This window comes from Balaenoptera borealis (assembly GCF_965194805.1).
Source record: "Balaenoptera borealis genome assembly, contig: HAP1_SCAFFOLD_550, whole genome shotgun sequence".
NCBI classification, from domain to species: domain Eukaryota; kingdom Metazoa; phylum Chordata; class Mammalia; order Artiodactyla; family Balaenopteridae; genus Balaenoptera; species Balaenoptera borealis.
The window spans coordinates 268,298-340,386 of NW_028123647.1; the positions used below are offsets into that span (position 1 = coordinate 268,298).

The 72,089-nt window shown below is 42.4% G+C and overlaps 1 protein-coding gene across 1 annotated transcript; it reads left to right on the forward strand.

Annotated features, from left to right (window-relative positions):
- Positions 1 to 16,059: 16,059 nt before the first annotated feature.
- LOC309621505 (nuclear RNA export factor 2-like) lies at positions 16,060 to 50,733 on the forward strand (the record flags this gene model as incomplete). The annotated part of the gene is made up of 20 exons (XM_082408942.1): positions 16,060 to 16,254; positions 17,912 to 18,080; positions 18,513 to 18,688; positions 19,895 to 19,999; positions 20,116 to 20,196; positions 20,335 to 20,404; positions 20,551 to 20,639; positions 20,759 to 20,866; positions 21,051 to 21,155; positions 22,960 to 22,996; positions 23,693 to 23,837; positions 23,944 to 24,002; positions 24,111 to 24,364; positions 24,935 to 25,212; positions 25,519 to 25,705; positions 42,698 to 42,755; positions 42,840 to 42,955; positions 43,051 to 43,093; positions 43,742 to 43,814; positions 44,307 to 50,733. 20 exons carry the CDS (start codon positions 16,060 to 16,062, stop codon positions 44,518 to 44,520), a joined length of 2,562 nt encoding a protein of 853 aa, XP_082265068.1. The 3' UTR covers positions 44,521 to 50,733.
- Between the last annotated feature and the right edge of the window lie 21,356 nt (positions 50,734 to 72,089).

Below are 72,089 nucleotides of genomic sequence, written 5' to 3' on the forward strand. Positions count from 1 at the left end.
TATAGATCTCATTTGTTTTCTTCATTTTTAAAAATTTGTCTTTCTGTCTGCTGTTCTGATTTGGTGATTTCCATTATTCTGTCTTCCAGATCACTTATTTATTCTTCTGCTTTGTTTAGTCTGCTATTTATTGCTTTTAGTTTGTTTTTCACCTGGGCAATTGAGTTGTCTAGTTTTGATTGATTTCTCTTTATAGTTTCTAGTTCCTTGTTGCAGTGATCTGCATTTCTATCAATAATCTTTCTTAATTTCTTTAGCCTTTTTCTTACCTCCTTTCTGAATCTGGGGTCTAGTAGACTGGTGAGGTCTCTTTCATTATTTGTTCCTTCAGGGGATTTCTCTTGTTCTTTCCATTGGGGATAGTTCCTCTGTTTTCCATTCTACTTAACTTTCTTTGTCTCTGAATTTAGGAGAAGCATGAATCTACTGTGTTCTTGAAGAGGATCCCTGTGTAGACGGTATGAGTCCAATATCTTTGGTGCAAGGGCTGGTTTTGGTGTGGGTGCTTGCCACGTATTTCCTTAAAGTGTGCTGGCCCTTGTTCCCTTGATAGGGGGTGTGTTTGAAGTTGTGTTGACCAGAGCCTGCACTGGTTGTTGGCTGGGGCCTCCTCTTTGCTCTATGGCTGTCACAGCCCTGTTGGGGCTGGGGTCTGCTTCCCAGCTGTTGGAGTAGAAGCCCTGAGGGTCAGGTTCAGTCAGGTTCCACTGCCCCTGAGCACATGCCCTGATGCAAAGGAGGTGACCACTGAAGCAAATGAGGTCCGTGTGGTCACCGCAAACCTATGTGCCTCCCGTGCAGGCATCCATGGTTGTGCTCAGAAGCAGCCCAAGGTTGCATCCCTTTCTCTGTTGTGTTCATTCCAGACTTAGTGCTGGGCTGTGGTGTGGAGTAGGCTGGTGCTGGGGGCCGGGGCCCTGTGGCTGCAGGAATTGAGGTGGTTGTGCTGCTGCCTGCAACCTGGGCTGCCTCTGTGGCAGACCTCTCCCAGGACCCGTCAGCTCCAGATCTGGCTCCAAGCTATGGTGTAGAGTGAGCGGGGCCAGTGTGCTCCCACCGTGAAATGAACGGCTGCATACTCCTGCCCAGAGCCCGTCCAACCGAGATGCAGTGCCCAGCTGCTGTGCCTTTCCGTGGCGCCATCTGGTGCACGTGCTGGCAAAGTCCACCATGGCCAGACCTGCCCCCACTGTGTGCACACTGACAATGGGCACTGTGGCAGGACCTGCCCCCACTATGTGCGGGCTGACAATGGGCTCCTTGGTTTGGCCCAGGCCATACCCCAGGCCCTCTGGGCTGTCTCCACACATCTAGATCGAGTCCTCTCCCTGGACCTGCCTACCTAAGATTCAATGCTCAGCTGCTGTGTGCATCTGTGGCCCCACCACCTTGTGTGTGCTTTGGATTGGGAAGTGCAGCAAGGCAGCAGCCGCCAGTGCCAGTCTCTCTCTGCCCTGATTGTTCGCAAGCCAGCATGCATGCACTCCTTGTGGGTAGAATTTAGGCTTTTCCAGCCCCTCCATCTATCCCGGCGGCTTTTCCAGCAGGCACGGGGGCTCCCTGGGGTAAGGGTCTGCCTATGTGTACCTTTCCTCCTTTACAGATCTCTCCCAGGGGTGCCAGGACCGTCCTCATGCCTTTGAAAATTTTTTCTGTCCTTCCTGGATATGTAGAGATATTCCTTGCAGCTTTGGTTGTGTAGGAGATCTTCTGCCAGTTTCCAGTTGGTTGTCTGCGAGAATTGCCTCACATGTAGGGGTATTTTTAATGTGTTTGTGGGGAGAGGTGAGCTCCACATACTCCTCCTCCACCATCTTGATCCCCCTCCCTATTTGAGAGACTTTGAATTGCATCAAAGTGTCCCATATAAAAACAGATACACTAGACTAAATTAGAATTTCAGAATCCAGTGATAGTCAACTATTGCAAGTGCCTGTCAGTTTTTAGAGAGCACAGGATATGCCGTGTTTGTCCAGATTTCGTGGGGAAAAAAAAGGTAGAGCATCATGTACATTTTAGATTATCATTGGACCCAAACAGGCTACATGAAGTAGATAATTCAAAAATCATCTGGTGATGTTACGGAAATGTAAAGTTCATTGATAGAACTTAGTCCTCAAAGCCTGCTTTTATTCTAAAGAAAACTGGCAAAGGTCACTCATTTACATCATATGGGAACATATCCACCAGCAGTAGATGGCAGTGTGATATCGTAACAAGAAAACAATGTGGCTGTTTATGTAAAAACCCGTCTCACACTACTCTCAAAGACTATATTTAGAATTATTTGGGGGGTGTGGCAAAAAAATAGTTACAATGAGTGGATAACAAGAGCCAAGCTAGGACCACTTCAATTCTCCCTGTCTAATAATTTTTAAAGCCTTGAACCACACTTATGTAATTTGTAAATGGTCTTCACGCGGATGGGACTTTCAAACTGTACCAGAGAATCATACCATCACAAATGACACAGTTTATGAGCAAAATCCCTGTAAGGAATCCCTGCCTTCTCGCCCCTTTCCATCCTTTGGCCTCAAAAGAAGTTTTCACTGTGGATGTAGTTTTCTGTTTCCGGGCTGTGGTAGTCCCCAAGAATGAGCTCAACCCCTAGAGCTGTTAAAATTTACACTGTGCTGGGGGAAGGGAGCACACTGAGTACTCTGACAGGGAGCACCATCTACAATTGTTTCTCTTCTTTCCCACTGCTTGACACTGACAGTAAAGTCACTTCTAGTTAATTAACGAGTTTCTTAAAGAACAAAGAAAAACATGTTTCGATTACCATTTCTATAAAGGTACAGCAATATCTGGTAAGTTCTCTTGGATAACGTTACCAGATTAAGTCAATTTTACTTTCTGAAAGTAAATTCACATAGGATCTCTACTTGAGTTGTACATATCTGTGTTTGAACCAAAAGCATTTGAGTATTTGTGTTTAATTTAGCAGCATCACAAATGTCTGTTATTCTCCTTTCCCACTTCTCTGTGTTAAACAATGCCTCTAGCACTGACCTCCAAAACAGTAATATAAAAGAAGTAAAAGTTGTTCCCAGTAAACCTTGCCAAACAACATTCAAGAAGAATAGCTTATCAGCCTGCCTCACCTAAATAGACACAGCACCTGACACATGCAGTGCCTAAACTGCCTAGCTCATATAAGCTGTGTTCATACAGGTGTTTATCCATAGCCTTAGCGTCCCTTCCCCAATGTATGTTAGAAGGAGCTGACGGGCACCCACTGGTGTAACTAAGTATATTTTTTTAATCCTAAAATAACTCCTGGAAATCATCGCAGGGAAAGAACAAATGATACGACCATTAGTTCTGACAGGAGAATATCTGACCCTTCCAAAGAAAGGTTATAATTAGAACTCCAGGGTTTGTCTTTTGGTGAAAGAAGGTGAACTCACAATCACCGTTAGTGGATTTGTCCATTACAGAAACTACAGTTGGGACAGACATCAGGTCTTGATGTCAGAGTCCATCCAGTGATTGTACACAGATGCTTCCTCAATCCATCTTGAGGTTTCATAATAGGCTCTATTGTAAACATGTGGCTCCATTTTCATACCCTGCATTTACATGTGTCCCATAAATAATTTTCCAAAATTATCTAAGTAACACCAATGTACCCAAAGAGAGTCACTCCAAAAAATCACTACTTCCTTCAGTAGGCTTAGAACTACAAACACAGTCTGTTATCCTTACCAGTATATTCAAATTTAACCATGGTGCAAAATTTGGTCTGTTGTATTTTCTTCAGGTCATTTATGTAGCCATGCCACGTTGCAGGGTGCCAGCAAAATAATCCCACTGCTTGTAGAGCATTAAGTTTGCCTAAGCCAGCAAACGAGCAAGATCACATCAGATCTATGTTGGATATACAGACAGATCTTCAGTTTTCCACACAAATCAGCAAAAGAGGCGTTTGTAAAACTGCAATTAAAAAAAACACAAACCAAAACTATATTGTATATTCTCCTTTCCCTTTCTCTGTCCTTTCTGGAAAGATGCAAACAAAATATAAGTGCAGTAATACCTAATTCCGATTCTGCTCATTTTTAACTTCTGGAATTCCGTTAAGAGCCATAAAGTCTGCAATATTTCTCTTTAGAGAAAAAGAGCCATAAAGTCTGCAACATTTCTCTTTAGAGAAAAAGAGCCATAAAGTCTGCAATATTTCTCTTTAGAGTGTTTAAAAATAAAACAAGGAAACGTTTTCAACTAACGTCTAGCATTTTATACCACCTTTTATATACACAAATACTTCACTTATTAAGGATAAGTTTATATTTATACCTTAAAATGAATCCGAGGGCCTTAACTGGCTTCAGCTTGGATTAGTTCTAATTACTGGTAGTACTGGAAATTATTTAAATGGCACTTTAAAGAGGTCCTCTATGATCTCCACTTTTCAGTAACTGCAGATGGCTTTCCAGTTAGTCTGAATAAGGAAGACTGAATTATTCTTAATTTTCTTTGGAGAATCCTGTGGGTGATCAAAACACAAAGTCTGGAGCCAGGGTGCCTGGGAGTAAACCCTGGTTTGGCACCTACAGGTTCAGTTACCTCTTAGGCAAGTGACTTAACACATCTGTGCCTCCACTTTCTCATCTGTGAAAACTGGAATAATAATCATAGTACCTAGTTTATAGAATTGCCACTATTAAAGGAGTTGACGTTTTAAAGTGCCTGACACATAGTAATCATTATATACATTTTTTTTCCAAATTAAGAGCTAAAATTCACTTATTGAGTTTGCTTTCATTTCTCTTAGACTTGCATGGAATTACGGCAACAAAGCTTACCTGTACCCACTGCTTAGGTTTTTGAAGTGGTCCTTAAAATATGGCAATGCTTATGGATTTAGGGAGGACCTAGTCCATTGCTATGTGTTAATTTATGTGTTAAATTTCACGTGTTACTAGGGAACAAATCAGCACATGAAAGAAGCACATTAGCACATTAAAAAGAGGTTGGGGCAGGTGAAGCCAGCTTGTGTTCTGCGGAAGATCATCCGGAGGCACCACCATCAACGGGAAGCCCAGGAATGTGGGCAATCTCAGCTCTCCAGGTCTCGTGAAGAGAACGGCCTCCTGAAACAGGCAGCCGGGAGAACCCTACTGTCACTATCCTACACTCAGGAGGCTGACCCAGCTTTTGAGCACCGTGGGCTCCTAAGGCTATGGTCACGTGGATGTGGCCATCAAGTGGCAGGCCCAGACGGTTATGTGGCAGGCCCAGACCGACTGGTCATGCCAGCACCATGAGCCCTTAAACCCTGAGCTCATGTAGTCTCTCTGGACCTATTGCCACTATGATCATGTGGTAGATCCAGCTTTTCAAGTCGCTAGAGCATGGCAGACTCCTAAACCCTGCCCATCATGTGGATTCATCCTGTCATGTGGCCCTCACTAGCTAGTGGCATGTGGAAGCCTCAGCCCTCCAAGTCACAAAGGTGACCCGCTTCTGAGAGTCGTCTGGATGCTATGGTCGGTCACATATCCCCCTTGGTCACATATCAGGCTCAGCCATCTCTATCTCGTGAAGATTGCTGGCTACCAGAATCTTCAGATGCCTGAGTCAACAGGGATGTGGCCGCTTCCATCACATGGCAGGCAAAGCGCCTGCAGTCATGTGAACACCGCACCGCACCTAGCTTTCGGCTGTTGGTCGTGTATATTCTACGGTCACGGGACATGCTGTGGTGTCTTGAGGCTCAGTTCTCTCGGTCACAGTTCAGGATTGAGGGCTCCTGAACCCCGAGGTCACCTGCATCCTTCTACTCTGTGGCCTCCCCCAGCCAAGCCCCTGCAAGTCAGGTGGGGCCCCACGGCGGCGCGCGTTACGTTACGTTACGTACGTCCCGCAGTCATGTGACGCCATAAGGTCGCGACCGAGGGGGGCGCCCTTTCCGCGTGTGGAGAGCCTGCCCAACGGTGGGCAGCTCGGCTTGGCCTTCTGAGGAGTCAGACCGAGAGGTGAAGACCTTTAGAATTAAGGTACTTGTCCTGGCTGAGGGGGAGCTTTGATGAGGCTCTGGCTCCGATCCCAACCTTTCCCCCGACTTTCATAATCTGCCACGGTAGGCGGTAGGCGGTAGGCGGTAGTCGGGTAGGAGGGGCGCCCGCCTGTCCTGGAGGTTTACTCAGAATTGGCGGGACAGCGGGCGGCAGGCGGTCATGGGCTGCTCTCGGCAGCTAGGCTCGGGAAACTGGGTGGACCCCTCCCTTCCCCCTTCCTTCCCAACCCCCACATTAGAGCCCTACTCTTGCTAATCTCTCCTCCGTATTCCTATTCACTGCCTGCCATGTGATGGCATCCTCTGCCCTCCTCTGACCACGTTTGTTATTAAGAACACCAGAGAACTCCTAGATGCCAGTTCGTATCGATGATTTCAAATCTGATCGGAATTTCTGTCTCTTAATTTGTTCTGTGGAGAGAGGCAAGGAGAGAGACTTTTTTTAATTTGATATTTTTTCAGTAAAAGTGTGAAAGCAGCCAGCACGTTAAGGTTCAGAATTTGTTTTGTGTATTTGCTTTGCTGATCAGTAGTTTTTCAAAGTGTGTGTGGGGTGGGATGCCATAATCTTTTTCTCCTTGGACTCTCTAAACGGCTTAAATTAGTCCAGCCAGACACCACTGGCTTCTGACTTTCCTCCTGATTTTCTAACCATTCCTTGTTACATTCCTTGAAAGCTCTCCCCTTTCCTTCATGTGGGAAAAAACCAGTGAATTTATTTAAGAAAACCATGTTAAGTAAAATTATAGATGATACATTTCATAAAAATCACGTAGATGGTACTTAATGAGTAAAATGCAGCAAGAAAAAGATGGTGTTTACATTTGTGAGGGATTTAAATATTGTTTGAGAGATGGTTAAAGGGGTGGTATATATATTTTTTATTATATAATAGCCATTTCTTTCCTCTCATTTCAGCACTTTCAGGTTTGTTCTACAGGACACTATGTCTGAGAGACAGCAACAACAAAAATGGTTTTATCCATTGAAGAAATACGGGACATACAAAAATGAAGGTAAAAAGGATTTCTATATTGTCATATTTTTAAGACAATATGCCACTTGAATCTCAAAGAGAAGGGTAGTGTCTTAGCTTGTTCAGGCTGCTGTAGTAGAGCACCATGGACCGGGTGGCTTATAAATTACAAAAATTTATTTTTCACGGTTCTGGAGTCTGTGAAGTCCAAAATCAAGGCACCAGCAGGTTCAGTGTCTGGTGAGAGCCTGCCTCCTGGTTCATAAAGGGCTGTCTTCACGCTGTGTCCTCACATGGCAGAAAGGGCAAGGGAGCTCTCTAGGTGCTCTTTTATAAAGGCACTAATCCCATTCATGACGGCACCTCCCTCATGACCTAATCACCTACCAAAGACTCTACCTGCAAATACTGTCACCTTGGAGACTAGGTTGGTACATAAACATTCAGTCTGTAGTAGGTAGTTTCGTCAAGCTATATGGGAATGGAACATTTTTCCACAGACCACTGGAAGTACTAGTGTTCCTCAGAAAACATTTTGGGAAAGCCTGTTCAAACTAAATCTCTTCTACCGCATTAATACCTTGTACCTTTGTTTACTAAGAACAATGTATGCTTACTAATAATTATAATCTGTTCTTCTCATTAAGAAACTACTTATTGCTAACTCATTTTATCTTATGTCATTAGTCATTCTCTCTTTTGCTTAATCTTTCCACTTTTTCATTCTTTACATATAACCTCAATTTATGTTTCTGATATCATGATGGCAAGAAATAAATGCATAAGTGCTAGTCATTAGGAAGCCTTCAAAATAAAATAAAATGCCCCACTCTTGAAAAGACGATACAACTTACCCGTAAGGATGAGTGGATGAAATAGCTCTCATTTTATACCAATTTTCCACACTTTTTCAAAACTAGTTTGTTATTATTATTTAATAATTATAGCTGCCATTTTTTGAGTTCCTGTTATATGTCAAGCACTGTGGCAACCTTGTCATACCAGCTTTGTCATTTAATCCGCAGACAAATCCTGAGAGGATGTTATTTTAATTTACAGATAAGATACAAGAATCAAGATAGGCTAGATTATGCTGTGGTAATAGACAGTCCCCGTATCTCAGGGGCTTGTTCCTCACTTCGACTACATGTCCATGGCAGGTGCATGCCCCTCACGGGATGGTGGACTATGGGGGTCTGAGCCATTCTTGCTGGAATGACTTGGAGACCCAAACTGACAGAGCAGCCATCATCTAGAGAGTTGTCAGTCCCTGTGCCTGAGGAGAAGAGGACCCTGCAAGGTCTCAAACCAACAACCATATGTTCTGGCCCAGAAATAGCACATGTCGCTCACAACCCATTAGCCAGAACCAGTCACATACACAGCCCTGCCCAAACAAAGGAGGTCAAGAAGTACAGCTCTTCCAGGTCCCGGGAACAGGGACAAATGGAAACCCATGGCAAACAGCACTACCGCATGATGAAATTGAGGCTCAGAGAGGTAAAATACTCGCCTAAAATCACATACGCAGTAAGTGACAGAGCACATTCTGGATATATGATTTCAAAGTCCGTGCTCTTTCTGTTCCTACTCCTTTCTATATTGTATGCTGTCCTCTTCAATGAAGTTCATATGTACTTATCATAGCAGTTCCTTTGCTTCAATGCTGCAGTTCCATCTCCCTTAATCATCTGATATTCCAACAATGGATTTAATTAAACCCCCCACATTGGTAAGCCACAGGTCTTTTCCAAGTAATTAAATGTACTGGATATTTGGATATCCGTGCTATTCGAGGATAGCAATTATAAAAGAAAACATGACGGTAGATGAAAAGACTGTGGATTTGTCACATACTTGATACAAATCATCTCATGCATTTCCATATTGGCAAGAAAAAAATAATAAAAGTAAGAGCCAAAGTTAATGAAATCGATAACAGATATGGAAGAGTTGAGTAAAAATGCTAGATGTTAGTGCTTTCAAAATATAAAAAAATAAGGAAAGCTTTGGCAGTATGGGTCAAGAAAATTAGAAGGCACAGATAAGCCGCTTTCGAAGAAGGTGTCTTGCTTGTACTGACAGTAAAGATTTAAAAGATAATATTATGAAAAAGATATGCTGATAATTTGAAAATTAATACTAAATGGGTAAATTCTAGAAAAAAGAAATTTATATTGGGGAAACAGAAAATATTAATATTAAGCTTATTCTTGACAAAGCATGCATGAGAAGGCAAAATTACTGGTGAATCTTAATTAGTTATAAAAATGCCAAAAATAGAAATAAGATAATGGCAAACTTAATCCAGCAATGGCTAAAACAGATAATACAGCAGGGCAAAGTTGTGCTTATACCAAACTTGCAATGTTGGTTTAACATTAGGAGATTCATAATGTAGTTCAACACATTAATAGGTAAAGGAGCAAGAAAAGGATGATTATCACAAAGATTCCAGAAAAAAAATGCATGCAATAAAATTCAACAACCAATCAAGATTAAACAACCACAAAAGTAACTCTTAGCTAACTGGGAATAGAAAGATATTTCTTTAAAATGATAATGTGTACTTTACAAAAACTACAACAAACACCGTACGTAATAGTGAGACATTAAAAGCATTCCATTCAAACTCAGAAGAGGCAAAGATGATTCATATAATCACTTCTGTTCAACATCTTACTGAGTCTCCTAGGCATTGCAGTAAGCCAAAATACATACATACATTAATTAATACATGTGTAAAAGTGAAAGGGAACAAAACTGTGAGTATAATTGTCTTCATATAAAACTCAAGAGGATCTATGGAAAATTATAATAATAGTGATTAACCAGTTTATTGGATGCAAGACTAATATACACAAGATAATTGCACGAAATAGAAAATAATATTTTCATTGTGAGTATACCATTTACGAGAGCAAACAAATTGGTCCTGTGGAATATACCTCAAGTTGGCTCAGCTGGCAACTATTCCAACACTCATAAACACTCTTACATGTTTTCCTGTACTGTAGAGACCTGGAAAGCTAAAAACAAGAATGGAGACCTACGTTCGTATCTGTGTGTGTGTGTGTGTGTGTGTGTGTGTGTGTCTGTGTGTGTGTGTGTGTGTGTGTGTGTATGTTTCCTAGACCCCCTTTTGTCTAGGGTCCCAAAGAAGATCTCTATGTATCAAGCCTATGCACCACAGTGAAACTTGGAGGTGGAACTGAGTAATGTGGGAGCCACAGGCAGGATCAGCTTTGTATGATGGGAGAGGTCTCTGGCTTTTACGGGCAGCCACAGCAGAGTGCCTAGAATTCAGTCTCTGTCATACATGTTGGTTAGCTCATAGGCAGCAGGGGTGTTTCAGCTATACCAGTCCCATGGTGTGAGGGGGCTTCCCCTGGCTGTGCGGCATCCAAGCCCACTTTTCTGGCCCTCACAGAATTTTTGTAAGCTGTGTGATGTGTTTTATTAAAGATGTCTTATTTTTATAAAATAGCTAGAATGAATATCTGGCATAAGGAAGTGGGAACTTTGATTAATAGAGTACTTGACACCAAAATTGGTTGCAAGCAAAGGGCCCTGAAGGAAGTGGGGGTCGGGGATAGGTCATCCAGTCTAGGTGGATCTGAAGATAGTAAGGACCCAGTTGGTAATAGAGGATGAATCATTAGTGTTCCATGGCGAACAATGGAGAAAGAGTTGCAGTTGCGTTACCGGACAGAACTTGGGTCCAGTCACCTGCTGCACAGCAAAACCAATCTACTGACACTGGGTTGTTGGTGAAGGAAAGTACAGTGTTTATTTTCTGGGTGCCAAGCAAGGAGAACTGGCTGCTTGTGTTCAGAAGACTCTAACTCCCTGCTGACTTTCAGGGAAGGGTTTTAAAGGCAACATCTGGGGTGAGGGCTGCAGGGTGCATGACTTTCCTCTGATTGGTTGGTGGTGAAGAAACAGGGTGCTGTTTCAGGGATCTTAATCATCAGCATTCTGGTTCTAACCAGTCTGGGGTCTGTGTGCTTGTGGTCAGCATGGAGTCACCGTCCTCCACCTGGGCAGGGGATCTTAGTTTCTGCATAGCAGCTCAAAGATATGTATCAAGTTGTTATCTCTTGCAGAGAAACTAGGACTCTGCTTTATCACTGCACTATTGTTTCTTGACTGCCTTTCTTTCTTTTTTTTTTTTTTAACATCTTTATTGGAGTATAATTGCTTTACAATGGTGTGTTAGTTTCTGCTTTCTAACAAAGTGAATCTGTTATACATATACATATGTCCCCATATCTCTTCCCTCTTGCGTCTCCCTCCCTCCCACCCTCCCTATCCCACCCCTTCCCTCCCTCCCACCCTCCCTATCCCACCTCTCTCGGTGGTCACCAGGCACCGAGCTGATCTCCCTGTGCTATTCAGCTGCTTCCCACTAGCTCTCTGTTTTATGTTTGGTAGTGTATATATGTCCGTGCCACTCTCTCACTTCGTCCCAGCTTACCCTTCCCCCTCCCCGTATCCTCAAGTCCATTCTCTAGTAGGTCTGTGTCTTTATTCCCGTCTTGTCCCTAGGTTCTTCATGACCATATCTTTTTAGATTCCCTATATATGTGTTAGCATACGGTATTTGTTTTTCTCTTTCTGACTTAACTTCACTCTGTATGACAGACTCTATGTCCATCCACCTGTCTACAAATAACTCAATTTCGTTTCTTTGACTGCTTTTCCTTTGTTTCTGCATTTCCTCACTTCCCTAATTACTAACTGCTTGAGTCTGTTCTTTGGAACTGAGGGAAGGCCTAGGAGGCCAAAGCCTTTTCCTACAGACAAGAAACAGGGAACACAGCGGGGCTTTTGTACCCAGGAGGGCCCTGAAGGGTTCTGTTCAGTGTCAGTCCCCCCTTTTCTTTGATACTCCTCAATCCTGAGGGGATCATGAGTGGGACAAGAGAGGGAATAAAGTTTTGGACAGAGAAGTTAATCATCAACCTGGCAAGGGAACTCGGTTTTAGGGGGACTCGGTTTCAAGAGTTACCACCTGTGGTCACTTGAATTGAAATGCCTTTGAAGTCAATGTGTTGGTGGACCAGGCAGCTGCTGTTTGGGACCCAGAGGACACTCCTTTCCCCCACAGCATTGAGAAACACATTAGTGTGGAGGGCATCTTCATCTGTGAAGTGTTCTGAAGTGGCTGACTTGTGTAGGCCACAGATGAGATGGGAGATTCTGCCATTGACATGGTCACCCTCATTTGAGTGGAGATGTTGGGGTTCTGGTGTTGCAGGCCCAGTAGGAGCACTTAATCTCCTGCCTCAAGGTGAGTGCTGTTTACCTAATAAACAGCAAGGATGGAAGGGTAGTCACATTGGTTTGACCTGTAGCAACCTCTGAAGGTGGCTAATTGATCAACAGATCCCTTGGATCTTGAAATATCTGACATACTCCAAAGTTGCATTTGATCAGTGTAAAAATAAATAAAATATAAATAAATATTTGTAATAACATATAAGAACATAAAAATAAAGAAATCAAGCTCTAGGTCTGGTGACTTGACCTATCTTGATGGCAAATGGTAGTCCCTTACTCAATTCCCACACTTGAGCCAGAACACCATGAATGAGTGGACTACTGAGGAAGGACCCTATGGTGAAGTCGCAAGTTACTGCAGTAAATCTTCTTCCCAGGCTTAGCCAAAGGGACCGTCAGCCATTTACCACAGTTACTGTGCATTTGCTTTAAGGACACTTGCTCTAAGCCAGAGCTCAGCAAACTCCCTGGAAAGGGCCAGGTGACAAATATTTGAGGCTTTGTGGGCCAGTTTGTCTCTTTCGTAACTACTCAGCTCTGCTGTTGTAGAGCGGAAGGCTCCAGAGACAAGTATGGCTGTGTTCCAATAAAACTTTGCATGTGGACATTGGCGTGTGGATTTCAAATAATTTTCACGTGTCAAGAAATATTATTTTTGTAACCATTTAAATATGTAACAACCATTCTTAGCTTGCAGGCCCTAGAAAAACAGGCCACAGGCCAGGTTTGGCCCATGGGCTGTAGTCTGCCAATCTCTAATTTAAGCTAATGGAATCACTAGGTCCCTAAAACAACAGAGTGGAAAGCCAGCAAAATGAGGTGGCATCCATTCCTAGGGTCTCTGGCAAGCGTAAACCAAAAGCTGATACTTTAATACAGTAGCTTTCAACTGTGGTAGCACACTGCAGTCACGTGGAGAATTTAGAAAATGTGGGTGCCTGGGTCTCAACCCAATTCTGCTTTAATTATTGTGGATATAGCTTGGAGCTGGTGGCATTCTCAAACTCCCCAAGGGGCTCTACTGTGTAAACGAGGTGGAGAACTACAACCCATGCTGTGGGATATTGCTCAGCAATAAAAATGGCAGGAACATAAACGGATTTCAAAAACATGATGCTGACTTTAAAAAGCCAGACACAAAGGTGTGCAGTATGTATGATTCCGTTTACAAGAAATTCTGCAGCAGGCAAAACGAATATATAGGGACTGTGAGCAGATCAAGGTTTATATGGAGCTGGGAGATGGAAAGATTAACTGGGAACCATTTGGAGTGTGGTATATGCTTTATATCTTGATTGAGGTGGTGGTTAGCTCTAATCCCTGATTTTTACATGTAAGTAATTTGAGATCAGGAGAAGTCGGGTGAATTGTCCAAAGTGATGTAGCTTAATAATCAGAGAGAAGACAGGTGGATCTGATTATCAGTAATTGTTTCTATTACGCTAGGTAATGAGTCAGTAGCAATAGTGCTTCCCCCCAAGCCCGTGGCAAAACCCTGACCCAGCCTTTTATACAAGTAGAGCAGGGACATGAAAGTACACCTCTTGTGCATTCCAAACACCTACTCATAAGCACAGTTGACATTCTCACGTGTTCTTTATGTTGACTTCTTTACGTTTGTATTTACATATCCAAACAAAAACTTTTCTTAATATTTCCTTTTGAGTAATCACACTCTAATGTACAGGTTTAAAAATTATGGTAAAAATGCGTAACATAAAATTTACCATCATAACCATTTTTAAGTGTACAGTTCAGTACTGTTAAGTTGATTCACATTGTTGTGAAACCAATCTTCAGAACTTTTTCGTCTTTCAATTCTGAAACTCTACACATTAAACAGCAATTCCCCTTTGTCCCTTCCCCCCAGTCCCTGGTAACCCCATTCTACTGTCTGCTTCTATGAATCTGACTACTTTAGATACCTTTTCTTTTTAAACCCATGGACTCTGTTTACTATAGTTTTCCCAACTTTTAAAAAAAAATTATTTATTTATTTATTATTTTGGCTGTGCCGGCTGTTTGTTGCAGCATGCGGGATCTCTAGTTTCGGCATGCAGACTTCTTAGTTGCAGCATGTGGACTCAGTTGTGGCATGCAGGCTTCTTAGCTGTGGCATGCGGACTCTCAGTTGCAGCATGCTTGCAGGATCTAGTTCCGCGACCAGGGATTGAACATGGGCGCCCTGCAATGGGAGCATGGAGTCTTACCCACGGGAACACCAGGGAAGTCCCTAGAAAGCTTATGCAAGTGGAATCATACAGTATTTGTCTTCTCGTGACTGGCTTATTTCATTTAGCGTAATGTTCTCAAGGTTCATCCATGCTGTAGCATATGACAGAATTTCCTTCCTTTAAAAGGCTGAATAATATTCCACTGTATATATATATATACATACCACAATTTGTTCATCCATTTATCCATTGATGGGCATTTTAATTGTTTCTACTTCTTGGCTGTTGTGAATAGTGCTGCTATGAACATAGATGAGCAAGTACCTCCTCAAGATTCTACTTTCAGTTCTTTTGGATATATACCCAGAAGTGGGATTGTTGGGTCATATGGGAGTTGTATTTTTCATTTTTTTTGGAATCTCCATACACACGCATAAAGAATGAATGGGTCAAAGAAGAAGTCACAAAGGAAATTAGAAACTGCTTTGAGACAAATTAAAATGAAAGTCCATCATACCAAAACTTATGGGATGCAGCAAAGGTGTGCTAAGAAGGAAGTTTATAGCTTTAAATGTGTACATTGAAAAGACAAAAGATCTCAAATCAACAACGTAACTTTACACCTCAAGAAATTAGAAACAGAAGAATAAACTAAAGCCAAAACTAGCAGAAGGAAGGAGATATATAAGAGCAGAGATAAATGAAATAGAGAAGAAATACAACAACAATAGAAGAAAAGTAAATGAAACTAAGAGTTGGCTTTTTGTTAAAGCTACACAAAATTGACAAACCCTTAGTTAGACTCACTAAGAAAAAAAAAATAGAAGACACTCAAATAATTAAAATCAGAAATGAAAGAGGGACATTACAACTGATACTACAGAAATTAAAAGGATTATTAGCGAATACTGTGAATAATTGTATGCCAATAAATTGGAAAACCTAGAAGAAATGGATAAAGTCCCCCAAACAGACAATCTAGCAAGACTGAATCGTAAAGAAATACATAATATGAACAGATCGATTAATGAGGAAGGAGATTTAATCAGTTCTCAAATATCTCCCAGCAAAGTAAATCCCAGGACCACATGGCTTCACTGGATTATTCTATCAAGTACTTGACAAGGCAATGTCTGAGATTGCTTGTGTCTGAATCACCTTGATGAGGGAGGTCTCTAGCCCTGTTTAGGCACCCGACATAGTTGGTCAGCCAGGGGACTGCGGTAGCTGTTAGCTGGCCCCCTTCTACGCTTTCCCCTTGGCAACGTTATTTCTGAAGGAATGTGGGTTCTTGCAAATGACTCTGACTCTTCCTATACACCATACATAGACCACATGCCCTTACTGCTCCCTTTAAAATGTCAATTTTTCCCTTTCATTGCTGGATTTTCCTGAAAACGAGTTGGTTGCCTGGCATTCTCCAAAGGTCACCAATAAGGTTCCTCTTTGTTGTTGCTATTGTTGATGAGTATCATTATGAACTCCTGGCTTTTGAACATGTTGGTGGGCTTCAAACCATTGTTATGTGGTGTTGAGCAGAGGAGTGAAATGATTTGACTTGCGCTCTGCTGCTGGGTTGAAAGCAGACAGGTAAGGGAGCCAGGATGAAAGCAGAGGGGCCAGCTGGACAGCAGTACAGTCCAGGAGATAGATGTTGGTATCTTGGCCAGGGTGGTGGTAATGGAGGTGGTGAGAAGTGGCTGGCTCCTGGACATACTTTGAGAGAGGGGCCGAGAGAATTTCCTGACCAGTTGGATGTGGAGTGTGGGAGAAAGAGAGCACGCCAGGCCCCCTCCGAGGTTTGGGGGCCGAGCAAGTGGCATTTGTGGGTCCAATGCCCTATCTGTGTTTACTTTCACTTCCAGTGCCACACAGGGAAAGTCCCAAGGTTGTGAGTAGCAGGACTGCCCTGACAGCGGGCCACACAGGGAAAGCAACGGCTCCTCAGAGGAGTTCATCTGAGGCCTGGTCGTAATCACTCCATCGTGGAGTGATCAGCCCTGGACGGATCTTTACTCGTAAGCGTGCCCTGAGACAACATGGAATAGTTAATGTACAAAAGGCACAGCCCACAAACCTGGAGAGCCTTAAGTATTACAACCCAAAGGAAGCTGGTTTCTAACAGTGTAATTACCATAATCCTCCCTCCCCACAAGCCACTGGTATGATTATCTGCTGGTTCCCTGTTTCAGTGGAATGTGTTAAAAATAAAATACCCTTAGTGAATCCACCTATGGGGAAGAGAATTGACACGATCTTATTTCTGCAGGTGCCGAAAAACTTCCAAATCTTTTCCCATGGTGAATTAGATATGTTGGAGGGGAGAATTTGTGGGCGGAGGGGTGAACAACAACACAACTCCTAGGAGTGAATAAAAGGTGAGGTATAACCAGGACACTTTCTAAGCGTGCCTGTGGCTTCAGTATCCAATACAGTAGATGTCAGAGCAAAGAAAATGAACAAGAGCCAAAGAGAGGCCTTACAGAATGATGAAAGGATCAGGACACCAGGGAGACATAAAGATCCTAAATGTGTATGAACACAAACAACAGAGCCTCAAAGTACATGAATCAAAACCTGGTGGAGCTGAAAGGAGAAAGAGCCAGATCTATAATTATAGTGGGGGCCTTCCACACCCACCTCCCTCTTAGCAAGTGACAGAATTACCAGAGAGAAAATCAGCAAGGATATAGGAGACCTGAATAACACAGGAAACTAACGAGATCTTCATGACATAAATAGAACAGTCCGCCCACCAACAGCAGAGTACAGGTTTTTCCCCGAGGGTCTCTGTAACATTCACCAAGTTAGACCATCTCCTCGACCATCAGACAAGCCTCAGTAAATTCAAAAAGAACTGAGGGACTTCCCTGGTGGTGCAGTGGTTAAGAATCCGCCTGTCAGTGCAGGGGACACAGGTTCGAGCCCTGGTCAGGAAGATCCCACATGCCGCGGAGCAGCTAAGCCCGTGTGCCTCAACTACTGAGCCTGCGCACTAGAGCCCTCGAGCCACAACTACTGAGCCCGCGTGCCACAACTACTGAAGCCCACGTGCCTAGAGCCCAAACTCCACAACAAGAGAAGCCGCCGCGACGAGAAGCCCGTGCACCACAGCGAAGAGTAGCCCCCTCTAGCCGCAAGTAGAGAAAGCCCGTGTGCAGCAATGAAGACGCAACGCAGACATAAATAAAGAAATTAAATTATTAAAAAAAAAAAAAGAAGAATTGAAATGTCCCAGAGTGTGTTCCCTGGCCACGATGGAATCAAATTAGAAACCAGTAATAGAAAGCAAAAAGAAGAATCCCTAAACACTTGGAAATGGTGGCTGACACATCATTCCAGGTTATCATTCACACCCTTGTTATAGAAGAGCTGAAGTGAGGAAGAGTTGCCTGCTGAGCTGAAAGGCATTTCAGGCTGGCCCAAAAGAGTGCTCACCCTGGCTCTTTCAAACAGAGTATTGTTCAGGGCAAGGCTGGAGGGAGGGAGACAGTTCAGGAGGCTGTGACATCAGTGCCACCTGACATTAAAGCTCCTAGTGCACCGGCAAAGGAAGTCCAGCTAGCTTGCTGGTTGTTAGTGGAATCGGTGTGGTGGCTGATTGGATTTGGGAAGCACGAGAGAGGTATTGGTGTGGTTGTTGGAAGGTCCTGAGAGAAGGCAAGATTCGGGTGCCTTCCTGGTACATATATGACTGGTGTCCAGTCTAACCCATGGACGCATACACCTCGGTTCCTTATCAGTCCTGCTCCACTGTGTTAAAAGTTTCAACGCAGTTGTCCTCTCCTCCCTCCTCCTTCTCCTCCCTCTTTCTCCTCCTTGTCCTCCTCTTCCTCATCCTGCTCCTCCTCGATTCTTCCCCTGATAGTGCCATCTGTCGGATAAGGCTGTCCTCTCTGCACAGGCAGAAGAGTGTCCTTTCTGAGGTTTGTGGGATTGGTCCCTTAGGCCAGGTTGGCACTGTGCCTGCCCTACCATCCTGTTAGCCTAAGACATGGTATGTGGTAAGTGCACCACAGATGTGTCTTCAAACCTGTATTTTTGTTCCTCTTTTCAGAATACAGTGATGGTGGTAGACCACCTCAAGGAAGAAAGAAAGGTTGTAGTTCTTTCCCAGGTAATTCTGGCAAGAGGAGCCCTCATTATGAACACGGTGGGGGTGAGCCTCAGCCCTCACACCTGCAGGAGGATGATGGAAACGTGGTGAAGAGGGATGTCCAGGAGGACCCCGAAGTAAGACAGTAAGTGACCAGGCAGCAGGGTTTGTACACAGCAGCCCCTGGGACTATGCACCTCTCTCACTCTCCGTGGACTTGTTTTTCTTCTGTCACTGCAAAACTGAAGCATGCTAGAAGTGAAATAATGGTTGAGCAATCCTAATTGTAGTGCTGGTGTCAAAGAGACGAGGGTGTACAGAAGACTTTCTTAGCACGTATGGCCACTCACCCTCCTTCTCTCCACATCCCCCCTGCAGCTCTCCCTGTACCATCCGAGGCAACGAGAGGAGTGTGAGATGGCACAGTGAAGGCCACATGCATATGACTGTGTGGGGAAACAGAAAACCTCTGGAGAGAGAAATGCAGGAGAACACACAAGATGGAACCCCAGGGAGCTGGTTCAGGGTCACCGTGAGTATCCTGAAAAATGTATGGAATGTGCAAGAGAGAAAAGTCAGGGGGAGTTGTGTTGGTCTCATGTAGAGACGCTGGTTTATTTCACTGGGGACAGCTTGTAAGCTGTCCTTTTTATGACCAGGAGTTAACAATCTTGTTCATCTAAGGGCAGATTCAGAGAAGCAGTGTAAAGGGAACAGGCTGACTGTGAGGAGAACGGAGGAGCCTGTCTCAGAGCAAAGATGGAAACTACTGCCAAGGATATGGAGCAACTCCACATTGGAGGTCTCAGTTTGGCAAGCTGAGTGTGGGAGATGGAGGGTCGAGCCTCTGGAGACCTTGTCTGAGGGGCAAGCAGTGTCTGCACTGGGTAGGATCTCCTGGAAATTTATAAAAGGAAGATCATCTCTGACACCTTGATTATTTGGAAGAGAGTTTGACTGGAGAGAAAGAGTATTTAGGAAATCCATATTACACACACCCATAAGAAATCATGCCAGTGGTCCCTTCTTTAGAAACCCTGTCAAGCTCAGTAGAAGGCCGGAAAAGAACAGGAAAAGGTTCGTCCTCCAGCCTAAATTCCCTGTTGTCTGTCCTCTCTCCCATCCCTTCTTTTCATCCTTAGATTCCTTCCAGGATAAAGTATGACAGGACATGGCTAATGAACTCAATCCAGAGCCATTGCAGTGTCCCCTTCACTCCAGTGGACGTAAGAGAGGATGCCGAAGCCAGACGCGTGGGCACAGGGAAGGGGGAGAGAGAGAGACCTGGTTCAGCAGGGTCTGTTGGCTTCTGATACTATTGCTGTTGCATTCAATCCCTGTAGTTCCACTTTATGCACAATGGGGCTCAGTTCTTTGTCCAAGAAGCTAGCACTGCCTCTGCATTAATGGATGTCAGCAACAAGATTTGTGACGAGGAGAGCCGAAAGGTGTGTGTTGCGGGCATTACCTGTACCTCATCCTGAGGAAGGAGTACAGGCCAGGGGCTGGTTCTCTTCTTTGGAACTAGAGTTCCTGGTGCTTACCCCACCTCTTCTTCCTGCAGATATCTGTGTTTGTCAGGCCCTCCGCTGCTCCCTACTCTGTGCGGGATAAGTTGAAGCCAGAAGAAATGGAGCAGCTAAAAGTAATGCAGACTCAAGGCATTTTGTGTGCCAGCGCTCAGACCCACCTCTCCTTCCTCCAGCCCACCTTCCCCCTCGCCCCTGATTTCCTTGCCACCACCACAGCCTCAGAGCGGCTCTCTCCATCTCTCACTCCGCAGCTGACCTTGAGCAAACGATTTGATGTCTCCCAGCAAGCTCTTGACCTCCGGAGGCTCCGCGATGACCCAGGTACGGCTGACAGCAGTAATTCTAGGGTGGGTGAGGGCAGAGGGGTCTTCCTGGAGGGAGACTTAGGGATGGTAACGTGGGGAGGGGCTGGTGCTGGCCCCAGACCCCACTCAGCCATCTGATTCCCTCCCCTCTCCTTCCTGAAGACTTGGTGGGCCATGATATTGATATAATTCTGAATCGAAGAAACTGCATGGCTGCCACCCTGCAGATCATCAAAAAGAATTTCCCTGAGGTGAGGCTGTAGGCCCAGTGCTGGTATTAGGGTAGGGGGTGGAAGAGATGGGGTGGAGGGCAGATTTGTCTCCAAGGTCCTAGATAGTAACCTTCACTCTACCTCTTCTTGCCCCAAAGCTGTTGTCCTTGAACTTGAGCAGCAACAAACTGTACCAGTTGGATGGCCTGTCTGACATTATACAGATGGCCCCCACGGTCAAGATCCTGAACCTCTCCAAAAATGAGGTGAGAAGAGGGAGCCAGGTCAAAGTTGGGTTGAGAGTGGGGGGGGCGTGTTAGTGGCCATCAGAGTGATGACAGGAGGCAGGTGAAGGTACCTGTGGGGGAGGGAGGGGGCTGGGGGTGCAGAGAGCCGGATGTCCCTCTTTCCCTGGGATTCCTTTTCCCACTTCCGCCCCATATTTCTCAGCTGAATTCTGTGTGGGAGTTGAGCAAGATGCAAGGGCTGAAGCTTGAAGAGCTGTGGCTGCAAGGGAACCCATTGTGTGGCACCTTCCCAGACCAGTCCACCTATGTAAGGTCAGTGTGAACACCCTGTCACCCTTCCTGGTGACCTTCACCCGTGGGAGCCTAGACTATCTGTGACAGTGCCCCTTTGCCAAAGGTGGCAGCCCTGGTCTTCTGGGAGGATCACAGGCCCCACCTTCTGCTCTCTCTGTGCCTATCACCGGTGAGGAGTTTCCTTCCCCTGACCTGCTCACCTCTGCAGGGGCTCTGGGGTCTGTTTCCAGCTCTCTGCGCCCAGCTATATTCCGCCAAGGCCTCCCAAGAGTGTGCCGCAGGAAGCAGGGCTTCTCCTCCTCACCAGGACCAGGAGCGACCAGCCTTGATCCAGATGCTGGCGCCCTGGACTGAGAAGGGTCCTCCAGTCCAGGCCCTCTTGCTGAGAGAAGCCTTCCTTCTTCGTGCTGAGATGGCGTTTGCCTCCCCTGTTCTGAGAGGGGCCCTCTTTCCCTTCCTCCAAAGGGGACCCCCCTCGTCTCCCAGGTTGACATGGGGGCTTTCGTGCGCCATGCTGAGGGCTGAGGCCGTGGGTGGCTGCTGTCATGACATCCATTCTGCTGGCCCAATGCCAGGAGCTGGAGCCTCCTTGGGAAAAAGCAGGGCTCCTTGAGTCAAGGGGCCAGACGTGGGCCCCCGCCAGTGATCAGAGGGCTTCCTGAGGCAGGAGTGGAAGGCAGAGGGCAGAGGTGGTAGAGGAGACAGAAGGACAGGGCTCTCAGGGGCACTTCCCATCCCTCCCTGCACACGTCACATCATCCCATCTGGTCCTTCACAGGAGCCCTGGGCAGCCTGAGACAGGTACGATTCCTCAGATAAAGAACGAACTCAGACAGGTGCAGGGGTCATCAGGAGAGAAGACGGTGATCATAAGACTGGGCCACGGATCCTCAGCCCCATACTGAGCTGGGACCTGACCCTTTCCTCATTCTGGGGGAGATGTGCCCTCATGGCGGCCCTGTTTCCCATGCCCAAGTCTGGCTGAACTCACACAGGTGACAAAGTTTCAACCAGCATCCAGTGGGGCCCCAGCCCAACATGTGCATATTTTCCATTCCTACCTGGTGTGTCTGGGCGATTCTGGGGCAGGTGAAGAGCCGCAACAGGGGCGCCGTTTCCCCTTTCTTCTCTCTTCTTCCCTGACCCCGACCACGGGAGAGCTTCTTTCCCTTCCCTTTGTTTTCTCTCTCTCCCTTGTCTCTGTGCCCCTATGTCTCTCTCATCTCTCCCCTCCTACCTTCACTCCCTTTCTGCCTTCATCCCCTCCATCTCCCTCCCTGAGCCCCACCTCACTCACCTCCCTGGCCCAGCATCCTGGGCCATCCCTGGGGGGTGTCCGGGTCTTGCCAGAGTGCTGGACCCCCAGTGAGGTAGCAGAGCCCCGGGCTCCCACCCCATTCCCTCTTCTCCCCACAGCCTTCAGTGGGGCCCTGGAGGAAGGAAGGGAGGAGAAGGAAGCCCTGCAGTATGGGTTTGAAATGCTGCTCCCTGTGGCACTGGAGAAGAGAGTGCGAGTAGTCTGGGTGGGAGCTACCCAGGCGAAGGAGAGGAAGGGAGGGAGGGAAGGAATGTTAAAGTGAAGGTATTGAGAGAGATGAGGAGACAGTGCCTTTCAGACAGTAAGATGACAGATGCTCAGTGCTCAACAGGGAAGTGGACCGAAAACCCTTAAAATCAGAAGCAGAGGTGGGCAAAGGGCGCTGCTGGATGGGCCAGAACACACTGATCTCTGTTTATGGTATTACTGTTTTAACTCAAAGGAAGCATTGCAACCTTGAACTATCAACCACCTCTTCTCTATTTTTGGTTTTGGACAGGGCCATCAGAGAATGTTTCCCGAAGTTGTTATGCCTGGTAAGTGCCTACGTAGATCATTGTCTCTTACGAATGTCGGTGGCCTCTGCACCTGCCCTCAAGCCCTTTGGGTCTTGCCTAGATCACATATTAGCATCAGAACCTTAACCATTTTGGGGGGCATGGACTCCTGAAAATGACATGGATAGACTTGCTGGAAAAATACCCATAAATACACACACGCACACACACAAGTTGAATATAACACTAGAGACTTCCAGGACCTCATGATGAAGACATCCAGTGTAAGCTTTCCCATGGAATTTCCAGGGCCCTTTCACACCTGATCTCTGACCCTCACCCTCCTGGGCCCATCCTTTTCCCGGATCATCCAGGGCAACTCCCCTGGTCTCCACTCCTGACTTCCTCTTCCCTTCTCCAGGATGGCCAGGAGTTACCGTCACCAGTTACCGTTGATGTTGACACTCCCTGCGTATTAAAGCCCTGCAAGGTGAGGAAGAGGATCAAACAACATTTGGGGTGTTGCAGGGAGGCTTTATCCACTGCATAGTCTCAAATGCCATTTGATTCCAGGGCAGCTACTTTGGATCTGATGAGCTGAAGAGACAAGTCCTGCAATTCCTGCAGCAGTAAGTACCTCTGGGAAGCTGAGCAAGGGTGGAAAGGCGAGGACAGGTGAGGCCACCTAAGCACAGGTCTGCTCAGGGGAGTTTCCAAGTCTCATTTGAGGTCCAGACCACAGAGATAGACTGTCCTCATTGCTCCCGCTCAGGTTCTACTTGATCCATGACTGTGGAGACCGACAGGGTCTCGTGGGTGCTTATCACGAGGAGGCCTGCTTCTCCCTGACCATTCCCTTCCACCCCGAGGACCCAGCCCCGTGAGTATCACAGCACAGGCTCTGCTCCTGGGCCGTGTGGCTCCCCAGGAGACACAGGCCAGCTCCTGCAGACACCCACCACCCACTGTTGCTCTTTGTCTCCTAGAAGCAGCTTGTGCGAGTACTTCAAGGACAGCCGGAATATGAAGAAGCTCACGGACCCCCGTGAGTGGGTGATGGGAAGACTGGGTGGGAAAGGGCGGTGAAGGGGTCAATCATAGGGCCCAGGCCGTGGCAGCCCCAGACCGTCGCTCGCTTCCCCTCCCCTCACAGACCTGCGGGTCCAGCTGCTGAAGCACACAAATCATGTCATTGTGCACACCCTCTGTGTGTTGCCCAAGACTCAGCATGACTTAAGCTCCTTCGTGGTGGACACGTGGTTCCAGACGGTGAGCGCCTGCTTCCTCCCTCGGGCGGGCCCAGGAAGCCGCAGGTGGGTAGGAGGTGCAGGTGGTGACTGGGCGCCTGGGCTCTTCCCTTTCAGGAAACGATGCTCTGCTTCTCCGTCAGCGGGGTGTTCAAGGAAGGTGAGTGTGTGTAGATCCCCACCCCAGATGCCCCACTGCTGCCTCCCCCTGGCCAGGCTCACTCCCAGAACCACCCAGCTTCCCTGACCCCTTCCCTTCCCTTCCCCTCCCCTCCCCTCCCCTCCCCTTCCCCACTGTGTTCTCCAGCCCTCATGCTTCCCACAGACAAACCAGGTCTGAGCTGTGTCCATGCCTGTCTGCCCTGCACACCCTGGGCGTTGGGGACACAGGCTGCGGAGTTTGGTGGCTCTCATCCCAGATACTCACTCTGAGAACTTGGGCCTTTACTTAACCTCTCAGTTTCCTCATTTGCAAAATGGGGTAGTAGTATCCACCTCTTGGGCGGCTGTGAAAAACGCATCCCGTGAACCTGTGTAGTGGTTGTCAGGGGCCCTGTCACTGGGCGCAGACTGCTCCTATAGTTGCCCACCCGATTCCCGACACCCTGGCCCCCGTGAACAAATGCCCTCTCAGCATGAGTGTCCAGTCACAGCCTGACTGGGGACCGCCGGTTGAGCGTGTACAGCACGTGCGGCTCTAAGGGGTACTGTTGTTTGTTTGCTGTTGAAGTGGAAGGAAGTTCTCAGGGCTGTGTGCGTGCCTTCACCCGGACCTTCATCGCTACCCCTGCCAGCTACTCCAGGTGAGAGCCCTGTTGTGGGCGGGAATGCCCATCCCCGCCTGGGCTCAGGGGCTTGGGAATGTGGTGGCACAGACCTTAGGTTTACTCGTTATTGTGGAAAGCCAGCAGGGAGATCTCAGGAGCAGTCTAGCCTAGTGGTTAAGAAGAGCATGGGCTCTGGAATCGGCCTATGCGTTCTCTCCTTGACCCAACACTCACTCGCTGTGTGACCTTGGTCAAGTCACATGACCTCTCTGTGACTCAGTGTCTTCTTCCGAGAATGGGGATCAGAGCGTCCACCCCTTGGGCTGTGGTAAAGGGTAAATGCAAAATTGCCCATGGGTTGGGGATAAACCTATAAATCGAGTGAGGGTGGTGGACAGTCTCTCCAAAGGTGGGCTCTGTGGGGAGGGCCAGAGGGACCAGTCAAGGAACCCGGGAGACAGACACAGGAGGGGCGTGGGAGGAACCTGGCTGCTGAGTGCCAGTGGGAGCAGAGTCAATATTGGGGGTGTGGATGTCCATCCAGCAGTTGTCTGAGGGCCCACTTTTCCTTCAATCTGCGCATCGTGAATGACGAGCTGTTTGTGAGGGACGCCAGCCCCAGTGAGACCCAGAGTGTGTTCTCCATCCCAGTGCCTACGCCCACCTCCAGCTCCATGCACACCCTCTCCCAGGGGCAGCAGGACATCATGCAGTCGTCCTCCACCCCACCTGAGGTGAACCTCTAGTGGAATCAGAAGTGAGTGCTGGGTTTGCGTGGGCATAGGAGGGAGCTGGGAGGAGTAGAGGGGTGATTAATGGGAACTTGAAGGTAATTATTTTACATCTATTTTTTTCTTACAAACGTTTAGTTGTGAGACATTCCCTAATTTCATACTAATACCTTTCCATGTATTATAAAATACAGGTTTCCTATCTTATATATTGTTTTGAAACTTCTTTTGTTTATTATTAGTACCAGCATTTCCTCTCAGTATATGTGAAGCTACATTATTCTTTCTAAGATCAATATATTAAACAATTGAATTCCAGGAAGCCATAAGCTATTATTGATAGGCATTTACCTTTTCGCTTCTTTTTCAGCATTACATGCTGTGGCATCTGCTCATTCTGGTACATACATGTTGGTAAACTTGAAGGCGTGCTCTTGTAGCATAGATTTAGCTGTGACGTTGTGTGGTCAAGTGTCTCCAGTTTGGTCCTAAGGGAGGTCATCTATCCTCCCCCACTACAGGTGCTTTCAGTACGATGACTAGACTATACCAGAACTAAAAACTTCTTTACTCATTAAAAAGTCAATTCTGAGAATTCAGAGATAAGAAGAAATAGACCTCTAGGGTTTCAGGAAGGTGAAGGCGGACAGAAGTCAGGTGCCCTGGGGTTGAAACTCAACGGCTGCTGGCTCTGCTGACATCCCAATTCTTTCTCTTTACTTTCTTCAGCCCAAGGGCAAGATTCCAGATGAATTTTGAGATGAGACCCTCATCCACTGACCTGGGATCTTGAGAACAAAACTCTGCAAATGAGCCTTTAGATGTCATTTTCATCCTCCTCATATTTGTTACCTCTCTTCTCTTAACTGAAGCCATATCCATGACTAAGCTTGCAGTCCAGCTAATCAGGAAACCAAAGTTTACCGTGTAGGCCTGCCAGTTGTCCTGTATTTTTCCCACGCATGATCCTTGTTTATCTTTATATTAAAGAGTAACATTGCACATTGTATGTTGTGTGTCTTGGATTGCTCTTCCCCTGACCCAACCATGAGTTAGTGGGGCCAGGACCAAAAGGTCCCATCTCCCACATCATCCCTGGCAGTCTCTAGCATTTATAGCCGACCTATACAGTGCTTGAAAATTATAGAGTAAGGACTCCATTCCTGGACTACCCTAAAATCCAAGCTTTGCCTCCTGATAACCTTCTCTCCACCACTTCAGTACTCACAAGTTGTGACCGTTCTGATGTTCACTTCTATAAACAAATATAACGTATTTAGCAAGTAAAGTACCATATTTACTCTAATAATTATGGTATTCTTAATCATTTAACAGGTCTAAAACTGTGCTAACATTTTTATTAGGTTCTTAGGTTGTGTAACTAACACTATTTTCCCCACAACTCCTATGTTGTTTTTTTAACTTATTTACTTTGAAATAATTATTGATTTACCAAAAGTTGCAAAAAACTGTGTAGAGAGGTCATGTATACCCATCACTCACCTTCTCCTAATAATAACACCTTGTATTACTTTAGTACAGTATCGAAACTAAGAAATGGACATTGGTACAGTCCACTGAGCTTACTACAATTTCGCCATTTTACATGCACTCATTTGTGTGTTAGAACACCTGTGAATAATACTTATATATATAATTCCATGCACTTTTACCAGCTATGTAGGTGTTCTAACTATCACCACAAACAAGATCAAAAACTGTTTCATCACCACACGTTTCCCTCATGTTAGCCTTTATAGCCACACCCACCTTCTTCCTGATCCCACATCCCTAAACTCTGTCAGACACTATTATAATTTCCTAAATGTCATAGAAATAGAATCATATAGTATATTATCTTTAGGAATGAATTTCTTTCACTCAGCATATCTCTCCTGGGATCCATCCAAGTTGTAAAGTGGGTCTATAGTCTGTTCCTTTGTATTGCTGAATAGGATTCCATGGTGTGAATGTACCACAGTTTGTTTAGCCATTCCCCCGTTGAAAGACATCTGGGCTATTTCCACTTTTTAACTATTGTGAGTAAAACTGTGATGAACTTCATGTAAAGGTTTTTGTGTAAACATAAATTTTCATTTCTCTGGGTAAACGGCCCAGAGTGCAACTGCTGTATCATATGGTAATTGCGTATTTCGTTCCGAAAACCCTGCCACATTGTTTTGCAGACGACCTGTACCATTTTGCATTCCCATTGGCAATGTATGAGTGACTCAGTTTATCCAGTGTTGTCTGCATTTGGTTTTGTCACTGTTTTTTTCAGCCATTCTGATAGGGGGGGTTAATATTTCATTGTGCTTTTAATTTGCATTTCCATGATGGCTAAAGATGTTGAATAGCTTTTCCTAAGCCTATTTGCCCTCTGTTCATGTCTTTCATCCATTTCATAATTGGATTAAGAGGCAAGAAGTTATCTCTATAGAGAGCTGCCCTGGCTCTGGCTAACAGGCAGAGTAAGAGAATATGAGGCCCCTCGAGACTCACTTTTCTTGACAGGGAGGGCAGAAGTGGGGCTGAAGCTATTAAATGTTCCTCAAATTAGGACGGAACTTGGATATGGAACAGGATTAAGAGGTGGGGGCATCTCTGGGTCCATCTGTGGAGATCTGGATACGGCAGAAAAAGAAGGGGGATGTGGGGCAGAGGAAAAACAGTGGAAGGAGGGAGATACAGGGGGATGCCTTCTAAATGATGCTAGATTCATCACTCTCAGCCTGCTCAATGGAGTGCAAAAAACTACTCTCCTAGACATGTGGTTTTCAACTCTGCATATCCATTAGGATCCCCTCTAATGCTCAGATTCAACCAACTGAATCAGAGCCTCTAGGGGTAAGCCCAGTCATCAGTATCTTTAAGGTTCACCTCAGTTGATTCTAATGAGCTGTCAAAATTGAAAACCTTATCTGACGGTGTATTAGTTTGCTATGGCTGCCATAACAAGATACCACAGGCTGCGTAGCTTAAACAACAGAAATTTATTTCTCACAGTTTTAAAGGTTGGAAGTCCAAGATCCAGGTGTCCACAGGTTTGGTTTCTTCTGAGGCCTCTCTCCTTGGCTTGCAAATGGCCTCCTTCTTACTCCTTCTTCACATGGCTGTCCCTCTGTGCATACACACCCTGGTATCTCTTTATGTGTCCTAAGCTCCTCTTATAAGGAAACCAATCATATTGGATTAGTGTCTACCCTAACGGCCTCATTTTAATTTAATCACCTCTTTAAAGGCCCTATCTTCAAACACAGTCACATTCTGAGGTACTGGGGGTTAAAGCTTCAACATATGAATTTGGGTAGGCCACAGTTCAGTCCACAACAGATAGTATGAGAAATACCTTGGTCTGAGAAATTCATCTCCCTTTTAGCTACCTTCCTGGAACTACTATACAACACTTCTGCCATCACCTCATTAGGTAGAAGTTGGTCATGTGACCATTGTTGGCTGCAAAGCAGGCTATAAATGTGGTCTTTTACTGGAAACATTACTGTACCAAATAAATTTGGGATTCTTTCATTAAGAAAGAAGGAGAATTGGTATAGAACATATGCTACACTTTCATACCCAAGGCAGCTAGAAGCACTACCTCAATTATCATGTCCTTTCTACCCAGTTTTCCAACCACAGTTTTCATGGGTTCAAACAAAACTGCTGCTTCAGGGACACCTGAGCTCACTCTCCCATCCTCCCAAATCCCATGTCCCAGACTATGCCTGAGTCCTCACAACTTAGCATGTTTAATCTACGTCATTCACTCACTCATTCATTCATTCAACAAATATTTATTGGTTACCAATGATATGTGAGGCACTGTGATAGGCACGGGAGATAAATCAGAGAACCTGACAGACAGGGTCATGGTTCTCATGGAGCTCACATTCTACAGGGGTTGATACACTCAAGGTTTAAGAGCCATTAAGAAAATAATATGGGAAAATGTGACAGAGAATGACTAGGGTGGGGAAGGCAAGGAAGGATGTTCTGAAGACGTAACTTAGATTTAATATTCAAATAACAACAAGTACACAGTCAGCAGTGGGAAGATATAGGAGCTGAGCCCTCGAGGCAGAGGGAAGAGCAAGACGAAGGGCCCTAAGATATGGGCAAGCTTGGCAGTTTTAGGGAACAGCTTGTATGCCAGTGTGTATTGGGAGGACAGTGTTAGAAAATGAGGTGAGAATGGTAGGAGGGGCCCAATAACAGAAGGTCCTGTGGGCCATGGTAAGGACTCTGGGTTTTGTTCTTATTATGATGGAGCCATTGGGTGCTTTCTGAAAGGAAGGGAAGTTATTATTATCATCTACTTTATTAAAGCTCATTCTAAATGTTCTTTGGAGGACAGACTGAAATAGAGCAACTGTAAGATCAAGAGACAAGATTAGGAGGCTACTACCCACATGACAGTGAGAGGTGACAGTCTCGTAGACCACAGCCGTAGCAATGGAAGGGGTGAGATGGGGTTTGAAATGAGATGTATCTCGGAAGTACTTAACTTGTTGATGAAGTTCACGTTTGTGGTAAGGGATAGAGAGGGATTAAGTGTGTCCCTTGGAATGTGGATTTTTGCAGCTGGGTTAGGGCGGTTTTCTTCGATGGGGAAGTGAATGGAGGACCAGTTTCGGTGCAATGCCAGGAAACTGACAGTTCTGTTTTGACCATGTCGTTTGTGGAGCCTATGAAAAATCTGGGTGGGGAGCATGTGGTTGGATGTATAAGTCTGGAGATCCTGAGAATATTCTTGGCTGTGGCAAAAAAAAAAAAACCCAAAACAAAACAAAAAAACAAGCATGCAAGCAAAGAAATGAAAAACCCAACTGTACAGTTCAATCTGAAAATACAGGTTGATTCCACATATGAGCATGACACAGCTCTAGATTCTGGAAGGGATACAAAGACATATTAAAAACCAACTTCACTGAGCTATAATTTATGTTCAACATAAAGCATCCATCTTTTTTTTTTTTTTTTTTTTTTTGGCTGTGCTGCGCAGCTTACAGGATCTTAGTTCCCCAACCGGCGATCGAACCTGGGCCCCTTGCAGTGAGAGCGCCGCGTCCTAACCACTGGACTTAGCTATAAGGCTAAGGCGCTGGCCTGCCAGGGGCTACTAACTGTCAGAGAAGAAAGATATATGTCTGGAATATAACTATCATTCATCCACTTATTCATTCATTCATGCACCTAGTGCATGTCAAGATTAGTGCTAAAAAGGGAAGATAGAACCATGAAAAATTTCAGGCAATGTCTCTGTCTTCCTGAAGATTAGGAGTCGAAATAGAGAACTGCAGGTGGCTCTGGTTGCTAAATAGTAAGGGAGGTATTTGGTGAGATAATTGGGCCCCCAAAAGGTCTAACCCCAGTGCACAGAAGCAACTTTTCCCCTTCTGCATGTCTCATAGACAATGCTGTGGCATGACCTAGAATATAGAGCTGTGAGAATAGAATGAACTTGAACATTCTCTGCATAAATGGCTGAGGAAACAGCTTTCCAAACCTTCCACCCAGCAAACAGCCCTGATTATGTGCAGAAGTATATCTCAATTTCATTGAATTCTCACAGTTGGAGTTGTATGACTAATTATTTTATCTCTGTATCTAATTAAGAAGCTGAGGTTAAGAAGGGTCAAGTATCTCGGAAGAAAACAGCAGATCTATTGATGATAGGAAAGTGTTAGATTTTACGCTGTGAGCTATTAACTAGTGTGGAATACTCGTTCCCATCCTTTAGGTCCAGGCTGAGGTAGTAGCAATGCAAATTTCTCAGTCAAATGCCTGGGATTCATTGGTCATTAGAGAATTTTAGGAACTGGAGAAGCTATAGGAAAGTGAAAGCCTAACATACCATCCTCCTGCCTGCTCCGCATCATTGTTCCTGCCTCTGCTCTCTTGTTTTCTATGATAACGTCATCTTAACATTAGGTTTTGTTATTGACTGAACTGTGTTCTCCCAAAATTCATATACTGAAGCCCTAATTAGCAGTGCCTCAGAATGTGACTGGATTTGGAGATAGGGCCTTTAAAAGGTGATTAAGTTAATTTAAGGCTCTTAGGGGATACGTTAATCCCATCTGACTGGTGTGCTTATAAGAAGAGGAGTTTAGGACACACAGAGAGACAGCAGAAGTGTGTACACACAGAGGGACAACCACGTGAAAAAGCAGCAAGAAGATGGCCATCTTCAAGCCAAGGAGAGAGGCCTTAGAAGAAATCACCCCTGCTCACACCTTGATCTTGTACTTCCAGCCTCCAGAACTGTGAGAAACAAATTTCTGTTGTTAAGCCACTTAGTCTGTGGTATTTTTGTTGTGGCAGTCTGAACAGTCTAATACAGGCATTATGAACGTGTTTCAGTAGGTCATGAAGCAGGTAGAGTAGACTGTCAGGATGAAAATAAAGTGATGGTAAAAAATACCAATGATCAGTAAAACTGAAAGAAACGTGGTTAATTTGTATTACTATCAGGCAAAATAGGCATCAAGCAATTGCAACAAAGAAGGCCACTATCAAATCATAAAAGAAAATGTATTAAGAAGTTTAAAAATTCTGAACTTACACTCACCTGATAACATATCTTCAAAAACATATATAGCAGTAAGTAACGAAGTTACAAGTAACAGAAAGTAAAATCCACTTTTGTGTATACGATAAGGAAATACATTTGCTTATATAACTGAGAGCCCAGAGGTAGAGGAGACTTTAGGTTAGTTGATCCAGTGACTCAAAGATATAAAGACTCAGGCCCAATCTTGAACCAATGACTGTGGCTAGGGACATAGGATTATTGATTGAGATCTAGAGTAACTCTGGTCTCACCCTTGGAACTAGCAGTCAAATTCCCCCCAAACGTGACTGTATGAGGGAGGAAATGCACTCATGAAAATTTGAGACCAGTTAGGAAGAAGAATGTATATTGCGTAGGTAAACAAAAATGTCACCTTCAGGCACCATTTGAAAGCACAATTACCAATATGAGCATAATACCCACAATACTCAAGCGCAAATGGTTTTCAACTACTATGTCTTTCCAGGTAACAGATACTTCTATTCAGGAAATACCTACATTGAATTAGTGAATGGGTAGTTACAAAGCACTAGAGCTCTCACCCCTGCAGTAAGTTTAGGAAGAACCGCAAAGGCATCCATGGTAGCGTACTTAAATCTCATTTTCTTTCTCAAATTTTTGGCAAAGCTTTTTCTTTACTATCGTACTTTGATATTATTGTGTCAGGATAGTTTCACTAGAACGGAATGGATTCTTTATAGCTACAATTTTATCAAGTATTACCATTCTGTAAACATACAACACAGAGTTCATAGAGATATGAAAGATGAGAAGCAAGAAAATTGTCAACATTTATGATCAGCAACAATTTTCTTTAAAGAGCACCATTAAATTTCAATATGGGATAGCTTTAAAAACTTCAAGCTTTTAGAAGAAATTCAGTCTCATAAAAATGTAATAAAATTAAAGAACATCTTCTGTTAATGTACATACTTGTAAATATGTAAAAAGGAGTATTCCTCGTGAACACTAGCCCAAGAACCACCGCAGCCCTGCCGCCTGGCATACCAGGACCCAGCACATACACCAACAGGCTGGCACCAGCTCTGGGACACACTGGGCCCCTCAACCAGCTGCTCCTGGATCTGGCCCCACTCACCAGTGGGATGACGCCAGCTTTGGGACACCCCAGACCGCATACCCAGCCATGTCAGGAACTGGCCCCACACACCAGCAAACCGACACTAGCTTCAGGACTCCAAGGCCCTGCAGCCAGAGACCCAGGAACCTGGCTCTGCCCACCAGCGAGCCAGCACTAGCTCCACGACTCCCTGGGCCACAGCCCCACCCACCAGCAGGCCAACACCAGTTCCAAGACACCTTGGACCCCTCAGCCAGCTGCCCTGGGATCCAGCCCCACTCAACAGTGGGCCATCACCAGCTTTTAGACACCCCCAAACCCTGGAGCCAGCCATGTGGAACTGGCCCTGCCCACCAGCAGGCTGACACTAGATACAGGACCTCTAGCCCCCCCCACCACCCACTGCAGAGCCTAGCACCACCCACCAGTGGGCCAGCACTAATCCCGGGGCTTCCTGGGGCACTGCAGCCAGCAGCCTCCTGACCCAGCCTCACTCACCAGTGGCCACCAGCCTCTGCACAAAGCAGGGCCTGGCAACCCACTGGACCCGGGGACAGCCACACCTACCCCACCACCCACAGTAGTGTGCCGGTCACAACAGAAGGACACACGCAGCCCTAACAGGGGGCACCCTTAGAGCATATAGCTCTGGTGACTAGAGGGGAGAGTTCGGCTGGGACACACAAGACATCTCCTACAAACAGCCACTTCTCTGCGGTTGGGAAATGGAGCCAACCTACCAGATACAGAGAAATAAAATAGCAAATTGGACAAAGTGAGGCAACAAAGGAATCTAATCCAAACCAAGGAACACGATAAAACCCCAGAAGAAGAACAAAGTGAAGTGGAGATAGGCGATCTACCTGACAAAGAGTTCAGGGTAATGATCATAAAGATGTTCAAAGAACTCAGGAGAAGATTGGATGAACAGAGTGAGAAGTTTTTAACAAAGATTTAGAAAATATGAAGAAGAACCACACAGAGAAGAATACAGTAACTGAAATGAAAAATACACTACAAGGAATCAACAGTAAATGAAATGATGCAGAGGAATGGACGAGCAAGCTGGAAGACTGAGTAATAGAAATAACTGAAGCAGAATAGAAAAAAGAAAAAAGAGAAAAAGAAATAGGACAGTTTAGGAGACCCCTGGGACAACAGCAAGTGTACTAACATTTGCATTATAGGGTTCTTAGAAGGAGAAGAGAAAGAGAAAGAGAAAGGGGCAGAGAACATATTTGAAGACATGATAGCTGAAAACATCCTTAACCTGGCAAAGGAAAGAGATATCCAGGTTTAGTAAGCACAGAGAGTCCCAAACAGGGTCAAGCCAAAGGAGACCACACCAAGACACACTGCAGTTAAAATGGCAAAAATTAAAGATAAAGAGAGAATATTAAAAGCAGCAAGGGAAAAGCAACAAATAACATACAAGGGAACTCCCATAAGGCTATCAGAGCAACTGGAATGAATCCAACTGGATCACGGTGTATGATCCTTTTTAGTGTATCGTTGGACTCGGTTTGCTAATATGTGGTTGAGGATTTTTGCATCTATATTCTTCACAGATATTGGCCTGTAATTATCTTTTTTGGTAGTGTCTTTGTCTGGTGTTGGTATCAGGGTGATGGTGGCTTCATAGAATGAATTTGAGACTGTTCCCTCCTCTTCAATCTTTTGGAAGAGTTTGAGAAGTATAGGTATAAGTTCTACGTATGTTTGGTAGAATTCACTGGTGAAGCTGTCTGGTACTGGACTTTTGTCTGCAGGGAGGTTTTTTTGGTTTTGTTTTAATTACAGATTCTATTTCACTTCTAGTGATTGGTCTGTTCAAATTATCTGTTTCTTCTTGACTCAAATTTGGCAGGCTGTATATTTCTAGAAACTTGTCCATTTCTTCTTGGTTGTCTAATCTGTTGGCATATAACTGTTCATAGTATTCTCTTATGTTTTTTGGTTTTTGTGGGGTTTTTTTTTTGTATTGTTGTGGTATTGGATGTTGCTTCTGTTTCATTTCTTTTTTTGTTTATTTGGGCCCTTTCTCTTTTTTTCTTGGTGAGCCTGGCTAGAAGTGTGTCGATTTTGTTTGTCTTTTCAAAAATCTAGCCCTTGGTTTTATTGATCTTTTCTATTTTTATCTCTATTTTATTTGTTTCCCTCTGATCTTTCCCAAAGAACTGACTTTGGGATTTTTTTTGGTTCTTCTTTTTCTAATTCTTTCTCTCTTTTTGTTTTTTTGAGATTTTTTCTTGTTCCTTGAGGAAGGCCTGAATCGCTGTGTACTTCCCTCTGAGAACTGCTTTGGCTGCATCACATAGATTTTGGAAGGTTGTGTTTTCATTGTCATTTGTCTTGAGGTACTTCCTGATTTCTTCTTTGATTTCATCATTGACCCACTGGTTTATTGGGAGCATGTTGTTCAGTCTCCATGTATTCGTTCTTTACCCATTTTTCTTTCTGTGGTTGATTTCTAGTTTCATAACATTGTGGTAATACAAGATGCTTGAAGTCATTTCTATCCTCTTAAATGTGTTGAGGTTTGTTTTTTGACCTAGTACGTGGCCTCTCCTAGAGAACGTTCCTTGCACGCTTGAAAAGAATGTGTATTCTGTTTATTTGGGGGATGTAGTGTCCTGTAGATAGAAATTAAGTCCAAGTGGTCTGTTGTGTCATTTAGGGCCTCTGTTGCCGTATTGATTTTCTGTCTGGAAGATGTGTCCATTGATGTCAGTGAGGTGTTAAAGTCTCCTAGTATTATAGTATTCCTGTTAATTTCTCCCTTTATGTCTGTAACTATTTGTTTTATATATTTAGGTGCTCCTATATTGGGTGTATATATGCTAACAAGTGTAATATCCTCTTCGTTATTGATCCCTTTATCATTATATAATGTCCTTGTTTGTCTTTATGGACTTTGTTTTGAGTCTGTTTTGTCTGATATGTGTATTGCTAACCCCGCTTTCTTGTTGTTTCCATTTGCATGAAATAGCTTTCCATCTCCTCACTTTCAATCTGTCTGTGTCTTGTGCCCTGAAGTGAGTCTCTTATAGGCAGCATATTGTAGGTTCTTGTTTTTGTTTTTGTTTTTTTATCCATTCAGCCACTCTGTCTTTTGATGGGAGCATTTAGTCCACTGATATTTAAAGTAATTATTGATAAGTATGTACTTACTGCCATTTTAAACCTTGTTTTCCAGTTGACTTTGTAGTTCTCTATATCTTTCACTTTTGCCATTTTAATTATGCTACGTCTTGGTGTCACTCTAATTGGGTTCTTCTTGTGTGGGACCCTGTGTGCTTCCTGTACCTGGATATCGGTTTTCTTCTTTAGGTTTGGGAAGTTTTCAGCCATAATTTCTTCAAATACATTTTCTATCCCCTTTTCTCTCTCCTCTTCTTCTGGTACCCCTATTATGCATATGACTGTGCACATTATGCATATGATTATGCATATTATGCATGCTTTATATTATCCTATAGATCTCATTTGTTTTCTTCATTTTTAAAAATTTGTCTTTCTGTCTGCTGTTCTGATTTGGTGATTTCCATTATTCTGTCTTCCAGATCACTTATTTATTCTTCTGCTTTGTTTAGTCTGCTATTTATTGCTTTTAGTTTGTTTTTCACCTGGGCAATTGAGTTGTCTAGTTTTGATTGATTTCTCTTTATAGTTTCTAGTTCCTTGTTGCAGTGATCTGCATTTCTATCAATAATCTTTCTTAATTTCTTTAGCCTTTTTCTTACCTCCTTTCTGAATCTGGGGTCTAGTAGACTGGTGAGGTCTCTTTCATTATTTGTTCCTTCAGGGGATTTCTCTTGTTCTTTCCATTGGGGATAGTTCCTCTGTTTTCCATTCTACTTAACTTTCTTTGTCTCTGAATTTAGGAGAAGCATGAATCTACCGTGTTCTTGAAGAGGATCCCTGTGTAGACGGTATGAGTCCAATATCTTTGGTGCAAGGGCTGGTTTTGGTGTGGGTGCTTGCCACGTATTTCCTTAAAGTGTGCTGGCCCTTGTTCCCTTGATAGGGGGTGTGTTTGAAGTTGTGTTGACCAGAGCCTGCACTGGTTGTTGGCTGGGGCCTCCTCTTTGCTCTATGGCTGTCACAGCCCTGTTGGGGCTGGGGTCTGCTTCCCAGCTGTTGGAGTAGAAGCCCTGAGGGTCAGGTTCAGTCAGGTTCCACTGCCCCTGAGCACATGCCCTGATGCAAAGGAGGTGACCACTGAAGCAAATGAGGTCCGTGTGGTCACCGCAAACCTATGTGCCTCCCGTGCAGGCATCCATGGTTGTGCTCAGAAGCAGCCCAAGGTTGCATCCCTTTCTCTGTTGTGTTCATTCCAGACTTAGTGCTGGGCTGTGGTGTGGAGTAGGCTGGTGCTGGGGGCCGGGGCCCTGTGGCTGCAGGAATTGAGGTGGTTGTGCCGCTGCCTGCAACCTGGGCTGCCTCTGTGGCAGACCTCTCCCAGGACCCGTCAGCTCCAGATCTGGCTCCAAGCTATGGTGTAGAGTGAGCGGGGCCAGTGTGCTCCCACCGTGAAATGAACGGCTGCATACTCCTGCCCAGAGCCCGTCCAACCGAGATGCAGTGCCCAGCTGCTGTGCCTTTCCGTGGCGCCATCTGGTGCACGTGCTGGCAAAGTCCACCATGGCCAGACCTGCCCCCACTGTGTGCACACTGACAATGGGCACTGTGGCAGGACCTGCCCCCACTATGTGCGGGCTGACAATGGGCTCCTTGGTTTGGCCCAGACCATACCCCAGGCCCTCCGGGCTGTCTCCACACATCTAGATCGAGTCCTCTCCCTGGACCTGCCTACCTAAGAGTCAATGCTCAGCTGCTGTGTGCATCTGTGGCCCCACCACCTTGTGTGTGCTTTGGATTGGGAAGTGCAGCAAGGCAGCAGCCGCCAGTGCCAGTCTCTCTCTGCCCTGATTGTTCGCAAGCCAGCATGCATGCACTCCTTGTGGGTAGAATTTAGGCTTTTCCAGCCCCTCCATCTATCCCGGCGGCTTTTCCAGCAGGCACGGGGGCTCCCTGGGGTAAGGGTCTGCCTATGTGTACCTTTCCTCCTTTACAGATCTCTCCCAGGGGTGCCAGGACCGTCCTCATGCCTTTGAAAATTTTTTCTGTCCTTCCTGGATATGTAGAGATATTCCTTGCAGCTTTGGTTGTGTAGGAGATCTTCTGCCAGTTTCCAGTTGGTTGTCTGCGAGAATTGCCTCACATGTAGGGGTATTTTTAATGTGTTTGTGGGGAGAGGTGAGCTCCACATACTCCTCCTCCACCATCTTGATCCCCCTCCCTATTTGAGAGACTTTGAATTGCATCAAAGTGTCCCATATAAAAACAGATACACTAGACTAAATTAGAATTTCAGAATCCAGTGATAGTCAACTATTGCAAGTGCCTGTCAGTTTTTAGAGAGCACAGGATATGCCGTGTTTGTCCAGATTTCGTGGGGAAAAAAAAGGTAGAGCATCATGTACATTTTAGATTATCATTGGACCCAAACAGGCTACATGAAGTAGATAATTCAAAAATCATCTGGTGATGTTACGGAAATGTAAAGTTCATTGATAGAACTTAGTCCTCAAAGCCTGCTTTTATTCTAAAGAAAACTGGCAAAGGTCACTCATTTACATCATATGGGAACATATCCACCAGCAGTAGATGGCAGTGTGATATCGTAACAAGAAAACAATGTGGCTGTTTACGTAAAAACCCGTCTCACACTACTCTCAAAGACTATATTTAGAATTATTTGGGGGGTGTGGCAAAAAAATAGTTACAATGAGTGGATAACAAGAGCCAAGCTAGGACCACTTCAATTCTCTCTGTCTAATAATTTTTAAAGCCTTGAACCACACTTATGTAATTTGTAAATGGTCTTCACGCGGATGGGACTTTCAAACTGTACCAGAGAATCATACCATCACAAATGACACAGTTTATGAGCAAAATCCCTGTAAGGAATCCCTGCCTTCTCGCCCCTTTCCATCCTTTGGCCTCAAAAGAAGTTTTCACTGTGGATGTAGTTTTCTGTTTCCAGGCTGTGGTAGTCCCCAAGAATGAGCTCAACCCCTAGAGCTGTTAAAATTTACACTGTGCTGGGGGAAGGGAGCACACTGAGTACTCTGACAGGGAGCACCATCTACAATTGTTTCTCTTCTTTCCCACTGCTTGACACTGACAGTAAAGTCACTTCTAGTTAATTAACGAGTTTCTTAAAGGAACAAAGAAAAACATGTTTCGATTACCATTTCTATAAAGGTACAGCAATATCTGGTAAGTTCTCTTGGATAACGTTACCAGATTAAGTCAATTTTACTTTCTGAAAGTAAATTCACATAGGATCTCTACTTGAGTTGTACATATCTGTGTTTGAACCAAAAGCATTTGAGTATTTGTGTTTAATTTAGCAGCATCACAAATGTCTGTTGTTCCCCTTTCCCATTTCTCTGTGTTAAACAATGCCTCTAGCACTCACCTCCAAAACAGAAATATAAAAGAAGTAAAAGTTGTTCCCAGTAAACCTTGCCAAACAACATTCAAGAAGAATAGCTTATCAGCCTGCCTCACCTAAATAGACACAGCACCTGATACATGCAGTGCCTAAACTGCCTAGCTCATATAAGCTGTGTTCATACAGGTGTTTATCCATAGCCTTAGCGTCCCTTCCCCAATGTATGTTAGAAGGAGCTGACGGGCACCCACTGGTGTAACTAAGTATATTTTTTTAATCCTAAAATAACTCCTGGAAATCATCGCAGGGAAAGAACAAATGATACGACCATTAGTTCTGACAGGAGAATATCTGACCCTTCCAAAGAAAGGTTATAATTAGAACTCCAGGGTTTGTCTTTTGGTGAAAGAAGGTGAACTCACAATCACCGTTAGTGGATTTGTCCATTACAGAAACTACAGTTGGGACAGACATCAGGTCTTGATGTCAGAGTCCATCCAGTGATTGTACACAGATGCTTCCTAAATCCATCTTGAGGTTTCATAATAGGCTCTATTGTAAACATGTGGCTCCATTTTCATACCCTGCATTTACATGTGTCCCATAAATAATTTTCCAAAATTATCTAAGTAACACCAATGTACCCAAAGAGAGTCACTCCAAAAAATCACTACTTCCTTCAGTAGGCTTAGAACTACAAACACAGTCTGTTATCCTTACTAGTATATTCAAATTTAACCATGGTGCAAAATTTGGTCTGTTGTATTTTCTTCAGGTCATTTATGTAGCCATGCCACGTTGCAGGGTGCCAGCAAAATAATCCCACTGCTTGTAGAGCATTAAGTTTGCCTAAGCCAGCAAACGAGCAAGATCACATCAGATCTATGTTGGATATACAGACAGATCTTCAGTTTTCCACACAAATCAGCAAAAGAGGCGTTTGTAAAACTGCAATTAAAAAAAACACAAACCAAAACTATATTGTATATTCTCCTTTCCCTTTCTCTGTCCTTTCTGGAAAGATGCAAACAAAATATAAGTGCAGTAATATCTAATTCCGATTCTGCTCATTTTTAACTTCTGGAATTCCGTTAAGAGCCATAAAGTCTGCAATATTTCTCTTTAGAGAAAAAGAGCCATAAAGTCTGCAACATTTCTCTTTAGAGAAAAAGAGCCATAAAGTCTGCAATATTTCTCTTTAGAGTGTTTAAAAATAAAACAAGGAAACGTTTTCAACTAACGTCTAGCATTTTATACCACCTTTTATATACACAAATACTTCACTTATTAAGGATAAGTTTATATTTATACCTTAAAATGAATCCGAGGGCCTTAACTGGCTTCAGCTTGGATTAGTTCTAATTACTGGTAGTACTGGAAATTATTTAAATGGCACTTTAAAGAGGTCCTCTATGATCTCCACTTTTCAGTAACTGCAGATGGCTTTCCAGTTAGTCTGAATAAGGAAGACTGAATTATTCTTAATTTTCTTTGGAGAATCTTGTGGGTGATCAAAACACAAAGTCTGGAGCCAGGGTGCCTGGGAGTAAACCCTGGTTTGGCACCTACAGGTTCAGTTACCTCTTAGGCAAGTGACTTAACACATCTGTGCCTCCACTTTCTCATCTGTGAAAACTGGAATAATAATCATAGTACCTAGTTTATAGAATTGCCACTATTAAAGGAGTTGACGTTTTAAAGTGCCTGACACATAGTAATCATTATATACATTTTTTTTCCAAATTAAGAGCTAAAATTCACTTATTGAGTTTGCTTTCATTTCTCTTAGACTTGCATGGAATTACGGCAACAAAGCTTACCTGTACCCACTGCTTAGGTTTTTGAAGTGGTCCTTAAAATATGGCAATGCTTATGGATTTAGGGAGGACCTAGTCCATTGCTATGTGTTAATTTATGTGTTAAATTTCACGTGTTATTAGGGAACAAATCAGCACATGAAAGAAGCACATTAGCACATTAAAAAGAGGTTGGGGCAGGTGAAGCCAGCTTGTGTTCTGCGGAAGATCATCCGGAGGCACCACCATCAACGGGAAGCCCAGGAATGTGGGCAATCTCAGCTCTCCAGGTCTCGTGAAGAGAACGGCCTCCTGAAACAGGCAGCCGGGAGAACCCTACTGTCACTATCCTACACTCAGGAGGCTGACCCAGCTTTTGAGCACCGTGGGCTCCTAAGGCTATGGTCACGTGGATGCGGCCATCAAGTGGCAGGCCCAGACGGTTATGTGGCAGGCCCAGACCGACTGGTCATGCCAGCACCATGAGCCCTTAAACCCTGAGCTCATGTAGTCTCTCTGGACCTATTGCCAGTATGATCATGTGGTAGATCCAGCTTTTCAAGTCGCTAGAGCATGGCAGACTCCTAAACCCTGCCCATCATGTGGATTCATCCTGTCATGTGGCCCTCACTAGCTAGTGGCATGTGGAAGCCTCAGCCCTCCAAGTCACAAAGGTGACCCGCTTCTGAGAGTCGTCTGGATGCTATGGTCGGTCACATATCCCCCTTGGTCACATATCAGGCTCAGCCATCTCTATCTCGTGAAGATTGCTGGCTACCAGAATCTTCAGATGCCTGAGTCAACAGGGATGTGGCCGCTTCCATCACATGGCAGGCAAAGCGCCTGCAGTCATGTGAACACCGCACCGCACCTAGCTTTCGGCTGTTGGTCGTGTATATTCTACGGTCACGGGACATGCTGTGGTGTCTTGAGGCTCAGTTCTCTCGGTCACAGTTCAGGATTGAGGGCTCCTGAACCCCGAGGTCACCTGCATCCTTCTACTCTGTGGCCTCCCCCAGCCAAGCCCCTGCAAGTCAGGTAGGGCCCCACATCAGAGCGCATTACGTTACATTACTTCAAGGATAGCAGGAATATGAAGAAGCTCAAGGACCCCCATGAGTGTCTGATGGGAAGACTGGGTGGGAAGGGGCGGTGAAGGGGTCAATCACAGGGCCCAGGTCGTGGCAGCCCCTGACCTTCGCTCGCTTCCCCTCCCCTCACAGACCTGCGGGTCCAGCTGCTGAAGCACACAATACATGACATTGTGCACACCCTCTGTGTGTTGCCCAAGACTCAGCATGACTTCAACTCCTTCGTGGTGGACACGTGGTTCCAGACGGTGAGCGCCTGCTTCCTCCCTCGGGCGGGCCCAGGAAGCCGCAGGTGGGTAGGAGGTGCAGGTGGTGACTGGGCGCCTGGGCTCTTCCCTTTCAGGAAACGATGCTCTGCTTCTCCGTCAGTGGGGTGTTCAAGGAAGGTGAGTGTGTGTAGACCTTCTCCCCAGATGCCCCACTGCTCTCTCCCCCTGGCCAGGCTCACTCCCAGAACCACCCAGCTTCCCTGACACCTTCCCTTCCCTTTCCTTCCATTCCCTTCCCTTCACTTTCTTTCCCCTCTCTTCCCCTCCCTTCTCTTCCCATCCCTTCGTTTCCCTCCCCTCCCCTCCCCTCCCCTCCCTCCCCTTCCCCACTGTGTTCTCCAGCCCTCAGGCTTCCCACAGACAACCCAGGTCTGAGTTGTGTCCATGCCTGTCTGCCCTGTACACCCTGGGCATTGGGGACACAGGCTGTGGAGTTTGGTGGCTCTCATCCCAGATACTTACTCTGAGAACTTGGGCCGTTACTTAACCTCTCAGTTTCCTCATTTGCAAAATGGGGTAGTAGTATCCACCTCTTGGGCGGCTGTGAAAAACTCATCCCGTGAACCTGTGTAGTGGTTGTCAGGGGTCCTGTCACTGGGCGCAGATTGCTCCTATAGTTGCCCTCCCGATTCCCGACACCCTGGCCCCTGTGAACAACTGCCCTCTCAGCATGAGTGTCCAGTCACAGCCTGACTGGGGACCGCTGTGTGAGCGTGTACAGCACGTGCGGCTCTAAGGGGTACTGTTGTTTGTTTGCTGTTGAAGTGGAAGGAAGTTCTCAGGGCTGCGTGCGTGCCTTCACCCGGACCTTCATCGCTACCCCTGCCAGCTACTCCAGGTGAGAGCCCTGTTGTGGGCGGGAATGCCCATCCACGCCTGGGCTCAGGGATGTGGGAATGCGGTGGCACAGACCTTAGGTTTACTCGGTATTGTGGAAAGCCAGCAGGGAGATCTCAGGAGCAGTCTAGCCTAGTGGTTAAGAAGAGCATGGGCCTATACGTTCTCTCGTTGACCCAGCACTCACTCGCTGTGTGACCTTGGTCAAGTCACATGACCTCTCTGTTACTCAGTGTCTTCTTCCGAGAATGGGGATCAGAGCGTCCACCCCTTGGGCTGTGGTAAAGGGTAAATGCAAAATTGCCCGTGGGTTGGGGATAAGCCTATAAATCCAGTGAATGTGGTGGACAGTCTCTCCAAAGGTGGGCTCTGTGGGGAGGGCCAGAGGTACCAGTCAAGGAACCTGGGAGACAGACACAGGAGGGGTCTGGGAAGAATCTAGTTGCTGAGTGCCAGTGGGAGCAGGATCATTGTTGGGTGTGTGAACCATCAGTTTTCTGAGAGTCCATATTTCCTCCAGTCTTTGCATCGTGAATGATGAGCTGTTTGTGAGTGACTCCAACCCCAAGAAGACTGAGTCTGTGTTCTTCATCCCAAAGCCTACATGCTGTGCTAGCTCCATTCCCACCCTCTCCATGGAGCGGCAGGAAATGGTGCAGGCTTTGTCCACCTGGTCTGGGATGAACCTCCAGGATTCTCAGAAGTGATGATGAAGATCATAGTGTGCACATATACTCGTTACCTTGGAAAAGCATTCATTGTGTTCAGTTTTGTGGGGAGATGAAGTAGAATCAAGATGGAATTGACAGCATATCTCTGTGTGTGTTTCTCTTTCTAGGTCTCCTCTAGCCCAATCACACCCTTCTCACTAGTGTAATTTTTCTTCAGTTCAGACTCTGGCTGGATTCCAATCTCAGGATTCAATTACCCAGAAAATGATAGATACAGAGGGATTGCTACCAGGTGGTGAAAAATTCCAGAAAACTCTGGTTGAAGCCATTATACCAAGATCCCAACCTCCATCCCTTGTTCCCCCTTGCTGAGCACCCTGGTCTGAAAGTCTCAGAGCTGACATTCTGATCTGGCCACCTGGTTGCAGCCATCTTCATTGTTCATTTTTAAGGAAAAGGAGTACATTTTGCAAAGAGTAGCAGATGTCTTGGAGTGGTTTGTTTACTATGAATCCAGTTTTGTTTTGAAAATTCATATGTATATCAAAGTAGTTCCATCTGCTGTTGACCCCAAATCTACATCACGTTCATTGATGTATCACTTCCCTCATCAGTGTAGGTTGACATGTCCACACTGTAGAGGGTCCTTCCCAGGGAGCAGCATGTTTACCCTCCATCACCCACTCCTGTACAGGCTGCCCAGTGCTTCCCCAACATCCTGTCTGTCGTCCCATGACCGGGACACTGGATACAGCTGTCCAGACTCCAGTCTGTGCCCCATTCCTCTCAGTTACCTTCCCAAGGCCATGTGTTTCCCCATGCTGCTGACTGTCAATGCACTGCTGCTACCTGGTGAGTCGTTGTATTCATGCCATGGAGTATGTTTTTATGGCTTCTTTAACACCTATCAATTTTTTCAGACAGAATTAGAATTATTTTATACATAGGTCAATACACTGGCTTTTGAGGGAGAACATTGTATTTTTTTTCTTTTTGCTCTTTCAATAAAGTTTTTTTAAAAAATAAATTTATTTATTTATTTATTTATTTTTGGCTGTGTTGGGTCTTCGTTTCTGTGTGAGGGCTTTCTCTAGTTGCGGCGAGTGGGGGCCACTCTTCATCGCGGTGCGCGGGCCTCTCACTATTGCGGCCTCTCTTGTTGCGGAGCACAGGCTCCAGACGCGCAGGCTCAGTAGTTGTGGCTCACGGGCTTAGTTGCTCCGCGGCATGTGGGATCTTCCCAGACCAGGGCTCAAACCCGTGTCCCCTGCATTGGCAGGCAGATTCTTAACCACTGCGCCACCAGGGAAGCCTCAATAAAGTTCTTTGTAGAGAACTCTGATACTGGAGGTACGTTGGTGCCACCTCATGACAGAAGCCTGAGTGCAGCTTGAACAGGCAGAACAGGCAGGTGGGAGGGAGAGCCTATGTGTGACCAAAATTCACCAGGCAGAGCTTTCTGGAAATATGTGTGTAAAGAGAGAAACCCAGTTACAGGTTCACTGAGGTATCCAGACAGAAATCATAGCCTCTCTCTATGTGTTGGCACTCTCTCTACCCTTTGATTTACTTTCTCTGCATCCTCCCAGAAATTTTTCACTGAGGGCCTTCTCCTCATTTGTTGATGAACTCCGTTCATCAGCTCAGTGAATTTTATCAAAACACAACACTTTTGCCAAATTTACCCCCAATTTAACATTCACCCTCACTACCTTTTGTAAATTTTTATTTGTGGTTAAAAAAAAGCATAACATATAATTTTCTATCTTAATCACTTAACCATTTTTAACTGTATAGCTCAGGAGTGTTAAGTATATTCACATTGTTGTGCAACACATCTCCAGAATGTTTTCATCTTGCAAAACTGAAGCTCTATGGCCACCAAACCACAACTCCCTATTCCCATTTCCCCCCAGCCCCTGACAACCACCCCCATCTATCTGTCTCTATGAATTTGATTACTTTAGATACTTCATATAATTGGAATCATACATCATTTGTCATTTTGTGACTGGCTTATTTCACTTAACATTGTATCCTCAAGGTTCATCCATGTTGTAGCATGTGACAAGATTTCCTTCTTTTTAAAGGCTAAATAATATTCTATTGTTTGTGTATACCATATTTTGCCTATCCATTCATCTATTTTGATGGATAATTGGGTTGCTTCCACTTCTTGCCTATTGCAAATAATGCTCAATGAACACAGGTGTGACAATATCTCTTCAGGATCCTGATTTCATTTCTTTTGGATATATAACCGGAAATGGGGTTATATGGATCATATGATCATTCTATTTTTAATTTTTTGAGAATGCTCCCTACGATTTTCTATAGCAGTTATATATATATCATTTTCCATTCCCACCCACAGTGCACAAGGGTTGCAATTTCTCTACATCTTCAACTACACTTATTAGTTTCTATTTTTTTTTTTTATTGTGGCCATCATGATGGGTGTGAGGTGACATCTCATTGCGATTTTAATTTGCATTACCCTAATGATTAGTGATCTTGAACATCTTTTCATATGCTTATTGGCATTTGTTTCCTTTTTGTTGAATTATGGGAATTCTTCATATATTCTGGATATTAACCCCTTGTCAAATATATGATTTACAAATACTTTCTTCCATTATGTGAATTGCTTTTTCATATTGTTGATTGTTTCCTTTGATGCCCCAAAGTTTTTAAATTTGATGTAGTCCCATTTGTCTATCTTTGCTTTTGTTTCTTGTGCTTTTGCTGTCATATCCAAGAAATCATTGTCAAATCCAAAATCATGTAGATTTTCCTCTATGTTGTCTTCTAGGAGATTTACAGCTTTAGGTCATATGTTTAGGTCTTTGCTGCATTTTGAATTAATTTTTCTATATGGTATAAGGTAAGGGTTCAAGCTCATCCTTTTCCATGTGTATATCCAGTTTTTCCAAAACCATATGTTGAAGAGACTATCCTTTCCCCCATTGTGTGGTTTTAGTATCCTTGTTGAAAATCATTTTACCATGTACATGATAGTTTATTTCTGGTATCTCTATTCTAAATATCTGTCTTTATGCAAGTATCACAGTGTTTTGATGACTATAGCTTTGTAATATCATGAAATCAGGAAGTGTGATGCCTGTAAGTTTGTTATTTTTCAGAAATGTTTGGCTATTTGGGGTCCTTTGAGATTCCATACGAAATTTGGGATTTTTTTTTCTATTTCTGTAAAAAATCCATTGGGATTTTAATAGAGATTGCATTGAATCTCTAGATGACTTCAGGCAGTATGAACATTTTAACAACAGTAAGTCTTCCTAGCTATGAAAATGGGATGTTTTCTCATTAAATTTTGTCTTCTTTAATTTCTTTCTTCAATGTTTTATAGTTTTCAGTGTAAAATTCTTTCAACTCCTTTGTTAAATTTATTCCTAAGTATTTTAGTCTTTTTGATGCTATTGTAAATGGATTTGTTTCTTAATTTACTTTTCAGATTGTTCAGTGCTAGTGTAAGGAAACACAACTAATTTTTGCATGTTGATTTTATGTTTTTCAACTTTGCTGAATTTATTAGTTCTGACAGTTTTTTTCCGCCTGGAATGTTTATAGTTTTCTACATATAAGACCATATCATTGGCAAACAGAGATAATTTTCCTTCTTCCTTTCCATTTGGATGCTTCTTATTTGTTTTTCTTGTCTAGTTTCTCTGGCTAGGACTTCTAGTACTATGTTGAATAGAAGTGATGAGAGTGGGCATTCTCGCCCTGTTGAATTTAGAAGAAAAGCTTTCAGTCTTTCAAAGTTGAGTATGATATTAGCTATAGGATTTTCATATATGACCTTTATTACATTGAGGTAGTTTCCTTCTCTTCTAGTTTGTTGAATGCTTTTATCATAAAAGGGTGTTAAATTTTGTCAAGTGCTTTTTTTTTTCATCAATTAAGACGATCATGTTTGTTTTTTTTCCTTCATTCTGTTAATGTAGTGTATTACGTGATTGATTTTTGTGGTTGACTCATATTTGCATTCCAGGAGTAAACCCACTTGAGCATGGCATATAATCCTTTTAATAAGTTGTTGAATTCAGGTTGCTAGTATTTTGTTGAGGCTTTCAACATTAATGTTTATTAAAGATATTGGCGTGTAGTTTTCTTTTCTTGTAGCATCTTTGTCTGGCTTTGGTATCAGGGTAATGTTGACCTCATAAAATGAGGTTGGAAGCATTCCCTCCCTTCAATTTTTTTGGAAGAGTTTGACGAAGACTGGTACGAATGGTTCTTTAAATGGTTAGTAGAATTCTCTAATAAAGCCATTCAATCCTGGGCTTTTCTTTTTGGGGAGAGATCTGCTTACTGATTTATTCTTTTTACTATTTATAAATGTGTTAAGATTTTGAAAGAAAATTTCTTCATGGTTCTGTCTTGGTAGGTTGTATGTTTCTGGGGATTTGTCCATTTTTTTCTAGGTTATCCAATTTTTTGGCATATAATTGTTAATAGTATTCTCTTATAATCCTTTTCATTTCTGTGGCATCAGTTGTAATGTCCCTCTTTAATTTCTCATTTTAGATTTTTAAAAATTATTTATTTGGTTTCGCTGGGTCTTAGTTGTGGCAGGCAGGCTCCTTAGTTGTGGCTTGCTGGCTTTTTAGTTGTGGCATGAGTACTCTTAGTTGCAGCATGCATGTGGGATCTAGTTCCCTGACCAGGGATTGAACGTGGGCCCCCTGCATTGCGAGCACGGAGTCTTAACCACTGCACCACCAGGGAAGTCCCTAATTTCTGATTTTAGTTATTTGAATCTTCTCTCTTTATTCTTAATCTACCTAAGGGTTTGTCAATTTCATTGATCTTTTCAAAAAACCAACTCTTAGTTTCATTTTTTCCTATAGTTTTTCTATTCTCTCCACTTTCATTTACATATTTCTTTTGTGCAGTTATTTCTTTAAATTTAAGATCTGAACTCCCCTCCAAAACAGAGCCATGTATGTTGCCTAAACACTCAGATATGGTTGGGCAATTCTGTGCTGTTGTAGTTATGGGGTCAGCATACTTTACTTAAATGTGTACTTAGCTATCATCCACACTGTCTGACCAGTTCCACTGTGTTCTGTAGAATATCTGCACAGGATTTCCCCTAGGATGTGATCGTTTGTTTCTGGATTCCCACCATGTTATCTGGAACTCTTTTTTTTTTTTTTATACACAGTTGACTCTATGAATTTGAATCCTTGTTGGAGAGCTTCATTGGTTTGCCATGGCAGCCCACAATGCCCCATTCTTGTGTCTTTAAAATGATCTGTCTGCCAACCTAGTGAAGGTAAGGATTATCAAAGATATAGGGAATGAGTCCTGCACTGAGCTGAGTCCTTTGACCTTGGAGCAGAATCATTTAATACCCAGGGAGTGGATGTGACAAAATGTAATTGGTGGTGTTATAACAGTTTATGACATCTGGAAAGTGTTGCCTTCCAAAAGATATTTTGGGAGGAGACCTTCAAGATGGCAGCGGAGTGAGACGTGGAGATCACCTTCCTCCCCACAGATACATCAGAAATACATCTATATGTGGAACAAATCCTACAGAACACCTAACGAATGCTGGCAGAAGACCTCAGACTTCCCAAAAGGCAAGAAACTCCCCAGGCACCTGGCCGTGTGGCTGACAGGGTCTCCAATACTTCCAGGTTTCTGGACCTGCTGTGGGCACTGTGAGGCCAGCTCAGACTCTGATCTAGCCTTACTCTGGCGTGTACTTGCCCCCAAATTCCACAGTTGCCCCCAAGGTCCACAGCCTCAATTGTGGGAACACTCATTGTCTATTCAGGTATTCCACAGATGCAGGATTTACCAAGCTGATTGCGGGGATTTAATCTGCTGCTCCTGCAGCTGCACGGGGATATTTCCCTTTCTCTTCTTTGGTCTCACAGATCCTGGGGTTCAGCTTTGGTTTTGGCTCTGCCTCTGCATGTGGGCTGCCCTCAGGCATCTGTTCCCCACTCAGGCAAGAGGGGGGCGAAAGCAAGGGCTGATTAAGGCCCACTTGCTCACTCAGGCCAGAGAGAGGAATGGATACAGCAGTCACAGTAAGAATGTGTGGGGAGTGCCTGCGGCAGCAGAGGCCAGCAGGATGTTGCCACAGTGTGAGGTGCGCCATGCATTCTCCAGTGGAAGTTGGCCCCAGATTGCAGGGTCTTCGGCAGTGGCAGGCTGCACAGGCTCCCAGGAAGTTGTGGGCAGTGGCCCGCGCTTGCACACAGGATCTTTGGTGGCGGTGGCAGCAGTCGTGGTGTCCTCCTGTGGGGTCCGAGATAACAGCCGCGGCTCGCTCCCGCCTCTGGAGCTCACGTAGGCAGTGCCCTGCCATCTGTGGGCACATGGAGCAGGAAGTTCCTATGGCGGGCCCAACCCTCTCCTTGCATACCCCACAACAACGGTCTCTTGCCTCTCTGGCAGGCCCAGGGGAGGTGTGGACAGTAACCTGTGCTTGCACACAGGCTTCTTGGTGGCTGCAGCAGCAGCGTTAGCATTTCATGCCCGTCTCTGGTGTCTGCGCTGATAGCCGCGGCTCGCGCCCGCCTCTGAAGCTCATTTAGGCTGTGCTCTGAATCGCCTCTCCTTGCGCACCCCGAAACAATGGTCTCTTGCCTCTTCGGCAGGTCCAAACTTTTTCCTGGACTCCCTCCCGGCCAGCTGAGGCGCACTAGCCCCCTTCAGGCTGTGTTCACACAGCCAACCCCAGTCCTCTCCCTGGGGTCTGACTTCCGAAGCCTGATCCTCAGCTCCCAGCCCCCGCCCGCCCCGGCGGGTGAACAGACAAGCCTCTCGGGCTGGTGAGTGCTGGTCGGCACTGATCCTCCGTGCGGAAATCTCTCCACTTTGCCCTCTGCACCCCTGTTGCTGCGCTCTCCTCTGTGGCTCCGAAGCTTCCCCACCACCAGCCCCCATCTCTGCCAGTGAAGGGGCTCCCTAGTGTGTGGAAACTTTTCCTCCTTCACTGCTCCCTCCCAGAGGTGCAGGTCCCATCCCTATTCTTTTGTCTCTGTTTTTTCTTTTTTCTTTTGCCCTACCCAGGTACGTGGGGAGTTTCTTGCCTTTTTGGGAAGTCTGAGGTCTTCTGCCAGCGTTCAGTAGGTGTTCTGTAGGAGTTGTTCTACGTGTAGACGTATTTTTGATGCATTTGTGAGGAAGAAGGTGATCTCCAAGTACTACTCCTCCTCCGTCTTGAAGGTCCCCTCCCCCACCGCTGAGAACAATTTTAAAAGTAGATACACAGATTTCTTTTCTAGAGTTGCTAATTTAATAGGTCTGGGATGTAGCATGGGAGCCTGCATTTTGAAAAATCACCCCAGGCATTCCTAAAATCAGTTAAATTAGAGAAACCTTAACTGGGATAGGTATAAAAATGGTTGCTTATTGGTCTGCCTGATGAACATTGCTTTTAATCTTAGTTCATCACATATAAAATTTATCTTGCCTATTATTTTACTACTATTATCTTTAGCAATTACCCGTTTTAAATTTTTTAAACAACACAAACACTAGTAGCATACAATATGAAACAGTTTAGAGTTTTACTTTCAATTCATGTAGAAAAATGCATACCATATATTTATATGTTTTAATGAAATCACATGCTATATAGTCAGTCCTCTGTATCTGCAGGTTCTGCATCCTTGGACTCAACCAACTGCAGATAGAAAATATCCAGGGAAAAAATTCCAGAAACCTCCAAAGAGCAAAACTTGAATTTGCCGCATTCCAGCAACTATTTACATAACATTTACATCTTATGCACAGCTATTTACTTACCATTTACATTGTATTAGTTATTATAAGTTATCTTGATGACATTTAAAGTGTATGGGAGGATGTGCATAAGTTATATGGAAATACTACACTATTTTATATAAGGGACTTGAGCATCTGCAGGATTTAGTATCTGCAGGGGTCCTGGAACAAACTCCCTGCAAAGACAGCTGTATATGGTTCTTCCACTTGCTTTTTTCCCCCCCTTTAAAAATATTCCTTGGATAATTATTCATGTCAGTAAACATACAAGTATTCATTCTTTTTTTAAAAAAATGAGATAGAATTTATATATAACGTTGTTTAACTTTAAGGTGTACAACATGTTGATTTGATGCATTTATATTTGGCAATATGACTACCACCATAGCTTTAGTTATAACCTCTATCACATCACATAATTATCATTTCTCTTTCGTGGTGAGTACATATAAGATCTAATCTCTCAGCAATTTTGAAGGATAATACCGTACTGTTGACATAATCACTATGCTGTGCATTAGACTTCCAAAATTTATTCATCTACTGGATGCAAGCCTGTACCCTTTAACAACATCTCCCCAATTTCTCCACTCGTAGCCCCTGGTAACTATCATTCTACTCTCTGTTTCTACGAGTTGGGCTTTTTTAGAGTCCACCTATAAGTGATATCATACAGTATTTGTCTTTCTCTGTCTGGCTTATCTCACTAGGCACACATCCTTTGACAGACACAGGTTGTTTCCACATTTTGGTTATTGTGAATAATGCTGCAATCAACATGGGAGTGCAGATATCATTTTGACATTCTGTTTTCATTTCCTTTGGATATATACCTAAAATGGGATTGCTGGATGACATAGTAGTTATATTTTTAATTTTATGAGGAAACTCCATACTGATTTCCATAGTGGCTGAACCAAGTTACATTCCCACCAACAATGTATAAGTGATCCCTTTTCTCCACATTCTTGCCAAAACTTGCTATCTCTTGTCTTTTTTTTTAACATCTTTATTGGAGTATAATTGCTTTACAATGTTGTATTAGTTTCTGCTGTATAACAAAGTGAATCAGCTATATGTATACATATATCCCTATATTCCCTCCCTCTTGTATCTCCCTCCCACCCTCCCTATCCCACCCCTCTAGGTGGTCACAAAGCACCGAGCTGGTCTCCCTGTGCTATGCAGCTGCTTCCCACTAGCTATATCTTTTACATTTGGTAATGTATATATGTCCATGCCACTCTCTCACTTCGTCCCAGCTTACCCTTCCCCCTCCCCGTGTCCTTAAGTCCATTCTCTACGTCTGCATCTTTATCCCTGTCCTGCCCCTAGGTTCATTAGAACCATTGTTTTTCAGATTCCATTCTTGATGATAGCCATTCTAACAGGTGTGTGGTGATAGCTCATTGTGGTTTTGATTGCATTTCCCTAGTAATTAGTGGTGTTGAGCATCTTTTCATGTACCTTTTGTCCATTTGGATGTCTTCTTTGGAAAAATGTCTATTTAGATCTTCTGTCCATTTTTCAATCATCTGATTGTTCATTTTTTGTTATTGTTGTTATTGAGCTGTATGAGTTCTTTACATATTTTGGATAGAAACCACTTATTTAATATATGGTTTGCAAGTATTTTCTCTCATTCTGTAGATTGCCTTTAATTATGTTGACGTTTTTATTGATTTGCAGAAGCTTTCTATTTTGATATAGGCCCACTTGTTGATTTTTGCTTTTATTGTTTTTGCTTTTGACATCACGTCAAAAAAACAATCATTGCCAAGACCAGTATCAAAGAGCTTTTCCCCTATGTTTTCTTCTAGGAGTTTTACAGTTTCAGGACTTATGTTTAAGACTTTAATCCATTTTGAGTGTATCTTTGTGAGTGGTGCATAATAGGGTCCAATTTCATTTTTCTGCATGTGATTATCCAGTTTTCACGACACCATTTCTTGAAGACCAATATCCTTTCTCCAATGAGTGTTCTTGGCTCCCTTGTCAAATATTAGTTGACTGTATATGCAGGAGTTTATTTCTGGACTCTCTATTTTGTTCCATTGGTCTATGTGTCTATTTTTCAGCCACTAACAAATTGTTTAGTTACTATAGCTTTGTAGTATAGTTTGAAATCAGAAAGTGTGATGCCTCTAGCTTTGTTCTTCTTTCTCAGGATTGCTTTTGCTATCCAGGTCTTTTGTGGTTCCACACAAATTTTAGGATTTTTTTTTTCTATTTCATTTTAAAATGCCATTGGAATTTTTATACAGACTGCATTGACTCTATAGATGGCTTTGGGTAGTATGGACATTTTAACAATATTAGTTATTGTGATCTATGAACACTGGATATCTTTCCATTTGTGTCTTCAATTTATTTTATCTGAGTCTTGTAGTTTTTATTGCACAAATCTTTCACTGCCTTAGTTAAATTGCTTTGTAAGTATTTTATTTTTTTTTGATGTTTTTGAGAATGGAATAATTTTCTTTATTTCTTTTTCAGATACTTTGTTGTTAGTGTACAGAAATGCAACTGATTTCTGTATGTTGATTTTATATCCTGCAACTTTACTAAATTTGTTGATTAGTTCCAGTAGCATTTGATTGAGTCTTCACGATTTTCTATATATAAGATTATATCATCTGCAAATAAAGACTTTTTTCTTCCATTCTTATTTGGATGCCTTTTATTTCTTTGTCTTGCCTAATTGCTCTAGCTAGGACTTCCAGTACTATGTTGAATGAGAGTAGTGAGAGTGGGCACTGTTGTCTTGTTCCTGATCTTAGAGGAAGTGCTTTCAATCTTTTGCCATTGAGTATGACGTTAGCCGTAGTTTGTCATATATGGCCTTTATTATATGTTCATTTTACACCGTTTGTTGAGAATTTTTATCATGAAGGAATGTTTTGTTTTGTCAAATACTTTTTCTGCATCTATTGAGATGATCATTTTTATCTTTCACTGTAAATATTAATGAGGTGTATTCCATTTAGTAACTTGTGTATAGTGAACCATCCTTGCATCCTAGGGATAAATTCCACTGGGTCATGGGGTATGATCCTTTTAGTGTGTTGTTGGATTCAGTTTGCTAATATTTTTTGAGAATTTTTGCATGCACTTTTATCAGGGATATGGGTCTATAGCTTTTTTTCTTTCCTTGTAGTGTCCTTATCTGACTTTGGTAAAAGGGTAATGCTGGCCTCATAAAATGAATTTGGGAATTTCCCCTCTTTTTCAATGTTTTGGAAGAGTTTGAGAAGGATTGGCATTAATTCTTTAAATGTTTGTTAAAAATTCACCAGTGAAGCACCTGGTCCTGGTCCTGGGCTTTTCTGTGTTAGGAGGTTTTTGATTACTGATTCAAGCTACTTACCTGTTATTGGTCTGCTCATATTTTCTCTTTCTTAATGAGTCAGTCTTGGTAGGTTGTGTGTTTCTAGCAATTTATTCATTTCTTCTTGGTTATCCAATTTGTTGGCATATAATTTTTCACAGTAGTCTCTTTTGATCCTATGCATTTCTGTAGTATCAGGTGTAATGTCTCCTCTTTTGTTTCTGATTTTATTTAGGTCTTCTCTCTCTCTCTCTTTTTTTTAGTCTAGGTAAAGATTTGCCAATTTTGCTTCTGTTTTCGAAAATTAACTCTTAGTTTCATTGATTTTTTCTATTGTTTTTCTCATCTCTGTGTCATTTACCTCTGCTCTGGTCTTTGTTATTTCCTTTCTTCTGCTAACTTCGGACTTACTTTGTTCTTCTTTTTTAGTTCCTTGAGATGTAAAGTTAGGTGGTTTATTTGAGTTCTTTCTAGTTTCTTAATACATGCATAAACTTCCCTCTCAAACTGCTTTTGTAACATCTCACATGATCTGGTATGCTGTGCTTCCTTTTTAATTTATTTTGAAATAGTTTTTCAGTTTGCTTCTGATTTCTTCTTTGACCCATTGGTTGTTCAGGAATGTGTTGTATAATTTCCACGTATCTGTGTGTCTTCCAGTTTTCCTCTTGTTCTTGATTTCTAGTTTCATAACACTGTGGTCAGAAAATATATTTGGTATTATTTCAATCTTAAACTTACTAAGACTTGTTTTGTGTCCTAGCGTATAGTCTATCCTGGAGAATGTTCATTTTGCACTTGAGAAGAACATGTATTCTCTTTCTTTTGGATGGAATATTCTATAAATATTTGTTACGTCCTTTTGGTCTAATGTATGATTCAAGTCTGTCATTTCCTTGTTGATTTCCTGTCTGGATGATATACCCAATGCTGAAAGTGGGGTATTGAAATCCCCTACTATTATCATATTGCTGTCTATATCTTTCTTCAGGTCTGTTAATATTTACTTAATACATTTGGGTGCTCTGATGTTGAGTGCATATATATTTACAATTGTATATCTTCTTGGTAAATTGACCCCTTTATCATTATAGAATGATCTTCTTTGTCTCTTATTAGCATTTTTGGCTTAGAGTCTGTTTTGTCTGATATAAGTATAGCTACTCCTGCTTTCTTTTGTTTCCACTGCATGGAATATCTTTTCCCATCCCTTCACTTTGTGCCTATGTTTGTCCTTAAATCTGAAGTGAGTCTCTTGTTGGCAGCATGTAGTTTGGTCTTGCTTTTATATCCATCTAGCCACTCTGTGCCTTTTGATTGGTGAATTCAATCCATTTGTTTACATTTAGAGCAATTATTGATCTGTAAGAATTTACTAAAGCCATCTTCTTAATTGCTTTCTGGCTATTTTGTAGTTCCACTGTTTCTTTATTCCTCTGTTTCTGTCTACCTTTTTGAATTGGTGATTTTCCGTGGTGGTATTCTCTGTTTCTCCTTCCTTTATCTTTTGTGAATCTACTCTAAGTTTTTGCTTTGTGGTTACCATGAGGCTTACATAAAACATCTTATAGATAAAATAGTCCATTTTAAGCTGATAGCAACTTAACTTTGATTGCATACAAAAGTTCAACACTTTTATTCCCTCCTTTTATATTTTTGATGTCAAAATTTAACAAGAAAGATGTCTCTTTTTATATTGTGTATTCATGAATAAATTATAGTAGCTATAGTTATTTTTTTTTTAATTTAATTTTTTATTTATTTATGGCTGTGTTGGGTCTTCATTTCTGTGCAAGGGCTTTCTCCAGTTGTGGCAAGCGGGGGCCACTCTTCATCGCGGTGCACAGGCCTCTCACTATCGCGGCCTCTCTTGTTGCGGAGCACAGGCTCCAGACGCGCAGGCTCAGTAATTGTGGCTCACAGGCCCAGTTGCTCCGCGGCATGTGGGATCTTCCCAGACCAGGGCTCGAACCCGTGTGCCCTGCACTGGCAGGCAGACTCTCAACCACTGCGCCACCAGGGAAGCCCGCTATAGTTATTTTTAATACTCTTTTCCTTTAGCCTTTATACTATAGTTAAGTGGTTAATTCCCTATTTTGTTACAAAATTAGAGTTTTCTAAATATGACTGTATATTTACCTTTACCAATGTGTTGTATACTTTCATATGTTTTTATGTCACTGACTAGCATCTTCTAATTTCAGCATGAAGCCATTCTTTCAGCATTTCTTGCAAGGCAGGTCTAGCAGCAATGAGATCCCTCAGCTTTCATTTGTCTGGGAAAGTCTTTGTTTCTCCTTTATATCTGAAGAATAACTTTACTGGATAGGGTATTCTTGGCTGATTTTTTTTTTCTTTTGACACATTGAATGCATCATTCCACTCTCTTCTGACCTGTAGGGTTTCTTCAGAGAAGTATTCTGATAGCTTAATGGGGGGTCCTTTTTAGGTTACAATCTTTTTCTCTCTGATGGCTTTCAGGAATCTCTATCTTTGATTTTTGACAGTTTCATTTAGTGTGTCTTGGAGAAGGTCTTTTTGCATTGAGATGAGGGTGATTTATTAGCTTCATGAACTTGGATGTCTAAGTTTCTTCCCAGGTTTGGGATGTTCTCATCTATTATTTCTTTAAATAAACTTTCTGCCCCTTCTCCCTCTCTTTTTCTTCTGGAGTCCCACTTATTTTAATATTTTACATTTGGTTTTCTTTGTTTTTTTAAGTTCTTATTTCTTTGTTCTCTAATTCTGTTATTGCAAATTTTCTATCCTTCGGATCACTTATTATGTCTTCCATTTGGTCTACTCTGTTGTAGATACAGTTTATTGCATTTTTCATTTCATTTATTGAATTCTTCAGCTCCAGAATTTCTGTTTGGTTCTTTTTAATGATTTCTGTTCCTTTGTTAAATTTCTCATTTTGTTTATGTATTGTTTTCCTGTTTCATTGAATTGTCTTTCTGTGCTTTCTTTGAGTTTCCTCAAAACTGCTATTTTGAATTCTTTATCAGCTAGATCTGTGTCATTGAGTTTGGTTATTGGAAGATTTATTATTATCTTATGGTGATGACACAATTCCTTGATTCTTCATGTTCCTTGAGGTTTTCTGTTACTGCTTTCACATTTGAAGTAGCAGTCACTTCTTACAAACTTTATTAGCTGTCTTCAAGTGGGGGATATTTTTCATTGGTCTTGCTTATATCTAGGGTTTTCTCAAATCTTGTATGGATACACCTGCTCTGCACTTCCGGCTCCCTCTTGTAGCAGAATTCTTAACCTTTTATGTCCTCTCTGGTTCTTACAACTTGCCAGGCTATTTGCTGGAAACCTCTCTTTTGTTTTCCAAAAGGTGGCACTATAGCTCAAGTGTGTGTTTTTTCCCCTGCCTAGAACCGTGGTCTGTTTTTCTGAAAACACTCTGTTTACCTCTGCACTTGGGGGTGCACACATGGAGCCAGCCTCAGAATGGGGAAAGTGTGGGTTTAGTGCTCAGAGTTTTGGAAGTGCTCATGGGCCCAGTGGGGGGATCTTCCAGTGAAGTTCTCTCAGAGGCTTGTGGTCCAACTTCCTGTTGAAGTCCTGTGCACAGTGAGCAAGTAATGTCCCTTTAATACTCTTCAATATTCTTATCTGCCTCTTTCCCAAAATACTCCCTTTCCCAAGTCATCAAGTTCTTGCCTCAGTTCTTTGGGTGCTTCTGGAGAGAAATGAGTCCAGCAGCATCCCACAAAGCTGGAGTAGCCAGGTACTCACTCACTGCTTTCCTTTTCCCCTATGGGAGAGGTCACCAGCTAGGTCACCCCCATGTTTTTTTGCCTTAGGGTATGGGCAGCATTGGTAAAGTTCCTCTTACCCTCTTGAATGCATCCAAACTCAAGGAAAAATATAATTATTTAGAATGGTAAATAGCTTCTAAGCAGAGTATTCCTTATACAAAAAACTATTGTTCACTAACCTAGAAACTCACGTGGTAGATAAGAATTGTTCTAATGCTGAAAGTTTTATTACTGTTTTATTCATGGTCATTAAAGATTTTTTGTTGCATTTATTTCAAGTTGAAACATTTTCCATATGATAACACAAGTTGCAAACAATGGTGATTGTAAAAATTATTGGTGCTTTAAAACGTGTAACAGTTAATGTAACATATCTAGTTCAAAGCTTAATAAGATTTTTATTAAAGAAAGAATTTTGTTCATCCCCTATGAAAGCCAGATTGTCTTGATAAAATCAGGAAGGATTATTTTAAAATTTTCTTCCAATTGAGACGGAAGCAAAAGTGAGTGTGATAGTTTTCCTAAATTTTAAATACAATGCAAAAGATTGTGTTTTATTTACATCTCCATCATGCAGAATCACATATAAATTATATGCATACATAGAAGCATCTCACTCCTTTCAATGGCTGCATAGCATTCCACCATATTGGCGTACTCAAAATTGTTTAACAACAAGTGTTGTTGATGCCTCACAAGAAGATTGATCCCTCCCCACCAAAACACCAGTGTTGCTCCTGTTGAAAAACACTGGGGGTTTTGGATTCTTAACAAAATTCCACAATCATCAAATCACTCCCATGAAGCTCCATGAATGTTATTTGTTCTTCAGAAAGATTGTGAAATTTAGATATTACAGTACCTGTTTGCCCACACTGTCACCAACAGTTATTTTTAAAGGCAATATGGCAAACATGAATATATATATATATATATATATATATATATATATATATATATATATATATATGCAACAAAGTGCAGAGAGTAATTTTACAAACACCAAAGTACCCATTACCCAGATTTGCCACCTGCTGGTGTTTAGCATTCTCTTTATAGTCCTCACACTAACTGCATTAGAGCAACATACTAGAAAGGTAAGTGACATGCTGTGGATGAACAGCGCATGGGATGGTTCCTGCCAATAGTGGGATTGGGGATTGTAAGTGAAGCCTCAAGAAGGAAGTGCCATTTGAGCTGAGAAAGGATGAGTAGTCAAGGAAAGGTCTCCAGGGAGGCATTCCAGGTATGATCCATGGTACAGAAGAGAGAATGTGCAAAGGTATATACTTGGTAGTTATGATGAACAGTTCAGTGTTGCTTCAGTGTAAGATACTTTGATGGATGAAGTGAGAACTAATGAAGAGATAGGACCAGACAAGTGTCTGAGAGCCTAGAACCTGTGACCAGTCTATTCTTTGACTTTACTAAATTTATCTATTCTTGTTGATGGGCATTTGTTTGTTTTCAGCATCGGGTTATTATGAATGATGCTGCTATGAACATTTTGTATATTTATTTTTGGCGTACATACAAATTGTTGTTAAGTATTATATATTTGCCTATGGGTACAATACAGGCTATCAGGATAACCTGTAGGCTATCAGGTATGTGTAAGTTCAGCCCTAGTAGATGCTGCTTAACAGTTTTTCAAAATGGCTGTACCGATTCACACCCCACTTACTCTACATCTTCACCAACAGTTAGTTTTACTTTCAGCCATTCCAGAAGGCATTTCATTATGTTTTTAGTCTGGATTTTCCCAATAAATAATTATGTTGAGCAGCATTTTATATGCTAAGTAGTCATTTGAATAAAGTAGGGTCATATCTTTTTCTCACAGCATATGTTATATTTGGCTAAAACATATATATGAAATTTATGTATGTGTGCACTTATACACGTTTATATAAAGAATATGGACCTGACAATTATTAGTGGCAATATTAAGCATTTGTTCTGTGCCAGGTACACTTCTAAAGTGCCTCATTTATATGAACTCATTTAATCCTTATAAAACTTTAAAGGGTACATTTTTCAAACCAGTGAAGGATTCAAAATGCAGAAATATTAATATCACACCTATTTGTTATACTGGTTGTCAGTGGTTAATGGGATCCCTGATTATATGCATTTTCTTCTTTATGCTTGATTGAAATATTGAATATTATCAGCACCTCAGAGGACTTCTTCTGCATGTAAAGGGATGAATATGTTACCTTCCCAGTGGTCACTAAAATTCCTCTTAGGACTGATGTGGCAAACAAATTATGTGGCATTAAGCCCTTGCACTCTGAGTCTTTGTATATTTCATAGGTCATAAAGGTGTTATCTGATATAAGTGCAGAGACAAATGGTCCTAGGTCATTTGGTAAAGTATTTAGAAAACAACAAAGTTATACTCCAGCACCTGCAGTATAGTTCCATTTAATTTTTTTATTGTATGCATAATGTATACATATATGCATCTATGGGCATAGACAGAAAAATAATGCAACTGAAAAATAGTCAAAGATAATGATAATAAGTATCAGGGCATTTTCTCCAAACTTCTGCCCTTCAAAATCTGGCTCCTTTGTCGCATGACAAAGTCCTCTGAAAGTGCAGACACCCTTCCAGTCCTAAAGGTGAAGTGGATGTGAAACAAGCATTATTTTGGTCTCCAGAAGAGTCTTCTGCCCCCTATAGAAAAACCTGCAAGGGGAAATATTGCACAATGTTAACAGCGGTTGCCAGCAGATGGTGGGTCTATTGGCTGCCTGTGCTTCCATTATATTTTCACGTGTCCACAATTTTAAGAAATTGTAAATGGTCGCCAATGGAACAGAAATGAGACAGGCTGGGCACTGAGGTAATACATTAATTAGGAAATGGTTCAGACAACAGATAAGGGGTTGGGGTAGATTGAAAGTAAGTATGCCAGCAAGAATGTACCTTTTATCTGCAATTATATGGTTAAGAAGATGGACTTCACTAGAGGGACAAATGTTCCCAGAACATTAATAGATATTTGGTGCTTTAATAGATATTTGGCTTAACATCTTTGTACTTAATGGTCTAGTTTTTGCTTTGCTTTGTTATAGATTTCTGTGGAGAGGGACAAATTTAGAGCATTGAGTGAGTGTATTTGTATGTATTAATTTTAATTAAACAAAGCAGATTGAATGACATTATATTGTGACATGTTTCTTAAAAGAATAATTACTACATAAATTGCTAAAATATGCATACACAAAATACAAACACTACATTGAAACTGTAACAGCAGTTGTCATTGGAAGAGTGGAATACCAAAGAATTTCACTTTCTATGCCCTATACTTGTGTACTTATTTTTGTTTTTTACAAATGGAGCTTATGTTCTTTTTTTCATTTTTTTTTATTTTGGTAAAATACATAGAACATAAAATTTACCATATTCACCATTTTTAAATGTACAATTCAGTGATATTAAAAATTAATAATGTTGTGCAACCATCACCACCATCCATCTCCAATTTTTTTTTCATCTTATAAAACTGAAACTCTATACCCATTAAACAATAACTCCCCATTTCCCTTCCTCCAGCCCCTGGCAACCACCATTCTACTTGCCGTCTACTCTAAATACCTCATATAAATGAACTAATATAGTATTTATCTTTTTATGACTGGCTTATTTCACATAGCATAATGTCCTAAAGGTTCATTCATGCTGTAGCATATGACAGAATTTCATCCATTTTACAGGCTGAATAATATCCCATTGTATGTATATACCACATTTTGTTTATCCATTCATCTGTCAATGGACACGGGTTGCCCCCACATTTTAGCTATTGTGAATAATGCTGCTCTCTATGAATGTGGGTATACAAATATTTCTTCAAGACCCTGCTTTCAAAGTTTTTGGATAAATATCCAAATTTGGATCATATGGCAATTTCCTTTTTAATTTTCATGGAACCACCATACTGTTTTCCACAGTGGCTGTACCATTTTACATTCCCATCAACAATGCACAGGGTTCCAGTTTCTTCACATCCTCACCAACACTTCTTGTTTTCTGTTTTTTTTTCTTTCTGATATTAGCTATCCTAATGAGTATGAGGTGGTATCTCATTGTAGTTTTAATTTGCATTTCCCTAATAATGATGTTCAGCATTAGTGATGCTGAGCATCTTTTCATGTACTTATTGGACATTTGTATATTTTTTAGAGAAATGTCTATTCATGTCCTTTGCTCTGCTTATTTTTGAATCAGGTTGTTTGGTTTTTGTTTTTGATTTTTTAGGATATTAATTTCTTATTATATGTGATTTGCAAATATTTTCTCTCATTCTGTGGTTTGCCTCTTTGGGTTTACTCTGCTGATAGTATCTTTTGATGTACAAATTTAAAAAATTTTCATGAAGTCCAATTTTTCTATTTTTTTCTTTTGTTATCTGTGTCTTTGGTGTCATATCCTAGAAATCACTGCCAAATCCAATGCTGTGAAGCTTTTGTTTTCTTTTTAGAGTTTTATTGTTTTAGATCTTACATTTAGATCTTTGATCCATTTTGAGTTAACATTTCCATATGTTGTTAGGTAAGGGTCCAACTTCATTCTTTTGCATGTGAATATCTAGTTTTCCCAGCACCATTTGTTGAAAAGACTTTTCTTTTCCCATTGAATGGTCTTGGCACCCTTGTCAAAAATCATTTGACTAGATATATGAGTGTTTATTTCTGGGATCTCTATCCTTTTCCTTTTGTCTATATGTCTGTCTTTATACCATTACCACACTGGTTACTGTAGCTTTGTAGTAAGTTTTGAAATCAGGAAGTGTGAGTCCTCCAAATTTGTTCTTTCATTTCAAGGTTGTTTGTTTGGGCTATTTATGGTCCCTTGAGGTTCTGTATGAATTTAAAGATAGATTTTTCTATACTTGTGGAAAACATCATGGGGATTTTGATAAGGATCACATTGAATCTATAAATTGTTTCTAACAATTATTTGAACAATATTATGTCTTCCAATCCATGAACATGGGGTGTGTTTTCATTTGTCTATGTCTTCTTTCATTTCTTTCAGCAATGTTCTGTTTTTATTGTTCAAGTCTTTAACATCCTTAGTTAATTTCTATTTTCTCATTCTTTTTATACTATCATAAATGAAATCATTCTCATAATTTCCTTTTCAGATTATTCATTGTTATAGTGTAGAAATACAATTGATTTTTGCATGTTGACTTTGTATTCTGCTAATTTGCTGGATTCATTTATTAGTTCTAACAGTTTTTTGTAGAATCTTTAGGGTTTCTACATATAAGATCATATCATCTACAAACAGATAATTTTACTCCTTCCTTTCCAATTTGGATGCCTTTATTTATTTATTTTTCTTGCCTCATTGCTCTGGCTAGAACTTCTAGTACAATGTTGAATAGATGTGGTGAAAATAGACATCCTTGCTTTGTTCCTTGCCTTAGAAGGAAAGCTTTCATTCTTTCACCATTGAGTATGATGCTTACCATGAGTTTTTCATATATGTATTTTATTATGTTGAGGTAGAGTCCTTCTATTCCTAGTTTATTGAGTATTTTTATCATGAAATGGTGTTGAATTTTGTCAAATGCTTTTCCTGCATCAATTGAAATAGCTGTGTGGTTTTTTTTTCTTTCATTATGTTGATGTGGTGAATTACATTGATCAATTTTTGTATGTTGAACCATACTTGAATTCCTGGATCTAATATAAACTGGATCAAGCCCCCTCAATTTGTGTTTGTATGAGAAAGTCTTTATCTCTCCACTTCTGAAGGATAATTTCATTGGATACAGAATTCTAAACTAGTGATTTTTTCTTTTCAACACTTTAAATGATTTACTTCACTGTCTTCTTGCTTTCATGGTTTTTGAAGAGAAGTCTGATGTAATTCTTAGCCTTGCTCCTCTATAGGTTTTTTTCCCCTTCTATGGTTTCTTTCAATATTTTCTCTTTGTCTTTGATTTCCTGAAGTTCGAATATGATATACATTGGTGTACATTGTTTGGTATTTATACTGCTTGGTATTCCTGAGCTTTCTTGATCTGTGGTTTAATATCTGTCATTAATTTTGGAAAACTCTTATCCATTATTACTCAACTATTTCTTCTGTTCCTTTCTTCCTTTTAATTCTGATATTCCTATTACATATATGTTACACCTTTTGTAATTGTCCCACAGTTCTTGGATATTCTATTCTATCATTTTCTTTCTTTTTTTCTTTTTTCTTTTCAGTTTGGGAAGATTCTACTGACATATCTTTAATCTCACTGATTGTTTCCTCAGCCATGCCCAGTCTATGGGCATGAGCCTATGAAAGACATTCGTCATTTCTCTTACAGTGTTTTTGTTTTTAGCATTTACTTTTGACTCTTTCCATCTCCATGCTTACATTACCTTCCTGTTCTTGCATGTTGTCTACTTTTCCTATTAGAGCCCTCACCATAAGTTCTTGGTCTGATAATTCCAAAATCTATCATATCTGAGTCTGGTTCTAATACTTGCTCTCTCTCTCTTCAAACTATGTTTTTTTTATATTTGGTATGACTTATAAGTGTTTGTTAAAAGCCAAACATAATGTACTGAGGAAAAAGAATTGAGATACATAGGCTTTTTAAAAATAAATTTATTTATTTATTTATTTATTTTTGGGTGTGTTGGGTCTTCGTTTCTGTGCGAGGGCTTTCTCTAGTTGCGGCAAGCAGGGACCACTCTTCATCGCGGTGCATGGGCCTCTCACTGTCGCGGCCTCTCTTGTTGCGGAGCACAGGCTCCAGCTGTGCAGGCTCAGCAGTTGTGGCTCACGGGACCATTTGCTCCGCGGCATGTGGGATCTTCCCAGACCAAGGCTCAAACCCGTGTCCCCTGCATTGGCAGGCAGATTCTCAACCACTGCGCCACCAGGGAAGCCCCTACATAGGCTTTTAGTGTGAGGCTTATGTTTATCTGACTAGAAGTTACACTGTTTTCACTGTTTGCTGTAGCTGTAGGTATCAGAGGTTAAAATTTCCTCTCATGTCCTTGCTTTTGTCTTCCCTGTTGACTTTGGATTTTACTAGAGACTTCTTTTTAAGTAAGTTCTTATACATGCAATGTGCAATTTTTTCCATTGTATTCCTCTCTTATTTTACAGGAGCCTTATTGGTGTGATGGTAAGATGTGGGGGGAAGGGAAGTGTTCTACTATCTTATGATTAAGTTTCAGTCTTCTAGTGTGCCTGTGCCATGGGCTGTGACCTTCAAAAGTGCTCCTCAGTCCTGCCCACACAATTAGGTGAGTCAGGAATGCTAGAGGGGGATATTTCCCTTCCTCCACTTGAAAAACTGGAGAGAACAGGAGTTGGGTATTTTCCTTTCCCCAGTTTAATTAGTTTCTTTTGAGGGCAGGTCTTTTTAAGAAAAACTAATTCTTTGGGTGTATTTCAAAACGGCTACTTTTTCCCTCCCTTTGCTAGAAGCCTGAGGGTACTTTACTCTGATCTTCACTGTGAGGAACTGTATGGCTCTTGGAGATAAAACTCAAGGAAATGAGGAGGGACCCATAGACTGGGTCCACCAGAGTTTTTAACTCTTAATCTTGTCCACACTGAGTCCCTAGAAATTAATTATAGATTGTTTTCCTATCATGGTGCTGGCTCCAGCAGTGGTCTGCTCCTGAGTTTCTGCTCCAGTAAGTTGTAATTCTCTATATACACCTGTTTTATCTCTCCAATTTGTGAGGACAGTAGTTTGCCCTGTGATCTCAATTCCCTGATGGTCTAAGAATTGTTGATTTTAAATTTGTAAGCTTTTTATTGTGTGATAATGGGCATGGTGGCTTCCAAGCTCCTTACATGCTGAACTGGAAACCAAAAAGTGAAAGGTATACTTTTAATAAGGAAAGGCAAAAACAACAACAACATCAACAGCAAAGCAGTCTGCTTTGTTTTATAACATAAGATTTTGCCACAGTATATATCAAATGAACCTACTTCTGTTTGAAATATACATAGAGATGAAAAAAGACTGTGGGAGGTTATACTTTAATGGTTTTCATTGGCTGATGTTTCCTAAAACAACTAATTTATTCATTCATTCACTGTGTATTTATGCAGTACCTACTGTGTATCAAATACTGGTAGCCCAAATCAATACCCCAACATTAGATCTTCTTCTTGGACTTAAGTTCTATCTTTTCAAGACACCCAGGAAATACCTGATTTTTGTTCCAATACCTGATTTTTGGTTTTGTTCTAAACAATAATTTTCAAACTTTATTCAGAACTCTGGTAGATTCCGTGACCCTCCCCTTCTCTCAATTGCCCTGCTGATGAGTCAAGGGTCACACCACTGCTGTAACTGCTGTCTCCTGGATATGAGAGGGAAGGAAAAGTTGAATTGTGAAGTGGAGGCAACCCCAAAATTTCTTAGGTTCTTTCTGCCTTCAATACCTCACAGAAACTCCACTCCAATGCTGTAATTCTCCAGGGTAAGTAGTTTCTTCCTTCATCATTCAATACAGCCACTGATTTTTCTTTTTAGTCTCTCAGTTGGATAAATCAAATATTATTATGAACTGGCAAAGAACATTGGGGAACTTATCAGCAAAAGGGAGTAAAGAAACATCATATAGAATTCCTTATGCCCTTGATGAGTTAGTTGCCAAAAATAGCTGTGAAAAGGGAGGAAGACATGAAAGAGCATGGGAGGAGATAGAGCTTAAGCAGGAACACAAAACCTGGGAGTGTGAAGCATGAACTTTGAGGAATTCAGTGGAGAGAGACACTCATGACAAGGATCAGAGGTGCTCCTTCCTTTAGAGGGAAAGACTCAGGGTCAGCAACTCAGCCAGATTCCTGAGAGTAAAACATATTCCTCAGGCTACTTTCTCATTCTCTTTTCTTAATAATTCACCTGCCTCGTCTTTCATTAATTCAAAAAGTATTATGTTGCACTTTATGAAGTTGCTGATATGTGCCTGGTTTTTACTTAAATATGGCAATTTAGTAGGATTTAATCTACTATCTCGTGGGACTTACCATGTGTCAGGCACTGGGCTAAATGTTGGATATGCCCTGGTGAATAAGACAGACTTGGTCCCTCAGAGCATGAAATGTACAGTCTAGTGGGGAAGAGAAACACTAAACAAACGTGTAATCCCAAATTATGACAAAGAAAGAGAACAAGGTTCAATGAGGTGTGATATGAGGAACTAGACCAGGGAATGATAGTAGGCATGATATTTAAGTTGAATCCTAAAGGGGAAATGAGGAAATGAGTTAGTCGGGGCTGGTGGGAAGAGGTGGGGGCGGGGAGTGGTTAGCCTTTCAGGAGTCATAGCACATGCACGGGCTCTAGGGCAGGAAAGTCCTTGGCCCAGTTATAACCAAAGGAGGCCAGTGTAGCTGGAGCTTATCAGTAGAGGGGGAGAATGGCCTGGCTGAGTGGGAGAGGTGGCCAGGAACCAAGTCTTGCAGGACCTGAAGGCCATGGTAAGGATTCGTTTTGTTTTATCTTGTTTTAAAGTATTTAAATGTAATGGAGGCATTTAAGGTATGTAATTGAAAGGAGGAGCATGTTCTAATTCTTCTTTAAAATATTCCTTGGATTCCCATATAGAGAGACTGGATTGGAGAAGGGCAAGAGGAGAAACAGACCAGTTCACTGATCACTCAGTGCTCTAAAGTCTATGAAAGATACAAAACAATTATAAACCACAGTCTAAGATATCACAGGGGAAGCAGAACAAGAGGTGCCTGGACAGGTCTGCTATTGCACATAACAACTTCTGGTAAAAAAAAATTGAAAAACTATGGGGTTCTGTCAGCTTAATAAGAGTACAAGAAGAAAGGTACTCACAGAGCCAAGGAAGCTGTCATGAGGGAGAAGGATCTGGGTTGAGCCTTGAAAGGTGGGTAGGATTGGAAGATTTTTCCAGGAGAAGGAGTTCTGGAAAGAAGTAATGAGAGAGAGAGAGTAGCCTAGCTTGGGTAGAGGTCATGAGCCTGCCAAGTGAGCAAACAATGCCCAGTGGAAGTCCCTGCAAACCCCAATAAGATTAAAAGCTGAGACAACCAAAGCTTTTGCTTTTTAGAGGTGTTGTTAAACGACATTCAAGGCTGACTTTCTACCTACTTCTGGAGGAAGGGATGTCCCCAACACATCTGGAACTGGTTCATAGAGCAGGGCACAGAAGGGAGGTGTTATGTACATGATGAAAGTGGAAACTCTGTGAAGAATTTATCTTCTTGGAATTTTCTCCACTTGGTTGTTTCTTGGGTATCTGTGGGCACAGACCCACATGACTTCCACTTAGCCCTGATAACTGGTCTTACTGGACCTGGTACCTTGGAGAAACTGCCCCTTGTTTTGGTTTTTAATCGCAGGACTCCAGGGATCCCTCAGATTTCTATCAATTGGGGAGATTTTGTCAAGTCACATTCAAGATTTCCTCTCTCTTCCTTTCTCTCTCTTTCTCCTCCTCCCTCCCTTCCCCCCACCCTCTCTCTTTTTCCTTCCCCTGCATGTTGGCATGTTTGGGAAACTTCCAGTTTTTATGCTCTACCTCCTTTCCTTCCAAAGTTTATTCAGTGTGTCTTCTGGCTGTTTCATCTACCACTCAAGGCCTCTTGGAGGTCAGAGTGTTCTGAGCCATTCTTATTTTTAAGGCATCCAGTGTAGTATATGCTTACCTAACATCAATTTCCCACTTCCTCACTAACAGAACTCCAAACATCTGGATGTCCATCTCACCTCATCTCACTGATAGCTTCTGGGGGCAAGTCCTAATTATTCTGAACCTATCAGGATCTGGAATTTCTCTGACAACTGTTACTGTTTGAGGGTGGCCAACAATCTTAAAATGGCCCAGTCAGATTGAAAAGTCCTTATATTCCATGGTTGGAAGAGAAGTTTTTTCCTTTTCTCCTGAGGGACGGAAACAGAGAAGAATGTACCCTCAGTCACCATAAGCAGCCTTCTAGTTGCATCAGGGGTAACCATCAGCCTTAGGAAGAAGCTAACACTTGGCATGGCAGAAGCTGACCAGAGATGGAAGGAACCTGGGTCTTGATGACATACTTTAGTTGTTGAATCAATCAGTCCTGAAGCTTGTCCTATCTACTTCTGCTCTTCTGGCTAAGTGAAATCATAAACTTCCTTAATATTTTAGCGAGTTTCAGTCAATTATTCTTTACATACAGCTAAAATTCCCCCATCCAATATAATGGATATAACAATATTTCTTAGAGAATTTTCCATTTCATTCTGTTCAGACCTACTTCATTATTTATAATGGCTGTATAGCTTTCCAAAGTATTATTGCATCTTAATGTATTCATTTTCACCCTTATTTATAAGTATTAAAGTTGTATTCAGTTTTGCGGGGTTTTTGGTGTTTCAAAAATGCTGAAATAAAATCCTGTTATTGCATATAGTAACATACTTGCACACTTGGATGTTTTCACAGCTCGGGCATAGAACATTTCTGTGACTTTTCCTCTGGGATGTAGTCACAGGCATAGAATTTTGGGGTTAAAGGCTGTAGAATTATTATAAGGTTTTTGAAACATATTTTCAAACTAACTTTCAGAAAAGTTGTCAGTTCTCATTCTCACCAGCACTGCATGAAAGTGGCCATTTTTATGAACCTTCACCTCGGGGATAAATCACTAATAATGGCATGGACTCAGAAGTCAGACTGTCTGTTCAAATCCCAGCTCCACAACTTAATAGTGATGTGGCTTTGGGTATGTGGTTCATTATCCTTAACTACAAAATGGGCCTAACAATGGTATCTGCACGCAACTTGCGTGGTTAGGGAAATTAAATAAGTCATGTAAAGTGCTTAGATTATAAGTGGTCAGTAAATGTTGGTTGTTATCGTTATTAAGATTATTTACCAACCTGTGACTTGAAAATGTTTTTTGTTCTCATTTGCATTTCCTTGAATACTGATGAAACATCATTTATTCCACATGTCTATTACTCAATTGTAAAATGGTTTACCTTTATCTTTCTTGTCCATTTTGATATCTGTGTTGCCGTTTCCTTGATAATTTGAACCCAATTCAATATATAGTTATAGTATTTATTAACTCTTTGTTTTTCCTATATGTTATTTTTCCAGTATTTTCTTTGCCTTTTAAAATTATACTAATATCATGTAAAAGCATATTTTTATTTTTATTTTTTTAACATCTTTATTGGAGTATAATTTCTTTACAATGGTGTGTTAGTTTCTGCTTTACAACAAAGTGACTCAGCTATACATATACATATATCCCCATATCTCCTCCCTCTTGCGTCTCCCTCCCACCCTCCCGATCCCAATGCTCTAGGTGGTCAAAAAGCACCAAGCTGATCTCCCTGTGCTATGTGGCTGCTTCCCACTAGCTATCTATTTTATATGTGGTAGTATATATTAATCCATGCTACTTTCTCACTTCGTCCCAGCTTACCCTTTCCCCTCCCCGTGTCCTCAACTCTACTCTCTACATCTGCGTCTTTATTCCTGTCCTGCCCCTAGGTTCTTCAGAACCTTTTTTTTTTCTCTTAGATTCCATATATATGTGTTAGCATACGGTAATTGTTTTTCTCTTTCTGACTTACTTCACTCTGTATGACAGACTCTAGGTCCATCCACCTCATTACAAATAACTCAATTTCGTTTCCTTTTTGGCTGAGTAATATTCCATTGTATATATGTGCCACATCTTCTTTATCCCTTCATATATCAATGGACACTTAG